Here is a 72,089-nt window from a genome sequence, read left to right as displayed (position 1 = left end):
TGGCACCTATCAACTCCGCTGTGGTATCCTGCACTCTAGGTCACCTTTACAAAGACACTTTGATTGTAATAGACTCTGCAGGAAGTGTGTAGAGACTTACAAAAAGTGTTTAGACCTTTTTACATATTATATACTGTATGTTGCTTGCCCTGTTTTGGTTTGAATAGTGGATTGAAGTTAAATAAAACTTTATGTGTTTTTGACATTAGCTCATTCAGCTACGTAAAAAAAGGTCCATAAACACTATCTAAACTTCCAGAAATAAATATAAATGTATTTTTATACAGACATATCTGATATCACAGACTTAAAAGAAGCCATGTTACTTGTAAGAACCATGTCACAGTTACCCTTAGGCTCAAAGTGTAATACAAACCTGCATGTACAGAAAGTGTATTGAGCTTGCACTCACTTAGTTTTGTGATAGTGGATTGAAGTGCATAGTATTTTTCATATTAAGGGAAAATATACCCTCCCTTTTTGACATGAGCTCATTCAATTGTGCTTATGTAGAAAAGGTGCATAACACTATCTGAACTATAAAGAAATAGTATATATAAATGTATTTTTACACAGACATACATAGTGAAAGGAAGCCATGTTACTATTCCAAACCATTTCCAGCCTTCCCTTCTAGACTGTAATGCAACCCCTCCCTTCTCTTGCGCTACTGTGAAGTGATGGATTCCAGAATCTCTGCTTTCTGTAGTGAGTGGTGCACAGATTACCTGAAAAGCAGAGGGACTTGAAGTCAATAAATTCTACACTTCACAATGGAGCAAAGTGAGGGAGGGGTTGAATCACTCTGTGAGCCTAAATTGAGAGTGAGTATGAAACTATTCTCTGCCTCAAAGACACTATCATATTTTCCTTTCAATCTGTGTCATTAGGTATTTTGTGTAAAATAAAATATACCTTATTAATTACTTCTGGAAGATCGGGAAGTGTTTATTTACCTTTTCTAAATAAGCCCAGCTCAATGAGCTTACATCAAAAAAGGGGAGGTATATTTTTCCATTAAGGTGAACTGAAGGCTAATATGTGAATGCTCTATAGCACACTATGGGGCTGATTGACTAAAGGTCAATAAATCGAGCGCTATTTATAGAATGCGTTAAAAATGTTATCACTTCTTATTTTTTGCGACTTAACGCTCGATTCACTAAAGGGACACTTGTCATAATTTAGAAGCGATGTTCTTTGCGTTATTTATCTGACGATGATTTTGTGTTGTGTTTCACATGACTCACGCCATTTTGTGCAGTTCTGCTGTGAATGTAGAGATGGAGAGAGCGCGGAAGGTGCAGGTGCGCAATTGGCAAAGCAAGGTAAGTGATGGAGAGTGATGTTGAAGCCAGCAGTGGCAGTCTGAAAAAGGTGGCAAAAGTGAGGGAACACCAAGGTAGGCTGGGGCATGAGCAATCTGAGAGAAGACACAGGCACATTGCAGAATACCAACAGAGGCCAAAAAGGAAAATTGAAAGCCTACATGAACCAAGCAGGTTCTACATGAGAGATTTACCCACACCACCAAAGCTGCACAGGAAGGGTCACTAACAAAACTAACACCTGCAAGTATTCCTACTTCTATCCCAGCAAATTTATCCAGCAGTGACAGTGAGGAAGAGAGGCCTGGCTACATTATCAGCCCAGATTTGTCTGCTATTGAGGGTACAGATAAAGATTATCAGCCAGAGGAAGCCACCTCCTCACCCAAACCAAGCAAGAAAAAAAAGCAGGAGAGCAGACTTCGAAATCTTACATTTTCTGAATTTGAGAATGAGGCTCTAATTGAGAAGCTAGTGCCTGTGTACGACCAAATCATCGGAAAAGACGCATCCAAAACAGCTACAGCTATTAAAAACAGAGCATGGAACGACATAGCTGACCATGTGAACAGTGTCGGGGGCTGTCTCAGGAGTGTCCAACATTGTAAAAAAAGATACTTGGAATAAGGTTCTCAGTGGTGTCCCTCAGGGTTCTGTACTGGGTCCACTTTTTTTTAATTTGTTCATAAATGACTTAGGGGAGGGTATTATGAGTAATGTATCAGTGTTTGCAGATGACACAAAACTCTGCAGACCAGTCAATTCTATCCAGGATGTGACATCCCTGCAGCAGGATCTTGACCAACTGGCAATCTGGGCAGCTAAGTGGCAGATGAGATTTAATGTGGATAAATGTAAGGTCATGCACCTGGGATGTAAAAATATGCAAGCCCCGTTTACCCTTAATGGGACTGCACTAGGCAAATCCATAATGGAGAAGGACCTTGGAGTCCTTGTAGATAATAAACTTGGCTGTAGCAAGCAATGCCAGGCAAAACAAGGTTTTGAGCTGTATTAAAAGGGGTATAGATTCACGGGAGGAGGGGGTTATTCTTCCCCTTTACAGAGCGCTGGTAAGGCCCCATCTAGAATATGCTGTTCAGTTTTGGTCTCCAGTGCTCAAACGGGACATTATTGAGTTAGAGAGGGTCCAGAGAAGGGCAACTAAGCTGGTAAAGGGTATGGAAAGTCTCAGTTATGAAGAAAGACTGGCCAAGTTGGGTCTGTTTACACTGGAGAAGAAGCGCTTGAGGTGACATGATAACTATGTATAAATATATAAAGGGATCATATAATAACCTTTCTAATGTTTTATTTACCAGTAGGTCCTTCCAACGGACACAAGGGCACCCACTCCGTTTAGAAGAAGGGAGGTTCCATTTAAATATTCGGAAAGGATTTTTTACAGTGAGAGCTGTGAAGTTCTGGAATTCCTTTCAGCCTCGCGCTGGCTGAAACATTATATAACTTTAAGAAGGGGCTGGATGGATTCTTAGCAAGTGAGGGAATACAGGGTTATGGGAGATAGCTCTTAGTACAAGTTGATCCAGGGACTGGTCCGATTGCCATCTTGGAGTCAGGAAGGAATTTTTTCCCCTCTGTGGCAAATTAGAGAGGCTTCAGATGGGGTTTTTTTTGCCTTCCTCTGGATCAACTAGTAGTTAGGCAGGTTATATATAGGCATTATGGTTGAACTTGATGGACGTATGTCTTTTTTCAACCCAACTTACTATGTTACTATATCAAAAGGGTCCTAAAGAAAAAACTTGCGGAAGACTACAGATACAGGTAAATATATTACATTCATCTTTCTATTTAACACTTGCTCATCTATTCTCCTCAATCTGCTTTCACTTTTGGCTTACTGTCTTTCCTTCATTTTTTGGCTTCTTTCATGCTTTCTTTACTTGTATGTTATGTATGAATGTATGTATGTATGTACATGCGTACATACGTACATACACACGCCTATCATTATGTGCGCTACTTATGTACCAAAAGCTGTGGAGTACAACAACAAAACATTTAATAGGGGTTAATTTAGATGTCATTAAAATAATATTTCCCAAAATAGTTAATGCCTTGTTCTCTCCTTTATGAAGGAGGATTATTGTGGAAGCATTGTTTAATAGAGAATATAAGGGAGAGCCGTGGGAGTTAGCGAGGCTTCTTAGTAGCAACTTGCAGCATTTTAGTAGGGTTTGTGCCAGAGCATGCCTTAGTTTTGTTACACTTGAAAGAAAGGGGATTGATTGGGGCAACAATGAGTAACAAAAAGTGACTGCGTTGTTATGGCTTGCTTATTGTAGGCAACACAATAAAAGCATTCATATATTTATTTAGGTCAGGAACTGGAGGAGGTCCTTCAACCTACTATACCACCTATGAGGAGCAGCTTCTGCCGTTTATCCACGGAGACATCGTCACTGGTGTCGCCGGGATCTATGATTCGGATAGGAAGTAGGTGTAATGACATTAATACAAGTGTATTTTCTCTTGCAGAGATACAATGTTTTGTAAAACAGATTCATCCTTACCACCACCTGGCAGAGGCAAAGGCAGACAATCCTCAGTTTCTACCATTCCAGGTAATATTGTTTCCTAATTTTGGAGGACATGTGTTTTGTGTCTTGTGCAATGGCATGAGAGTGAATTGTGTCCGTGTATATTGCAGGTGTTTCAGTTACAGAAGTGCAGTGTATTGCTAATAAGATAGGTGTGTTATTGGACAAGTGTGTCTTGCTGGGTTAGGTGCAGTACTTTTGGACAGTCAATCTTTTCAACTTGTTTTTGCCCTTGCACTCTGTATGGCAAAACATTTTACCTTTTTTGCTCATTTGAAATGAATCAAATAATTTTTGCAACATAAACTTTGTAATGTTGTAAAAGAAATGATAAACATTATTGTCCATGAAGTTTTCCTGGCATCATGAACATAATTCAAAACATTGAAACTATTTTTATTTTTTCAAAAAGGTTGCAAAAGAGACACTCCTCAAGTCAATTCCACTCGCCGCAACACCAACAGGATCCTGAAATAGAACAAACAATATTTAGTGGTGATGATAGTGCAAGACAGTCTGGGGAATGTTTCAGTGATGTTGCACTTTTTTGGACGAGCCCTCAGAAACTCCCCAACAACCACAAGTGACACATAAGTCCAAAGCCACAATATCTCAGGTTCCCCCCCAAATAGTGGAAACTGAAAAAGATTGTTTCCACAAGTCACTTATACAGTATAACAAGTTGCTCATGAAAAAAATGCTCATTGTACATCTAGGGGGCGATTTACTAATCCACGAATGGATGGAAAGCGCCCGAATGCTTTTTTTTGTAATGATCGGTATTTTTTCGTTGCCATCGCGACTTTTTCGTAGCCACCGCAAAAAAATCGGAAAGGTTTGCTCGCCGGTTACTAGCGCTCAATATGAAAAAGTTGCGACAATTCGCGCAAGTTGTAACGGCTACGAAAAAGTCGCGACAATTCGCGCAAGTCGCAACGGCTATGAAAAAGTCGCGACAATTCGCGCAAGTCGTAACGGCTACGAAAAAGTTGCGTCAATTCACGAAAAAGTCGCAACGGCGACGAAAAAAATCGCAAAAAATACAAAAAAGTTGCAAAATGTTCGTTTCAAATCCGATTTTTTCCCATTCGGAATTCGGATTCGTGGATTAGTAAATCAGACCCATAGACTTGTGTGTTGCCACAAAAGCTTATAATGACAGTCAGGCACGACACACCTCATACAAGGCAGCTATGTTAAACCTGCATGAGGAACACTTGAAGGTCCAGCAACAAAAAATTGCTTTGTTGGAAAAACAAAATTCCCTTTTAGAGAACATGACTAATGCACAACACACAAATGAACAAAACTTGATAACTGTTCTCCAAACAAGTTGAGTAATGCCAACACGCTCTACTACTAAAGATAGTGCTGATAGTTCAGCAGCCACTTCTGCAGCTCCAACTAGACAGCTGCATAAAAAAAATAAATCTCCCTGTTTTCTTGATTTTGCACGAAAAATTTTATTTTACAATTTGTAAGTAATCTTTGAGTTTTGGAATTTTCTGGGGCAAATTTGGTATTAAGCAAAAATATTAATACACATTAGTCCTATGTGCTTATAGTGCTTTGTAAATAAACATTGCTTTAACATGAGCCTTCGTTGCCACTCGCTACTGCTGTGAGAAATAAAATAAAGGAGCATTTCTTTTGTAAGCATGCAACTATTTTCACTGTGAATAAAAACAGTTTTGTTTGAGAAGTTGTTTTGTGTTTCTTTTTTATGGGATCAAAGATTGTAGGTACTTAGTAAATGTAATTGTTATGTTATGATTAATTGTTGAATTGTTATGATTAACTGACTTGATTCCCTCTGTCATCTGCACTTTGTACAGGATCTTTGGGATGAATCGGGTCATCCAGGTAAGACAGGTAAGCCATGCCGGTTAGCCAGATTGTGCAGTACAGCGCATGCTACAACTATCTGGGCAACTTTAGTTCTGCTGTACATGAGGCTGCCTCCTGACTTGTCCAGGCAGTGGAAGCGGCTTTTAAGAACCCCAAAAGTTCTCTTGATCACAGGCCGTGCTCTGTGTATTCGGCCTGTGAATGGGGGTGATCAGCCTCCTAGAGCAAGGGTAGCCAGCATCTCCTGAAATAAAATAAGATGGAATAAGATGCTGAAAACAAATAAGCTGCTTCCAGTTTCCCTCTGTCAAAAGAAGGCCCTTTTGCAATTGCAAACAAAGCTTATGGCAGGCAGGCCCTGGTTTGACAGTGGGAAACAGACAGCAAATGTGGGCACAAATACTTACCTAAAAGCCACCCGTGAGACATTTGTCCGGTTTGAAAACCATCATAAAGCCTGGACTGCCTTAGGATGTAAGCATCGTGTGAGGAGCCTGGAAATCTGGACACGATGCTCCTGATGTTCATAGTAGCGTCACACACCACTTGTATATTCAGGGAATGATAACTTTTCCTGTTCCTGAATACATGCTCCCTGTCTTGGGCGAGATTTAAAGCCACATGGGTGCAATCTATGGCACCTAACACATTGGGGATGCCACTCACACCATAGAACTGCCTTTTGATGGTGTTCCACTCATTTCTATTGGTGGGAAATGAAATGTAATTGGCAGACACTGAGCGTATGGTATCCAGGACCTGGCAAAGGCACCGTGAGAATGTGGGCTGTGACACTCCCCCGTAGACCCCTCCAACCTTCTGAAAACTTCCTGTGGCAAAAAAATGCAGGGAGCACAGAAGTTTGACCATGCCAGGAACAGAATGGCTTCTGCGTGTTAGTGCCTGCAGGTAAGGCTCTAGTACCTCATACAGGCTGTATATTGCTGCTCTATTTAGCCTGTAGCGCCTCACTATTTCCTCCTCTGTTAAGCCCTCTAGAGTGGACCTTTCCCTGAAAACTCTAGGACGCTCACATACTTGCTGATCCTCTTCCAAATCCATCAAAAATCCCAGTGCAAACTCAAAAACAACAAAACATTTTGTTTAAGTACCGCATCTCCCAATTAGGTGTTAATATTAGCACATATTATCGTGATATTTTGCGTGTTTAACGCTTCATATGCGTTTGTGAATCATGCGTTAGTATTCTTTCTATTCGATAATTACCGCAATGCGTTAAAAATAACGCATTTCGGTAATACGCTTTTAACGCATGCGATATGAGTGATAACGCATGTAAGATGAGTGATAACGCATGCGATATGAGTGGTAATGCATGCGATATGAGTGATAACGCATGCAAAATGACTTTGATGAATCGGTACTTATTTATCGTTTTAATGCTAAAAAACTGTTATCGACCTTTAGTGAATCGGGCCCCGTATGACTCATTTACCTGCACCAATGCAATTGCCATTTTTTTCCCACTGTTTTTTCCAGCACAACTGTGTCTGATTTGTTAAAATGGATGCAAGATTGTGTGCTTTTCGCTGTAAATTGGACACAGTTGCACTAAACATTTCCACAGTCTGCCTGGCATTAGTTCCAGTGTTGATGTGAAAATGATTTCTGCATCCAAATCTTTAGCTGCAACTGTGCTGTGTTTATTGACACAGGTTGCTAAGGAAAACTTTGGAGCTACCACCTGTAGTTAGTAGATGATGGTAATTCTGGTGTCCACACATCACCATGCGTCAATAGGTGCAGCAGTGCTCAGTTTGAAATAAAAGTCAGAAAGAACTGATCGGTGTTAAGTATAACTATACATAAGTGTGCAGATCGCATTTTGACACAAGTACCTTTGGCTTTGTGTCTCTGCATTGAAACCATATGCAGGTATGGGACCTATTATCCAGAATGCTTGGGACCTGGGGCTTTCCGGATAAGGGATCTCCATAACTTAAGTCTGCTAAAAATCATTTAAATATTGAATAAACAAAAAAGGGTTGTTTTGCCTCCAATAAGGATTAATTATATCCCAGTTGGGATCAAGTACAAGGTACTGTTTTATTATTACAGGGAAAAAGTAAATAATTTCTAAAAATTTTAATTATTTGCTTATAATGGAGTCTATAGGAGATGGTCTTTCTGTAATTCGGAACTTTCTGGATAACAGGTTTCCGGATATGGGAGCCCATACCTGTACTACTATTTTATATAAAGACGTGAATGTAAGGTTGTTTTACCCTCCTAAATTGTTCTACTTGTATAGTGTTACTAAATTGTTCATTCTGTATCACTGGAACATGTTTGATGTACCATGGCAATTCAACCACCAGCCTTTAAAAGCACACAATCAACACAAAATTTATATGTTTTCAAACATTGTGAATGTGATGGGGCTGATTTATTAACATTCATGTTTTTAAACACAAGTTTTTTTGTGCTAAAATTTACAAATTCCAATTAGGATTTGAGACTTATTAAGGAAAAATAAACTTGAAAAACTCAAATGTAAAAATTCAGCATCTAAAAGCTGGTAAGTTCATGTAGAAGTCAATAGGAGTTGTACTAGCCAATATTTTTTTTTAAAGTTGGCAGACTCATTGAAAAGGAGTATAAAAAAAAAAAGGAGTATAATTGCTCTGCACTTGTTCAGATTTTTAAGCAATCAAGCTTTTGCAATTCAAGTTTGTAATGAATAAGTGCACATTTGAGTTTGGGGAGTTTTTTCAAATGAAAAAAAAACCTCGAAAGTTCACAAATTCTAATTATGATAAATAGGCCTATAAGTTTTCTAACAAAGGTGCAGGATTGGTTCACCACTCTTGGTTCACCACCGAGATCTTGGATCTTCCAGCAGGACAATGACCCCAAACATACGTCAAAAAGCACCCAGAAATGGATGGCAACAAAGCGCTGGAGAGTTCTAAAGTGGCCAGCAATGAATCCAGATCTAAATCCGCCCTTCCAATAAGAGAGACCTGGAGCAGTTTGCAAAGGAAGAGTGGTCCAAAATTCCCGGTGAAAGGTGTAAGAAGCTTATTGATGGTTATAGGAAGCGACTGATTACAGTTATTTTTTCCAGAGGGTGTGCAACCAAATATTAAGTTAAGGGTGCCAATAATTTTGTCCAGCACATTTTTGGAGTTTTGTGTGACATTATGTCCAATTTGCTTTTTTCCCTCCCTTTTTTGTTCTGTTCCAATACACACAAAGGGAATAAACATGTGTATAGCAAAACATGTGTTACTGCAATACTTTTGTGTGAGAATTACTTGATTCTCTGGAAAAACTTCTGGGGTGCCAACAATTTTGGCCATGACTGTATGTCTAGAAAAAACAGAAGTTAATAGAGGCCTCTCCTATATCATATGAATAGATACCACAGTCAAAGGGTGATGTTCACCTAGCAGACAAAAAGAGATTGTCTCAAATGTAATACCCTTATAAAAATTAAAAACAAAACTGAGAACCAAACAGTTTGTAGATTTTAATGGCTTAATTTGTAGATTTTAATATTGTAAATTCTTCGGATCCATTTATCGCATCAATGCATATGTGTCTTCTTTGTCCTCAAAGTAATCCATAGGGCAAGGGTATACATTATTGTAGTGCATGCATTATGAAACAAAAAGTCAGATATCACCCTGCCACAAAGTTTAACTGAAGTCTTGCTGGCAAAAGTTAGCAAGTGATTTTAGTATATAAACAGCACAACAGACTCCCACTCCTAGGTTTGTGTCCGCCTCATAGTCATCTGTGTAACACTGGATCCCTGCAAACATTTGGGGTCACTCGGTTATTGTATACTGAGTATAGCAGTCAAGGCCCTTTGTAATTAGGGTTGCTTATTGTATACTGTCCTCTGGTGTCAGTATGCCCTCCAGTTCCTCCAGGACAATCTGCCTGCCTGTCAACACCAGGTTAGTGTCAAACAACATATAAACACACATTTATTACACTAATGCACACTTAGGGGCACATTTACTAATCCACGAATCCGAATCCAAATGGGAAAAATTCCGATTGGAAACGAACCAGCGACTTTTTCGTATTTTTTGCGATGTTTTTTATTGGTACCTAATGCTATATGGGACATAAGGTGCTTAAAAGTGGAAGGTTTGATGCGATTTTTAGGTATGACATCAAAATTTAGGTAAAGCATTGTGACTCCATACTTTGGAGTATGCTGGTACTTAAAGGGGTTTAAAGCTACAATTCCATTTAAACACATATATTACAAACCTGATAAAATGAGGCAAACAGATAAATAATAAGCATTTTACTTGTCCAAATTTGTAAATATATCTATATTGAGAATTTTTTGAGTTATAATCTATGAATCCAAAAGGTTTCTTCTCTGGATGTAGCCTGTACCATATCTCCACCTCTCTACTGACGCTTTTTTTGGCAAATTCCGATAAAAGTTATTAAAGAGGGGTCACTATTGTGTACTAGTTTACAATGAGCCGAGACTTACTATTACATGTAATGGTATCCTTAATATAGAATTCTTCTTTCGTTACATTTGATTTATATTTGCCGATATATTTGCATTATACATATTTGGCAGGCTTTTGACATTTAAAAAAGCCCTTTAACTTATCATTTGTCAAAAAACGTTGTTCCTGAGTCAACTTGGTACTAAGATCCTTTTAATGGCAGAAGGTTTTTTATATATCACTTTTGGGTGTTCTATTCCTAATTATACGCCAATGTTACCTTGTAATTTTTTTCTATTTTACTATTCAAATTATTTAATGTAGTAAGAAAGGGAATTCTTTCTAATGCTTTTTCTTCTTTATTCACAATATAGTTAAGTTTGTTCTGTAATAATGCCCTTACATCTAGTTTTTTGCTCTATTAATTAATTCACTACTATACCCCTTTTCTTTGTATTGTTCAGCTAGGGTTTGACATTCCTTCTCATAATCTGCAGTATGACTAGAGTTCCTCCTTTCTCTATTAAACTGGCTATAAGGGATGTTGCCATTTCCTATGATGGCAGCTACTATTTAAAATAAACCCATTACAATCCGTGAGTTTAATTTTCTAGAAAGATTTTCAAGTCATCGCATGTCCCTTTCCATATGAATAGGCCATCATCTATGCAGAGTTTCCATGCTACCCAATTGCCACCATTATTTAGCAAGGGGCAAACCGTGTATTCGTTGCGGTCCCTTTGATTTGCAAAAAATAATCTCCCTCAAACCGAAAATAATTCTTGGTGAGTTTAAATTTTATAAATTTAAATATAAACTCTTTTTGGTTACACCTAATTGAACTATCCTAATCCAAAAATATTTAGTTGCTTGTTATCCTAAATTTTGATTTATAATAGTATACAGGGAGGTAACATCACAAGTTCCTAGTATCCATTCCTCTTCCCAAATAATATCATTAAGAAAAAAAATGAATTGTGGCAATTGTGTCCTTTAAATAAGAAGGGAGTTCTTTGACATACTGTATTTTTGTAAAAAGCAATCAATATACTCAGAAAGATTTGAGGTAAGTGAATTACAACACAAAATAACTGGTCGACCGGGTGGGTTTATTAAATATTTATGAATTTTGGGTAATAAAAAGTTCTAGGGAAATTTATTTTTAAATAATTTAAATAAATTTTTTGTAAGGATTCCTTCCTCCTTAGCCTTCATCAAAAGTGTAGTTAATTCTATTTGAAATTCCTTTATTTCTTTTTTAGATTCTCATAAATACTAGTGTTGCTTAACTGTCTATTGATTTTTGCTATATATTTCTCCTTACTCATAACTACAATCCCTCCCCCCCTTAGCTTCTGGTTTGATGCATATGGAGGTATCGTTTTTCAATTCTCTTAAAGTGTGGTGGAAGACGCTGAGGAGACAGGACAGCAGGAATAGCAAATGAAGCCTGCACGAGGGACGCCAGAAGCGAAGAAGCCGTACGGAGGAGAGAGGATTTGGAGATACGCCTGTATTCCCTTTACTTGTGTAAGTAACTACTTGTAAGTAAAACTGATTGTGCTTGGGGTAGACGGGAGCTAGCAGTGCTTCACTAGCAGTTTCTATTTAGGTGCAACAATGGTAACATATCTAAGAAGATTGTGTAAGGAGACATGCACATGTTAACACAGAATGATGTAAGTAAAATAAATTAGCATGTGGTAGCTGCTTCACAGTACTTTACTATTATGAGCGCAATCTTTACTTGCAGATACATCAGGGAACAGGAAAAAGCTGTGTATCAGAGCACATCTTCAGGACTTTATACTGTAAGTTTATTATACTGGTGGATAAGTGGATTCAAAACTTTGGATGCAGCTAGGATTATTGGTGTGATAAGAGCAGCATTTGTTTTTTTTTTTTTTTTTGTTCCAGACACTGCAGCTCAAACTTTGGGCAGAATTGATGGGAATGGAAAATGCAAGTTACAGGATAGAGAAGGGGCACAGCTGTACGTATAGCAATAATTATCTAGAGCTGAGAAAGCATATATTCAGAGCTTGACAGCTGAGTATGTTTAAAAACTCCCAAATTATACAATTAAAAGGCTCCTTTATTGACCTTTATAGTGCTGGTAAACTCGACAACGTGTGTGTTTCATGTCCAAATTATAGGCAAATATTGCTTCTAGCCGCGATTTAGCAAACTGAACGCTGGCTCCTCCTTTAAGTTTTAGGGCAATGCCACACAGGGTTGATTCTCAGCAAGCGGAAAACCGGAATGGAGCCGTTTCAGGCAGAAATACACTGTGTGTGTATGCATCCAGGTGGATTCAATGCTTCCTTGGCAAATCATAGCGACGCGTATGCCATCTCACCAGTGATTTACATTCTTGCCGGTGGGATGGCATTGCGGGGAGATTAGTCACATGCGGCAACGAAGATTCACAGAGATTAGTCGCCCGCAATAGATCTCTGCTACCCGGGCGACTAATTTCTCCTAAATGCCTTTCCACTGGCAACAAAGGGAATTGCTGGTGGAAAGGCCTAAGCATTGCTTCAGTTTTCCGAAGTTGCCTGCAGGAGAAAACTTGTGCGACTTCAGAAAACCAAACTGATGCGTAGGCCTTTCTGCCGGTGATTCCCTTTGTTGCCGCTGGAAAGGCATTCAGAAGAGATCTATTTCTTATAATGTCGTCGGTAGCAGAGATCTATTGTGGGCGACTATTTTCTGCGTGGGACATCAGCCTTGAGAAGGAAAGGTAAAAACTAAGTAAGCTTTATCAGAAAGGTCTATGTAAATACACCTCTATCTATCTCCTTTTTTCCTGTGCCAGAGTCTGAGCATCTCTCTCTCCCCTCCCACAAGAATGCTCCCACAAACTGCGCATGTACAGTGGTCTTGGTCTTAGTGCAGGAGCGTGGCATAATGAGAATTTTGTTTACAGAGTTTTTTTTTTTCGATGAGGCTTCTGATCATCTGAACAGGCGACATATGGGGAGACTTAAGAGCACTATTGAGAGAACTGATGGTATGCCTTTGAGATTAACACTTTATTATCCTTTCCTTCTCCTTTAAAGTGACTCTGTAAACTGTTGTTTTTGGAATGGAAACAGTTTAAAAGCTGACTCCTTTGGGAATGCTTATATATTATCAGTTCAGAACTGGTGCACATTATTGAATATAGAGGATTGCCTCTATATGCAATAATGTGCACCAGTTCTGAACTGATAATACACCTGTGACCAATGTGTTTGCCTGTACATTTTAATTAAAAGCAATCTATTGTTTTTTAATATTTTATTAAAAACCACAAACTACTAACTCTGCCATAAATCTTCAGAAAAAAGCTTCAGAGGGTTTTAAAATAAAAGCATTTTAAAGGGATATATTTCTCTTGCCAAATTGTGCTGTCATAATTGTATAGTATTTCTCTATACAGGCTTTAAAAAAAAACTCGTGCAATTGCCCCTGCTAAATCTGTTTTTAGAATTTCAACATTCATTTCTAAGTAGCCACCATATCTGACTTTTTCTACCAGCTGGTACAGTTATTCTTCTGCTAGGTTCTTGTAAGAAGGAAATTAATTATTCATTTACGTTTTTCATTTCTATTAGATAAATAGAAAGGAAAAGCACAATAAATCAAGGTATAGCAGCTAATTCTGGTAGGGGGTAAACAGGTCACACAAGTTTACAATACAACCCTTTCTTAAAGCAGCAGTACTCTGCCAAATAACTGCCAGTTGAGTCTTCTAAGTGGTTGCTGCTAGCTCTAATGAATATGTATGTATGTTCCTACCAGGACAAATGAATGATTTAGTTAGGAAAGAATGTGTCTAGAAGGAAAGAATATGGTGCCTTTGCGTATTGCGTATTACCAACATTTTAAACCTTGCCACATCATATCGTAGTGTGGGCAATTATGTTTCAGAATCTTTCTATATCCACAAAACCTACATTCTTGCCATGCTCAGTTGGAAAAATACCTGCAGTTGAATTCCAGTGTCCTATTGCGGCCCCATGCCTAATATAACCCGCTGCACCGATATAATAACACAGCCTACACCTGTTTACTAGGGTTTTTTGTAGCTGTCCTACCTTTACAAAACCAGTGGACCCAGTGATTGAATGCCAGTATGTTGTTTTCGCCCACCATGCTTTTGTCAACACATTAATAGGGGATTGTTGCTCCCCTTTTGCTTGTATGAACTTGATACACTGAAACTGTAGTTATGACTTTTTTTATAGGCAGTTATTATATCAGGTCCACCTTTCTTTTAATTCCTTGGTTCTGACATAAACAACAGTATAATGTAGGTACAAGCATCTGTTTTTTTGCATTTTTGCAGCCTTAATACACACAGCACTTGCATTTCTTCTCATTAATAATCTCAGAATGGTTTCATGCCTTTTTTATGTCTGTAGGTCTTCTACAATAACAGTATTTTGTTATACCACCAAACACATCAATATACTGCATTTTGTTGCTAAGGAATACTTGAGGTATTAAGCTTTAATGAATATCTGCCTGAATAAAACACGGTAATGCCTAGCTTATACACATCAACCTAGAATGTTTAATGAGCCTCACATAGCACAAGTGAAATGTGATCCTGTTAGCGTCTCCCAGGATGGATGTTTATTTGGCTTAACCTCTGATTGCGCTGCATATTTCACCACAGAATCTGCATTGAATGTTTCAGGTGAGTTTTATTTTACAACAGCTTCACACTATAACTCTTTATTATTTTTCCACTGTTATATTTCGTCAGTTATCCAACACAGATCACATCGAACACAAATGAGGTCTAAATTTTGAGTCACAGCGGACCACAGCTTCACATAAAGACAAATCTTCAAAGTTGTGTTGACCTGGCAGGAAAAAAGACAAAGATAAACAGCACAGCAAACATGTACCTGCAATGCACTGCTCGCCTATTAAATATTAACGGCTTCATTTACATTTAAATAAACCGAGCAACCACAGATGGAATTTCCACTGCTGCCTTTTGGTACTGCTGTCATGGAAAGAAGCCGAAAAATCATGCGTCTAGAATGGACAAATGAAGCAATCTCAACCTCCACACTACAGTGACCTGAAGAGGATCGCTCATCAGTCTGGAAACATGATTGTAGCGCAACATTCCTTTCCACGTTCTAGGTTCCTTCCATAAATTCCAGTGTAAACACTTCTGAACGTAAATAAATTAAGTGTTCCTGTCAGTCACATTTTCAAACTGTAGCTGAAGTAGAAAAGGACGGATGAATGATATACAGCACTGAGAAGATGGCGTGGTGATTTATTTTTAAATATATTCATATATTCATTTTCTCGGTGAGGTTGTTTTCTTTTCCCTTCCTAAAAGTCTATCTTTTCTTAAGCTTTTTATTCATCAGCCATCAGACACAGGTGGGGTTACCCAGCCATACTTCTCATGGGTCTTCACCAAACTTTTGAATGTTGCTTCTGCCTCTTTGCGGCTAAAGGCTTTTTTGGATTTGCCAGCTTTTCTACAGATGCGCCCCTGTAAAGAGAATACAAATTTTATTTAGTGCAAGAACAAATATGACAATGTGGTCCCATGTCACAACATTTATCAAGGTCAGCAACAACCTGCATATAGAGATACCAGAAACTGAATACAAGTGATTATACAAGATAACATCCCATGATAATTGGGGATGTATTCAACCCCAGACTCTCTCTGCTCTTTTGCCTATCAACTTTCCTGATTTTAATTTTGCTACATTTTAGGTCAAGCCCTAAACATCCCAGGTCATGCCCAGTTATGTCCATTATTGTTGTGATTCACACTGTCCCCACCCATTTTAATGTACTCTGTTTGGGACTGTCCTGCTGCTAGTAGGAAGTAAGGTTGAAGACACACAGAGCTATTTAGTAGCAGCTACTTGTCACAGCTATTAAACTCCAGAAAGAAACCCTGCCATAGACAATACTGAGAAAAGCTCCTGGTTAAAACACACGTAGATACAGTTATCAGTAAATGATCAGCATTGTCTATTTCTGTAACTGTGACAAGTAGGCACTACTAGTAGCTCTGTGTGTCTTCACCCTCAAGCCTGTTGGCCTAGAGATATGTAATACTGATAAAATATATAAATTGACTGGAAACCTGCAAAATAATGACAAGCTGTTTATAGAACTATGTCTTTTACAGTTTTTTCTCTTTGCTGCTTTATTAAAACCTGAAATTTAAGGCAACACATAAATAACATATACATTTTTACCTCAACGCTAAAATATACCCTTTTTAAAAGTAAATGGTGGAAAATCATATAAGCATAGGACACACTGGACAGAAAAGCATTTTGAGCATATTTATATTTTTGACATGTCATGTTGGTTGCAATGCCAATTTAAGAGTAAATATAATATATTCCTCATTGGAAAAGCCATGGAAGTTATAAATTTGAAAATCACCATAATACCAATCACTTTTTATCTAAAATGACACTAAACCACACATTCACCATATCACAATTAATAAATTACTAACAAATTTATTTACAAGCCATTTTACCAGACTGCTGTATACTACTGTATCTGTAGATTTAAATCAGCAACCAGCCAACCTTAGTTCTAATTCTACCAATAGCTTCATATTACCATATCTGTACACACCAGTATTTATCCATTGACGTTAATAGAAGTATTCACCAAGTTTCTGCTACAATCTCCTTCTCACGCTTAGCCTCTTAAAAATCAGTGAACGCACTATAACTTTGGGGTTGCAGTGGATGGGATGAGGGAAGACTAATATTATTATTATTTATTATTATTTTTCACATCTGTTTATAAGTGTTTAGATTTGACTTTTTTGATTAATTTGTATAATTTATGCTTAGTACAGGGCGGTATTTGGGGGCCCTGTGAGGTGTACATTTGAAGCTTTGATGTGATATACGCCTGTTACAGGGCTCTAGTAGTAACCCTGAAAGGCTTTAATCTTGAAAGGTTTTAATGTAATATATGCTTGTTACAGGGCTCTAATGGTAACCCTGAAAAATGTGCAAATTATAGTTTTGGGTATAAAAGGGAAGTGACATGGGCACACTATACTTCCTCTGATGAAGCACCTAGTGTGCGAAACGCGTTAGGAAGGAGAGAGGGTGCCATGTAGCATGGGATGTACCTTTCCATTTGGTATAGTATGTTTTGTTTTTTGAATTTTTGTATTTAAATTCTGAGCCAATAAATGGTTGTGTTTCTCACTGAAAAATGTGTTTATTTAATGGAAGACTAATATAGCCTATAAAAAACTTTAGGGTTAAAGTGGACCTGTCACCTTTCACAATGCCAAAATAAACTTTAAAAATATAAACTACATTGTTTAAGAACTTATTCTAGATCTCTGCTACCTTTGTAAGCAAAGCCGTTGTCTCCCAACCCGCTGCTGTATTTTTGCTGGGTGTGAGCTGCCATGTTGATCCTCCATCTTTATGTTTCACGTCAGTTCTACTCTGTTTAATATCGCACATGCGCTGTAAATGAAGGGATGCGCATAGTTCCTCGCATCCAAATTGAGAAACTGTCACACTCCTTTGCGAGTCTGTGCGCCCCCAAGACTCACAGGATAGAATCAGCCCATGTAATGTAGAAAGCTCGCTCACAATAGTTAGGCGCGTCTCTACCATAACGTGTGCGCGTTCTCATTAAAGCTACGCGAGACTGATAGCCTGTATAGGGCGGGGGAGAATAGAAGGAGTGGTGACGTAGAAGACAAGGAGACGCCTCTATGCCTAAGGCATAGAGGCGGAGTTGAATACTTTTGATTGACAGGGCATAAAGATAATAGGCAATATCTGGGGAAACACACAGAAAAGAAAAAAAAAAAAAGCGCTGCTTTTCTGCATCTGAACCAGTAGCTGAATTTTCAGGTGAGAGTGACAGGTCCGCTTTAATATAATAGCCAGTGAGTGTGCCATGTACCCCCTCTTGTGATTTACAGATTAAAGAGTTATGTCAAATTTTTTAAAAAACGGCACCAATCATTGCATCTACAGTATCTTGTCAGAATTGTGTACCTGACTTTGGTGTAAACAATAAATTCTGGAAAGGTAGGCAGCAAAAAATATGGCAAACTCTGCCAATATTTTTCTATTTGCACTGCATTAGAAAATTACCCTTTGGCTCTCTTAGCTTGTTCAGTGAGATAACATGATTTTAACATACATATATATTTCTCATAATGATCTCCCACCTATAGATTCAGGACACAATATTTAAATCTCATTTGCCTTCAGGATACATCATCCACTGCTTTACCCACCTTGACAGGAGGCAGATGCTACTGGCATCCACTGCTCCCAGTGGGTGAAACCTATGCCGAGGACTATTGCTGGAAGTTGCTGCCAACAGTTCCAAGCTGTTTGCTATAGTCTGCTGTAAGAAGATGAAGGTAATCCAAATGCCTAAAAAATACTGATGTTAAACAGCTCATTTTGATTGCATGTACTTGAGAACCCCTGCTAATGTTCATTGGTAGCTTTACAAATATCTGAAAAGGGAGCACCATGTCATTTACCTCAGTAGTGGCAATTAAAATGCCCCAAGTTACACTGCCCTCAATAAAACTTCATGAAAGAAATTTAATTCTTACCCACTGGTAAATATATTAAAGAAATGGAGACTATAGAGAAACGGACATTTTTAATTTCTCTCGATTATTTGTGGGCTGGCAGATGATTTTGAAGGGAAAGTGTAAGCGAAATCCTTGCACAAAACCAAATACTGTTATATTCTTTTTAAATTTAGAAATAGTAACATCTGCTCTTTGTTCAGGCTTACGAGTTAGAATGTGTGAAACGCAGATGTTAATATTATAAAAATGATACAACCTATGCAAAACTAAAACAGCACAGAACAAATGTTCCACCAGTGATATGGCACTATTACTGACAAGTCACAAAAATAATCTGTCATTTGTATTTAAAGAGGAAAGAAAGTGCAAAGGTGTGCAGATGTAAATTCAGGAATGGAAAACTTCCTTCCCTCAGAATAAAGAGAGAAGTGAGTGCAAGCTCAACAGCAATACATAGCTCCTTCCCTGTAGCTTTTCATAAGAACAATAAGGGTGAAGACACTAGGGGGCGTATTTATTATGCTGTGTAAAACTAATTAGCCGAAAAACGGAGTAAAAAGCTGTGTAAAATAAATGGAAAAGATCGCCATCTGAACGCCGGATATTACGCTGTTATTTTCCATAAATTCTGGTGGAAGAAAAAACGCATAAAACAATTACGCAAATTTTACGCTGTTTTTACGCCATTTTTACACGGCGAAGCCTGCCGATGTGTGTCAAATTTTCTCGCCGTTTTTTACACAGCATAATAAATATGCCCCTAAGTAGCAGCTACTTGTCCCGGCTACTAAATGCCAGAAAATTCCCTGCCATAGACTAATAATACTAAGAATTGCCTCTACTAAAACACACATAGAGACAATTACCAGTACATGATCACCATTGTCTATTTTTGTAGCCCTGACAAGTAGCTGCTACTAATAGCTATATCTATGTCATCCATTTAGATGGCCAAATAGCATGTATCTAGTTATTTGGTCTAAATGAACAGGTCTTAGATAAAGTGGGGAGCATCTTTGGCCCTTCTCACACATCCAGATCTGCGAAGGTCCCATAAATACCCCAACAAAGGCATCAGAAGATTTGACAGATTGACTATGATGTGATGGAACAGCAAGAACGCCTGGCTAGTGGATGGACAGTAAGGATGAAACTGGCCAAGCCATATTAATGCATGCACGGCCCCCTTTAATATGACTGATTATTATAAGTACTTTGTCCTTGCACGGAATATACAGTCACACATATTTAAAGGAGAAGGAAAGGTAAAAACTAAGTAAGCTTTATCAGAAAGGTCTATGGAAATACAGACATAAGCACTCACAGTAACAGTGCACTGAAACACGGTATTTCTTGTCTCCTTTTTTGTAAACATGTTGTTCGAGTGTCCGAATTCCTCTCTCAGAAAAATCCTTAATTTCCATGGCCAGAGTCTGAGCAGTACTCTCTGCTCTCCTGCTCCCCCTCCCATAAGAATTCATAAAACTCACTCCCCCCTCCCATAGGAATGTGTGCTCTGAGCTATAATGGCTAGACTGGAAACAGAAAGCTATTTAAAATGGCAGCTGCTGTCTTAAACAAACGGAGAAAGTTTCTAGGGCCCTAGCAATGCTTTCAGCAGAATAAATATATTGTTGTAGGTGGCACTAATGTGGCAAATCTATTGGCAGTAATATGCCAAAATGAATTTCCTTCTCCTTTACTGTTGCAGTATACCATCTTTTTTTCATCATTGGTTGTATGAGTAAAGCTTGTGCTAAACATTTTTTATCTCTAATATCTATGGTATTTCTGGCTCTAAACAGGGCTACATTTAAAAATGAAACTACAGCCACATTCAACTTCCTCGTCCCAAGAAGCCAAAGTCAAACATACCAGTAGTCTACTGAAAAGCCTCTGTACAAATAAACCCGTCCCTCCAGCTACAGATTAGCATTTTAGATAAAGAGCAGCTCATCATACAGACGTCTCAGTGGACTTCTAGTTTGTTTGACTTTGCTCTTTAGAAACAGAAAGTGGAATGTGAATTTAGTTTCATTTTCAAAAATACGCACAGTACGAAAACTTAGAACTTAAAATAAGATTTTTTGGTATTCTGAAACAATTGTACTTTGATGAATGTGCCCCTAAATATATTAAACTACTTCAGCTGTATATTTGCGTCCTGTTCCAGCAGGGCATATTTACATATATATTTGATTATTCTTACTCTACAAAAACATAATGTACATACTGGTTAATTGGTTCTTGATAAAACTGACCGCAGTGTGTAGGTGATAGTGTCCTCAGATTGTCAGCTCTGCTGCTTCAGGGACTCATGTAAATTATGAACATTCTCTATAATCTCTATAAAGCACTGCAGAAACCCCCACCCCACTATCTAACTTTAATGAATAAATTCAGTTTGTAAAACCCCAATTGACTGCACATTGCACATTGCATCAGCTCCTGCAAATTCCGCTCCACTGTAAACTAATAAATAGATTTAATAGGCCTAGAAACACCAAGTTAGAAAAAAGGGACAAAGGACAAAGTGTAAATTAAAGCTCACACTACTCAGTAAGATTTGGGTGTAGATTATAAGTGTGATTGCTTAAAACTAAATTTCAATTGATAAAATGTAACTAAAAACCTTAAGTGGAAACTCAATTTATGCTAAATTTATTATTGGTTTTTCTTCAAATTTCTAAATAAATTCTAAAGGTTTGAGTATTAATTAATAATTAAATTTTTTTCATTAATTACCAATATATTCCTTACTACTACCCAACAATCGGGATCAAGGTTGAAATTCTTACAAACACAAATAATTTATTTTGTGTAGTACAATTTTCAATTTAAGAAACAACGTCACAAAATAAATGAGTTCTGTAACAATGCTTTCCAACTTCTTTCATGTGGTGGGCTTATTATCCCAAAGCGCAAGACAAAAGAAGCACAGTGTGGTAAAACGTGGGCATAAAAGACTTTTTTGGACAGCTTTTACTGAGATATTCAGAGTATTTGTTCTTTTTGTTCTTTGCTTTATTATTATAAAATAATCTGTGCTTCATTTTATTATGTTGGTTATTCTCCACACAAATCTTTATAATGGGATATCATTGTATCATTAAACAAAACATTTGACACTGGTAAGGCAGGCATCTAACCTACTGTATGTGGTGGTAGGGATAAAAAGTGGAAAAAAAAATCAAAACAACAACACTGTGGTGCCATGTTTAACATCACTGTGGACAGTAAAAAATTCAGGATATAGAACAAGGAATCACATTCAACAGTTTGTCCTTTAAAAAAGAAACTAAATTTGTAATATAAATGGAAAAAAAAAACTAAACAAATTAACTATGCCCAGTGGATAAACTATGGAAAGCAAAGTTTCCAAGAGAGCAAAATAATGGTTAATTTTGCTTAGAAATTATATCATACCTCCCAACATTTGAAAAGTTGAAAATAGGGACAAAAAGATTTGGCGCGCGCAGTGTGGCAATTTTTTTACCACGCCCACTTTTGTGACCATTCCCCCAATTACCACACCCCATTTTTTTAAATAAAAAATTCACGTTGAAATGGTGGGATCAGACACAAAATGTGCTATACCCTTATATTGTACTACCTAAGGAAAACAATATAGCAACTTCTACATATAAAATACAAATATAGAGAGAAGGCAGTCAGTTATAACTATGTACCAGTTTTACCCCCCATACACAGTGCCCCCATAGACAGTACCCCCCATACACAATCCCCCCACTTGCTCCCCATAGACAGTGCCCCATAGACAATGCCCCAACTGCCCCATAGACAGAAGCCCCCCATACACAGTACCCCCATACACAATGCCCCCAATTGCCCCCATAGACAGTACCCCCATACACAGTGCCCCCAATTGCCCCCATAGACAGTACCCCCCATACACAGTGCCCCCAATAGCCCCCATACACAGTGCCCTCATAGATGCTCCTTCTTCTTCTACTGCTCCTTTGCAGCAGCAACAGGCCCTTTTATAAAGTTGCACCCTGTGCGTACGTTTGACGTCTATACACACAGGCGCAACCTTATAAAAGGGCCTGTTGCCACTGCATAAGGAGCATAAAGAGCAGGAGCGCCCGGCTCAAGCCAGCGCATCCTGCTGTCCTGGATAGTTCAATGAATGTTCCACATTTCTGTAATCTATTACAGAAATGCGGACATTCATTAAACTATCCGGGACAGCGGGATACGCTATTAAAACCGGCACAGTCCTGCAGAAAGCGGGACAGTTGGGTGGTATGTTATATGTTCATAGGTTATTGAAATAAATCTATATATGCAGCATTTTATAAAAAAATTCCTTCCTTACCCAGCCCCTTGCCCAGTTGTAGGTCAGTGGTCTCATTCTTCCTCCTGGCTTGCTATTATTCTTGCCTGATCCTTTTGGTATTTTGCTTCCAGACTGCAATCTGCAGCTCCCAATACCCTGCTTCCTTCTTTGTCCATGCCTTACCCCCAAGACAACTAGACCCAGACATTATTATTTCACCTAAAAGCTAATATTGTCCATTACTTTATTTATTCTCATACTATGGTTCTGTCCATGAGATGTTACCTTGCAATGAATTCATTAACAAATTTTTCAGTAAATTACAGGGATAATTTTGCCAGAGTAAATGTTTTTGTTATTTACTACTACAATATGGCCATACTAAAGATCTAGTAGTATATGTATATATATAATATACTAATAAAAAATATGTTTTCTTCATGAGTGTGTGCATCTCACACCTGATAAATTTGACTGGGTTTGGCAATATAGTAATTTAGACTTTGGGGACATTTCCCTTTAGGATTACCATTATTACAGCAATGTTTTTTTGTTCTTTTCTGGTACACTGGGAAATTAGCTGCCCGCAACAAATCTCCCTTGTCGTGGGCGACTAATCTCCCCGAAATGCCATCCCACTGGCGAAAATGTAAATCGAGGTGACATCTCCCTGTGTGCCAGAGCCCCTAAGAGGAGAAGGAAAGTCATTTTGGCATTTTACCGCCTATAGATTAATGCAAGCTAGAACACTATATTTATTGTGCAGCTTTACCACACCTGAGTAAATAGCCCTATAAACTCCCTGTTTAAGATAGCAGCTACCATTTTTGCTTGATCTTCGTAGCTTCCTGCTACAGATCTAGCTGTTGGTAGCATAGAACAAACATTCTGATGGGAGGGGAGTGAATTCTTATGAATTTTAATGGGAAGAAGGAGCAGGAGAAGGGAGAGAGGAAAGAGCTGCAAAGACTCCAGCCCCATGAATGAAGAATTTTTCTGTGAGCGATACCAAAGTACATGTATACACAAAAAAAGACAAGAAATCCTGTGTTTCTTTTGATAGAGGAGTGCAGTGTTTCTGTGAGTGCTTATGGCTGTATTTACATAGACCTTTCTGATAAAGCTTACTTAGCTTTTACTGCTCCTTCTCCTTTAACTCACAAAGGCACTGTGTCTTGATTACACATTATTTTTTCTTTTCTCTTTGTATGTATATTTTTTGTTACTGTTTTGTATTAAAAGCAATAAAAAGATTATAAAAAATATCAGTGTGCCTTATTTGTAAATTACTGTATATACCAAACTAGAGAGAACTCAAGGCTGAATAGAGAGAGTAAGTGCTGCAGTTCTACTTAATACATTTTCCTGCTAATTTTTTTCCTAGATTTTCACTTTTTAAGTAGGCTAAAAGTAAACTATAACCTACTGTTTGGAAGGTGGGACATTTTTGAATAATGAAGTCATAATGTACCATTAGCTGAAAAAATACTGAAGCAACTTGATTATATTGTTAATGGTAAAGATTTAGCTATAATCCACTATAAGTACTTTTGCTTGCAGGGTCTGTTATATTACCATATAAAGACATCTATGGAGCATTTGCTAAGGCTCATGTCGAAAGAAATTCTTAGAGGGCTAAATCTATTCTCTTGCTGGTCAGGTCTAATACATATTATTTGCCAGTAGACAGTATTACCGCCTACCAAGGAAGCAAGAAATCAATCTACTTATTGTGTCTAATGAGTACTTTTACGGCACAACAGAAAATACCAGCAGTTATATTTATAGCACAGATATAAATGGAACTGTGAAATGCTGGTTATAGTGACTGAAAGCGCAACATACATAACCAGTCACAAGATTATTGCTGCAGTCCTGTATATGTATAACAGAATCGGTCGATTTCAGCTCTTGCTTGAGGTACTATTGGAATAATCATGGATGCCAACAGAGGGAAAAAAAGCAGATTCACTTGGTGGATAATGGCATCAGTAGCTGCAGGCTCAACTGTGACAAAGATCAAGCCTGCAGTTTCTTCAGCCTGTATCACATATCTTAGAGAAACTGCAGTCAGCAGGCTGACTTATAAAAAGATTAGGCTGCAGAGAAATGTCAAAAACCCAAGTCAAAAGTCAGTATAAAATCAGTATTACAGTGTTATGGAGGAAGAGCAGATCATCTCAGGAGAGAACACTGGGTAACAAACAAAAAAGGAATATTAGGTACAAACAGTAGGTGTTGAATATATACCATCACGTGTCAGGCATGTGTCCCCTAAAAACTTTGTCTCACAAACATAAGAAAGTCATTTTTATTTTGTGTGTGGCTGTTGCTGCTGCAAAAAAATATATATATACACACATACATATATATATATATTAAATCAGTGTTCTATATTTAAAACTGAAAAGTAAAACCATATTTTTTTGGGTGAAAGTAAGTTAAAAACACGACTATGAACTCTGTGATTATGAAGTTGAAGTGTTAATGATAGGATTGGCTTGGGAACTAACTGACTCAGTGTATAATTAGGCTAGTAGCTGAAGTAGTTGGCAGAGATCTTCTGGTACAGAACAATATGATCTCTCTGTCTGTCCTATGAGAAAGTAATATCAGCTTTGTTGAAAGGAAGGAGACAGCCCTGTTGCTCAGAGACAGAGCATGTTCTAAGGCGACCAGTCAGCCATGTCACCTGTAGGGTAGAATGTGACAGAAGATATTCATGCTGCAAAAGGTCACAAAGGCTAAGGCTCCTGGGTTTCATGTAAATACAATTCCCATCTCAAAGACATTGAATAACTCTTGAACTAAATATTTTATATTTTATTAATCTGTGTAATGAATTGTATACTAATTTTGTATTTTTGCATGTTTACTATAAAAAATATTAGTGTTAGGTTCTAAATAATGTGATTGCAGTAATAACTAATTTATTCACATTATACTTGTCATTCCAGAGCTAGTTGGAAACATACAATATGCCCTTTACACTTTGCTCTTGTTATATAGTAGATTAACAGTCTAAAACTCTCAGTGTGTTGCAACACAGAAACAGGGATGGGGCCAAATTTATACATATGGCTGATGGTGAGTAAAACACATAGCTGCAATGTCATCAGTTGCAACAAATGAATCAATGCAATTTGGCCATTCATGTGTGGATGAAAAAAAAAAAATAGCAGTTAAATTGTATGTGAGTAGCCTCTATGGTTGCCACCTTTTTTTTGCCTTTGTTCCCTATTAATAATATTGACATCAAGCTTCATTTTTACTGGCCAGGCTGGTAAAATACCAGCCAGGTAACCCTATTAGCCTCATATCTTTAACAGAGAAACTGAAGGCATCATGTGTGAGAACTTTTTCTTTTTTACAATATGGCACCCATATGTGTTTCTAGAAGTTTTTACAGATTCTTCTGATTCCTGCAGAGTGGGTAAGAGATTATTACAGCCACAGTATAGCACATGGATAATTAGTACCTCTCTCTAACCCTAAAAGATTAGTTTAAACTTCTCTCTGAACTAAAGCACACTAAAGTACTCTAGGAATAGGGAAGGCATACCCACAGTGAGCCATTTCATCTCACTGTAGTATACTATAAGGGGCACATTTATCAAAGTACGATTGTTTTCAAAGGCAAAAAAAAATTATTTTTTGTACTGTTCATATTTTTTGCGACTTTTTCGTTAATTTGCGTGTCTTTTTCGTACTTTGCGACTATTTGTGCGACAATTTCAATTGTATCGCGTTTGTCGCGCCGAGTACGAATGTTTCGGATTCATTAACCCTTTTAGTGCCACAGGACGTAGAATCTACGTCCTGTGTATCAAAGTGCCTAAGTGCCACAGGACTTTTCAAGCTGCTCCTTCGCTCCCTAGCCCCTAGGCAACGAGCACAGGGGGGGAACGAGTGGCCCCTGGGGCGCGATCGCCCAGGGGCCCCATAGCACATACCTGGAATCCACGTGGCTTTCCCCTGCAGTGCCTCTGCCTTCTCCAGCTTCCCCCTCTGCCCCCCACCCCGCTTCCTGCACCCCCTCACATGGGCTGCTGCTGCTGTGCCTGCTCGTGTCTCTTCTGCAGATCTTCAGTTTCTAGACCCCAAGTACACACACAAACACACACTTATTACACTAATACACACTTATACTTACACACACACATACATTTTTTGGGGGGGGTTGGGGGGTTTTACACATTCACAGCACTCACACTTACTTGCACACACATGCACACAAAACACATTTTACCTAATGTACACACTTACTTACACACTTATGTAATTTTGTAATTTTTTTTTTTTATCGCATCGTTTTTATTCTTGCCTGAAAATTTTTTTTTATTGCCATTGCGGATAGCGTATTCGTTAACTGCACTATGCAATACCTTTTTGTGTATTATTTTGGTGTTTCTACTACATTTTCTGTGATTTTGGTGCATTTTTAGGTATTTTATTGCATTTTTAGCCATTTTTATTGCATTTTCAGTTATGCATAGTCTCTAAATGCCACATACAGTGGTGATCCTATGCACAATGGGCATCAAACTGTTCAGTGGACCCTTGGCTTTCATATTTAGGGTGTGTTTTCTTGGTACCCAATGTTATGTGGGAGATAAGGTGCTTGAAAGTGGAAGATTTGATGTGATTTTCAGGTATTTCACCAAAACTTGCAATTTTGGGAAAGCATTGTGACTCTGTAGTTTGGAGTAGAAAGACATGGGTACCAATTTTGAATTCGCCAAAATGTGTACTTTCCAAAAATATATGGTTTTGTGGGGTCAATGTATTTTTTTGTGTTTTTACCCTACAGAAAATGCAGTAAACGTGTTGAATTTTCAGTAGCTAAAGAGACCTCTGGGGAAATTTCTATGCACTAACTTCCTTATGGGGTCTCTAAATGCCACATACAGTGGTGATCCTATGCACAATGGGCATCAAACTGTTCAGCGGACCCTTGGCTTTCATATTTAAGGTGTGTTTTCTTGGTACCTAATGTTATGTGGGAGATAAGGTGCTTGAAAGTGGAAGATTTGATGTGATTTTCAGGTATTTCACCAAAACTGGCAATTTTGGGAAAGCATTGCGACTCTGTAGTTTGGAGTAGAAAGACATGGGTACCAATTTTGAATTCGCCCGAATGTTTACTTTCCAAAAATATATGGTTTTGGGGGGGTCAATGTATTTTTTTGTGTTTTTACCCCACAGAAAATGCAGTAAATGTGTTGAATTTTCAGTTTCTAAAGAGATCTCCGGGGCAATTTGTATGTACTAACTTCATTTGGGGGCTTCTAAATTCCAGATACATCAGTGATCCTATGCACAATGGGCATCAAACCGTTCTGTGGACCCTTGGCTTTCATATTTAGGATGTATTTTCTTGGTACCTAATATTATGTGGGAGATATGATGCTTGAAAGATTTGAGCGATTTTTTAGAATTTTCTTAATTTTTTAATGCTAAATTCAATAAAGCATTGCCGTTTGGTACTTAGGAGTTGGAAGACATAGTTACCCATTTTGGATTCGTCAGAATGTGTACTTTTCAAAAATATATGGTTTCCTGGGGTAAACCTAATGTTCCTGGATTTTTGGCTTTGGAATCTAAAGTATGTCGTATTCTGCTGTAATGCTTTGAAAATTTAGTAATGTACTGCTGGGAGTTTTTGATCTATAGAAGTCAGAAATCTCAATAAAACTATACATATCAAGTATTGGCACGTTCGGGAGATATGAGGCTTTTCAAATCAGTTGAAATTTTGTCCACAAAATAAAATATGTTTCTGGTATAAATCCCTATATCATGAAAAATAGTATTTTTTCTTTTTTCTCTTGTATTTCAAGCTCTAAATCTTGTTCCAGAAGTGGAAATACACAAAAACTCAGGCAGATTTGGAAAGCTCAGGTTCTCCGGAAAAAAACAATATATAGTTTGCCTACCTAAACTTAACCCTTCCCCCAGTAAAAGCCCCTAAATTGAGAGAGCACAGAATGCTTACAAAACGTCTGGCACTGAGGGGAACCGAAATGTCAAATTCTGCTGGCACTTAAAGGGTTAAAGCTTCGTTATTGTGACTTTCTTTGGGTCAGGTTGGAGCTGCAGCGTGCCATTGAGTCCTATGGGAGGCTTCAAAAAACATGCACAGTCAGAAAGGTTTTCCTGCCATTTATGATCATTCAGATATGAAAATTTGGACTATTGGATCGTCAATACGATATTATCGTGAATATTACGATTTTTTCATAAGCATTTTCGTGACATTTCCGATCATCAGAAACTATCGTATCTAATGCAAATTTTACCCATTTCGGGATTCAACTCGTACTTTGATGCATCTGCCCCTAAATATACTTAGGAGCACATTTACTTATCCACGAACGCTCCGACCGTTCACTCGATCAGTTCTGTGACTTTTTTGCCGCTTGTGCGACTTTTTTGTATTTATAGTGCGAAAATATCGGATCGGTTTTGCCGCTGTTTACAATTGTTTGGTACGAAAATTTTGTGACTTTCGGATCGCCAATACGATATTATCGTGACTAATACGATTTTTCTGGAAGCATTTTCGGGATATTTGCGATCTGTTCAAACCTAACAATTACTGAAAAAATTACTGAAAATGCAAGGATGCACTGAATATGTCCAGAGTGCTCCTCTGTGCTTCTAAGTATTACTCTCTAGTATCCACCTAATTGTATTCCTGTAAAGATGTGTAGCTTTGGTTCTCAATAATAAAATGATAAATGTTAAAGGCTCATATAATAAATGTCAAATATTGGGTTTTTTGTTACTGGGATAAAGAACACCCAAAAATACCACCTAATGGCCTCATAAAAGAAAAAAAATAATAATTAGGTTTTGTCCAGTTTTAAGCCGGGTATACATGTACAGATTTGCTTATTTTGCATCTTTTCCTGATATGGCCACCTATGAGTTGGGCTAAATTTAGGCTAATGTTCAGACACATCAAGAAAGTACTGCATCAACGGACCTATATAATCCTCTCCTAGTGTTGCCACCCAGCCTTTATTTTACTAGCCTAGCCAGTAAAACACCTGCCAACTTTTGGCAAACCTATTCTCGCCAGGTTTCAGGGCTAATAGATATCTGGATTTCAACAATATATTGTGCCAGATTCATTACTTCATGGTTTAAACACATGAAAACTTATATGAATGATTTAATTGAAGGAAAAAAAAAATTCTCCTAATTCAGTTCCATTTCTTCCCATTCACCAGACGTGCAAAGAATACCAAGTGGCAGATATCACTTTTAATAGCAATAACATTGGATTGATTTTAAAGTTATATGTACCTGTAAAATGCAATCAAGGGAGTGATTTTGCATTATAGATGGATCTGTAAAGCACAAGCAATCCAAAAAGAAACGGAAGCAATTACAGGCATAAGTGTGTGTTTATGCTCTAACCTATTCTCAGTAGGTTCTAAGTAACTTCTACGGAAATACAGACTTGTGCAAAAAACTTTGAAATCAATTTAAATATGTAATTAATGTATATTGTAGAGTAGTTTAGAGAGAAACAAGCTTTTACCACTTAAAAGACAGGGCCATTGGAACAAGAACAAAAAAAGCATGGGGGGATTTAATTTTTTGTTTGGCATCCCCCAGTTATTAATATCAATTACTTTGTTCCCCAGACAGGATCTTCTTCATTAAACCTCACCAGCTTGGGTTTCTTTATGTCAAAGTAATTTTAGCTTACTCTCCCTGGGATACCCTGTGTTGCCTAGGGAAAAAAGTAACTCACTTTATTCACTGGGGGTGCCTAACAAACTGGCATCTTCCAATGCCCTTTACAATACTATATTTGAGTTTATATCTTCTTAAATATATTTTGTCACCTTGTATAGAAATCGCAGCTTTAATCCCTTTTGAGAAGTATAAACTAACTATGCACACTGTTCAGAAGTGATTTGGCCCATTCTTCCAGACAGATTCTTAGTTAGACTGTGATTATCTGCATTTTTGTTCTTGGGTCACTCTAGTGTTACTTTTTTTAACTGTGGGTCATTACAGTTTTTAGGTTAATGTAGTTTTACTTTACTGTACATGACTAGCAAAATACATTAGAAGAAGGGATTCCTCAAGAGCAATGGCCTGTAACCTATTGGTCAGAGGGTTTCTTAGTATGGTTACAATGTTCCTTGCATCTGAAGCGAATAGCTATGGTATATTTTTTTCTAATGGTTGCTTACTACTTAAGACAAGGGTTGATGTGTTAAAAGGACTGCCATTAACAAAAATCTGTGTTTTAATATATTACTTAAAAACCTAAGGACTATGTAGAAACATGACCAAAGCTTGCTTATGCACTACTAAACCATAGTAACCAATCAGATATTTACTTTTAATAGTCTACCTGCACTAAACCTGTAACGTTAACTACTGATTGACTAATATGGGTTACAGGCCCAGGTCAAATGTTGCCTTTTACCAGTATGGGAAGCAGATAAAGGATAGATGCCAAAGTCACTGAAATGTTCCATAGTGTCAGGAAAATATTAAAGGAAAACTAAAGATTAACATGGACATATGTTTGAAATACTACATATACTACACAGTCAGAAAGTAGCTGTCCCTGTGGAGATGCCCCCAGTAGCCCCTCAACTTTTCTGTTGATTCATAGAGCGTGCTCTTGGCTGCTGTCAATTGCCTAAACCTAAGGACTAATTGACAACTTACAGTAAATATAGTCACAATACAAGGCAAATCAGTTATTAAAGGAGAAGAAAATAGATGTGACAACTTGCTAGAAATGTCAGTCTTATTGCTTACAGCCTACCCAGAGTCAGTGTTCTTTGTCTTTAAAAAGAGCATTGGCTTTGGCATATGGCAAGTCTAAACTTATGAAAAGACTACCTGGGAGCATGGGCCAAGATGGCAGCACCCTGCTGTGCATGGTTTGGAGTGGGAGGTTAAATAATTAGGGTAACCTCCCAGTAACTTTACATTTCCTTTTCATTAAATTGCGTCTTGAAAAAAATATCTGAAAAATCTTATTCGTGTGGCTGATATCCACTATTTATCCAGTTGACATGGTCGCTTTGATTAGTACTTCCAGATGATGTTGCAATCTTTAAAGGTCCTGAGAATAATGAACAAAGTGAGATATGACTCAGACAGCAGATTAACAGTCTGCAAGGGAATGTGTGTGCATGAGTATCTTGGCACAATAATCCCAAGAGAGAATTGTGTGTCACTAGAAAGCTGTTGCATGATCTGTGGGGAAAAGTAACCTGTGCTTTTGGCACAAGAGCATCTGCTTTGCACAAGTCTGTATTTCCGTAGAAGTTACTTAAAACCTACTGAGAATAGGTTAGAGCATAACACACATACTTATGCCTGTAATTGCTTCCGTTTCTTTTTGGATTGCTTGTGCTTTATAGATCCATCTATAATAAACAGATGAAGTGAACTATGTGTTTGAGTGCAAAATCACTCCCTTGATTGCATTTTACAATCACATTAGTGCTTCTTTTAATTTTCTTGTAACACTCATTTTTTTCAATCCGATTAGTCACGTGAATTATCACTAACATCAAAGGGTTACATCATTGGTGTAACTGAGCTGCAATATCGTGCATTTTCATGCTTCAGACTTTACATTCCAGAAGTAAATTAGTAGTCCAGTAAGTGACATCAGGTGACTACATACCTCCCAACATTTAAAAATGCAAAGAGGGACAAAAATAAGTGACGCGTATAAAATACTACTCCCATTTTACAAAATTTGGCAGGTCATGTAAAGTTTAAACACATTTCTGGGTTTTATGTGTTATTACAGATTTGCTAATGCAGGTGAAATTGCGCTTAAAGAAGCTTATCTCAGTTCCCCCAAGAGACCTGCTTATCTTACTAGGTACAATTGTATCTCAGTGAAGGTGTTGTCTGTTGAGTATTTTGGGCTTTTTGCCAAAAGCCTACTTTTCTAATTAAGTTTAAGAAACTTTGCATCTTTTTTTTTAGCGTTCAGTGCAGGAGATCAAAGGGAAATGAGGAACTTTTCAATAAGAATCTGGGACTGCAGGCTGAGCTGTTAAAATCTTGACTGTCCCACGAAAAGCAAGACAGTTGTAAGTATTATTATACCATATTATACCACAGATTTTGTTTTGCTAATTGATCTTATTGTGTTATAAACATAAAAATACACTTTAAACACTACAGCCCAGAGCTGTTCATCAAGGCACAGTGTTTTTTGAGTGTCATTTATGAAATACTTCCTGCATTTTAAAGGTGCTATTGGTCCCGTAGGACCACGGCACCCACAGTGCCATTGCCATATAAAATCAAAAGCATCACAGATCGCCCAGGACCACCTTTCATAAATGCGTTTGCACATTTTCAAGCACTAGTAATTTGCTGGAGAACCAATGCTGTATTGATGAAAGTAGTAATTGCTGCAACTAGTAAAAACTCCATGTGTGCCATAGACCATAATAAGTGGTGCAGTTAATATAAGAAACCCTGGGAGGGTGAGGAAAAAACTAGAATTTTTTTTTAACTTCAATGCAGTAAGAAAATTCTTGAGAAAAAAAATCTATTGACTCCAATGCATTCTGTGAATTTTTGCCATTTTGAACATTTTTCTGCGGTTTATAGAAACCTGGTAGTTGCTTATTACTTCTAAACAGCCATTCATAAATTGTTGAATGATTTGGTTTACATTACTACTGGAACATTTATTTGTACTTAAAAACTTAGATACTTACAAAGGGATCCCATTTTCTGGTGCTCATGTGACTATTTCTACTTCCATTCTGGCAGCCAGCAGAAGCCTGTCTTGCTTTATGGCAGAGATTCTAAATAGATTTCTTATATATTTTTGTAGCCCGGATTCATAGCAGGATCCAAACACTTACAGAAAAATATAGTGAATGCAGACCCTATATCTTTGTGTAGTATCCAGATAATTAGAATCCCTGCTTGCTACATGGCCTTACTTATATATTCATTTGTATTCCGGTTTTGCTGATAGACCCAGAGACCAAATCAAGCTTAGGGTTGTTATGGCAAAAAAATGTACTAAAACGTTTCAATGCCAAATAAGAGCTTGTGTTGATTTTTTCTTTCCTGATAAAAACTCACGTAATGACAACTACCTATACAGTACTATGTGGTTTGGCTCTAATATCTATTCACATATTCTAAAAATGTTCTCCTAATTGCCATCTGTTGTCTACTCCAGACCTGCTACCCAAGTAATTGCATCGTCCCCTTATGTTACTTCTCCCAGGCTTTCCAACCATCACAAATATTCTAATGATTTAACCCATTAACTGCAATATAAGACAATAAGATCTGAACTCATTCCACTGCCCATAGGTGAGCAAATTGTAGGTGGCCTTCTCCTTAATGCTTAATTGAAGTAGCTTTCAGTTCTCACTGAACTCAACATTTTCACAATATATTTACTTAAAGATACTCTTTTTAAAGATCAGTTACACACTGAAATACATCTAAATTTCCATATAACTGTGATATATGAATATCCTGGAACCATTCAAGCAAGGGGCATGGTTCTACAATAAGGGGCAGATCTATTTAATTTAAATTCTTGTTTTGGCACAATTTGTTTAAATTTCAGTTTCAAACAGACCCCATATACCTACAAAAGAAGTGTTACAGTCCCCTGCTGTAATGAATTCAATAAAAAGGTACTGAAAAACTGTAAAAAGTACCATTTATAGTACAAATTGACACTGTATGCCTGAACAATAGATTTTAAATAGATGTTTTCATGCTACATATTACTGTATGTCTGGATTTATTTATCTATATGCTACATAGTTCTATTTTAAAGATCTTTCTAATGTTCTTTGTTATTTTTTCCCTCCTGAACTTGTTTCACTCTGACTCTGTAGCCATCAGTAATTAAAGGAAAACTATACTTAAAGGGGTTGTTCGCCTTTACATTAACTTTTATTGTTTTTATTTGTTCAGCAGGTCTCCAGTTTGAAATTTCAGCAGCTATCTGGTTGCTAGGGTCTTTTTTGCCTTTGCAACTAAGCAGTGATTTGAATGAGGGATGTGAATATGAAAAGGAGAGAGAATGAATAGAAAGATAAGGAATAAAAGTAACAATAAAATGACCCCCATTTGGAATCTAAGAAGATGTCAAAAGGGGATGCAAAGATCTCAATAACTATCAAGAATAAATAATGAAGACCAATAGCAAAATTGCTAGGAAAATTCTGTAACATACAAAAGTTAACTTAAAGGTGAACCACCCCTTTAACCAATAGATAGTTTATACCATTAAGTGGCCTATTAAAGAATCTTACCAATTCGGCTCTTCTAGTGCAATAGCGCTCTCTGCACTAACTAGAGATGTGGCCCCTCTTGGACCTGCTCTGACACTAAAGTTGTAAGCGCAGAGCAGGAGGGGGGTCGGAATCAATCAGAAATTTTAGAATGGCAGCACTTCCAGTGTGCATTGTTAATAAAGGCATACTATTAGCTTGCTGAAATTGCTAGTGGAACCCTGGAACTATGTCCAAGCTGGAGGTAATCACAAGGTCTGTTTGCATCAATAAATGCATTTGCCTGTAGTTCATTAGAACAGGCTGGATGGGCACATTTCTGCTCGAGCTGGTTGTTAGGAGCACTTATGGGCACAAGTACCTTTGTGAATGGTGTCTATGCGTGCTGAGTTTTGCACCCATTTTAGGGCTTTAAACTTGTGGGTGATACTTAAATTTGCAAGCTGTTTTTGAGCTGAAACTATTTATTATAGCAAAGAAACTTTAAGCCTCTATTAATATTCATGGCTCAAAATGTTCCCAGCATTCAGGAAAGTGTTTATAAATGTGATAATATTTCATGCTGGGAAGCCATCAGGATTTTGAAGTTCAAATTTAAACAAGTTTGTCCCTAATTGTAATGTAATACAGGTATAGGACCCATTATCCAGAATGCTCGGGACCAAGGGTATTCCGGATAAGGGGTCTTTCCGTAATTTGGATCTCCATACCTTAAGTCTACTAATAAATCATTAAAACATGAATTAAACCCAATAGGGTTGTTTTGCATCCAATAAGGATCAATTATATCTTAGTTGGGATCAATTACAAGGTACTGTTTTATTATTACGAGGAAAAAGGAAATCAGTTTTAAAATTCTGAATAATTTGATTAAAATGGAGTCTATGGGAGACGGGTTTCCGGATAAGGGATCCCTTACCTGTAGATGCTGCCGATACTGTACATTCCATGTGTGACAATGCATTAAATATAATGTCCCTCATGACCTATATAAGCAAAAACTGATTTGGTAAACTTCCCTGTGATATGAGTGGTATCTATTTGCTCAGCAGCTTTATGAAATCTGTATTAAGTGGATTGTTAAAATTGCCACGTGTTTATAAAGTGATTATCTAACCCAAAGGTCAAATGGGGATAAATAGAAAGGGGTTTCATTGAAAGGAGCCTGATGTAAGAAGTGGAGAATGGCAACATAAGTGATAATAATATTCATCATTTAGTTCAGCTGTGTTTTAGAAAATAACAGATACAATGTTGGGATTACTATGGTTTTAGTTATGAAGTAGAGATAAGCAAGGGAAAAAATCTCTTTCATGGTTCTCTAAACAGCTACTGTACAGTAAGCATTTACATATAAAAGAAGACTGTTACTGCCAGAAAATGTTATTTGCAATTGCAAAACAGATAAAACAAGGGTGATGGCACACAGTAAGGGCTCTGGCACACGGGGAGATTAGTCGCCCGCAACAAATCTCCCTTGTCACGGGCGACTAATCTCCCCGAACTACCATCCCACCGGCGAAAATTATGTCGCCTTACATTTTCGCCGGTGGGATGGTAGTTTGGGGAGATTAGACGCCCGTGACAAGGGAGATGTGTGCCAGAGCCCTAAGATTTGTTGCCCCCGATAGCCATCCCCTTCAGTAACATTAGAATCGCCACAAGTATATTATATGACTTGCAGCAAACCACAGAGAATTTTTGAGAATGGCATTTCAACACAATTAAGCTGAATTGCTGCAAGTAATGTGATTCTAATGTTAAAAAAAGGGTATGGCATTTTTTTTGCGCCCACAGCGGCGCAGATTTAACCATGGGCAACAAACTGTATTGTGTGCCATCACTTTTAAATGTAAATATACTTTAAATGGCTCATTTATCACAATGGCAGCCAGAGCTGTGGAGTAAATCCTTTTACTCCAACTCCTCAGTTAACCGCCAACTTCGACTCCTCTGTTTTTAAAGGAAAAGTGACACCAAAAAATAAGAGTATAAATGTAATTAATATACTATGTTCTATTGCCCTCCACTGCTAAAAGTTGTGTTTCCTTCAAATCCCTACTATAGTTTATATAAACAAAGCTGATGTGTAGCCATGGGGAGTGTATCTGTTATTTAACCTGTGCCTTTTCTCCTTTTTATCCTTGTATGGCTGCCCCCATAGCTAAATAGCAGCTTATTGATATAAACTATTGTATATTATTGATATAAAAGGAGGAGTCTTTCTGAAACAAACATGAAACAGTGCAGGGCAACAGTACCTTATATTTTAATTACTTTAATATTCATTTTTTGGTGTTATTGTTGCTTTAATATTCTAATTTATTTTCCATGTTGAGAGAACACAACATACAAGGCATACGCACTACCCTATGGGCCATCCCAGCCTGTCAGTGCCAACATGAATGAGGATACTGTTCAGGTTTGGGTCTAAATCTATAACTAATCCTGTGTCATTGTGGCTTTTTATTTTAATTATTAAAGAAACTACAAACATTCCCTAAACCTAAAGTTTAACAAAATAAAAACAATAAGGTTATAATAGCTCAGCTGGACTTCACACTAGCTTCTGCCTTTTTCAGCAGGATTCAGATTCGGCCAAATCCATGCTCCTGGCCGAACTGGATCCTTAAAATCATGTGACTTTTTGTCTCATAAACATGAAAGTTGAAATTTTTTTACCACATGCAGCACTCTTTGACCCTTCTGCACCCCAATTTACATATGCAAATTAGGATTCGGCTCGGTATTCAGAGAAATCTTTTACAAAGGATTCGGGGTTCGACCAAATCCCTACTACCAGAATGTATAATTTAGATGTGACTGTGTGGTATATTTACCTCCTGTGTTGCCCCCTTAGAAGGGTAACAAGAAGTTACTGCAGACAAAACTGAGCTCTGTGTATGTTTGTAAATCTGTTAGAAGCTTTTGGTTATGGAGTACAGACCACTTCAACTATGGAGACAACAGAGGAGAGGGATGTGTCACCTGCCGTACTGTAATTGAGAAACCCAGGGTACAAAATAGTCCTTGACCTTTTCTGTAACCTATTCCTGTCAAATGCCAATTGCTCACCACATATGTACCTAACTGCAAAGTATCTGGCTGTTTGGCTCATGGAATGAATCATCAAATCACATACATGATGATGGCAATGAGCCATATGTGGAATGCCTAAAAACAAGCAGATAGCCTTCAATTATAACCTTTTGCCTGAAGATGGTATCTTTTTATTGTCAAAACCTTGCTAAAAAGGGTGTTGGCTATGGTAGACACATACACACTGCTTTATTTTTTCATTGTAATTGGCACAAAACTGATATTTTTTAGATGTAAAGATATGGTTTACACGACACATGTGTAGCTGATGGGTGCTGGTGATGCTGCTAGTTATAAAAATAAATGTACATATACTGTTATATCCATTTGCATAACCTTACACATATGTAACAACATTCATAACCATATCAAGGTAGTTGTTATATACTGCTTTGGTTGAGCTGATATAATGAAATCGGATCAACCAACTTTAACCATACAAGGTGCATTTGCATTGCTCTAATGACAAACACATTTCATCATTTTTACTTCATTAAATTTTTGACACCCCCCCCCCCCCAACAAAACCCCACAGTGTTCTTGTATTAAAATTTTAGAGAGGTTAACAATAAGCTAAGTGATACTTTGAAGAGCAAACCTTAGTTTATCAGAGTCATTTTGCTAATGATAACAATTATGAGAAGTATCCCTGCTGGAGCTCAGATGTTTAACATGATCTCCAAGTGAAATTGAGATTGGTATAATATGCACCAGAGATTGTAACAGAGCACTAGGATCTGAGCCAAAATGTAATAGATAATTGCTGGAGATGGAAAGACTCCATGCACTGCCAACATCTGAATGGTGTGTGGGGTTTAAACACATTAACAAACACCTGGAAAACTGGTTTGAATGACACATTGATTTAAATGCTAGGACTTTTTTTTTTGCTTCTGAATCTGAAACTTTTTAAATCATGTTAATCTCATGTACTCTAAGGCATTTGTCTAAACCATGAACATCCAAGGCCAAATACAAAGATGAAGACATTCTCTTCTTTAATAAATGTGTATTACAGCATAGATGCCTAATGGGTATTTCATTATCTACCAGTAAATCATGGAGGTCCTGCATTTCCCACAAATAGTTCCATTACTTTATTATAGGTACTTCCCTTTAATCTGATTTCAAAGAAATCACTAGGATATGGGCATATTTAACTAAACATGGCAATATATGATTTCAGTGGAATACAATAAAATGACGATGTTTTCATGCAGTGTTTCATGCAGTGTTTCAATTGAGGTGATAGATCCCACACTGGTAAATCCTGGACACCCATTTTATAGGTGTATTGTGACATAAATGGATGATTTATCTTTTGGCTTGCTCATATTTATATCCTGACTGGATTGTTTGTGTTATATATTATTATTATAAAGAGGAAGATCTTATGGATGACACCTTAGACAAATGGATGAAGTGGCACAAGGTAGAGAATATGCCTTATTTATGGGCTATCTCTTTACACACACGCACTTGTGCAAATTAACTTACACAAACTTAAAATAAATCCAAGGTTCACATAAAAAACATATTGTCATTATAATAAAGCATCCTTACATATTACTATAAACATTATAAACTGAAATGTGTGTTAAATCAAATATAAAGGGATAAGTACTACATGTCCTGCCTTTCTGCCTGTGTTGTGCCAGTCCTTTTTCTCAAGTTTTGAATGTAACAATGCACTACCAAGTATGTAATCTTTTGGCTGCAGGACCAGTACTTTACGAGCCCAGTTATTATTTTCCACAGCCCTGTAAAATCTTCTGCTATTTATACAACTTCTGAATAGAGGGGGTCGCTCATTCATCTAATAAGCACTAATAAGCATTTGCTTTCCCTTTCACAGAATGTTCTGAACTTTCTCAGATGATTTTTTTAGGACAAGCATAACCTCATTTATGATGAATATATCATTTCCATTATCATAAGAACGGGGGGATACATCCATTTTCACTGTTGATGTTTAGTGGTGTTACTAAGGATGTATTAGCATTGGCAGAATCTCCTGGTACAGCACATTACATATAATAGGTGTCTTTTCTAAAAGGGAAAGGATTAGTGTTCTGTGACTGACCCAATTAACCCCAAAGCAATCAATGTATTTGGTAAGGTTTCAAGGCAGATGTTTATATTCACAGATTGCATTATTACAGAATAATATCCTACACAGAAGTACTAGCCTACAAAAGTCAGTGACATTGACTGAATAAGGGTTTATTTTCCTGTATGACAAGAAATTTTATTAACCAAGCAATTGGTGTCACTGGGTAACATCATGCATGGTATCCACATAAGCCATTTATTTGATAGGTCTATACATCCATTTGTCCATACATAGATTCTGTGAATGGATCAGAAAAATAGGAGGAGGAAATCATATTTTTTCTGTTTTGTTTACATAAACATAAATTACATAAACAAATGTTTCCAGATTAAACATGGGCTTATATTTTTATATAAGAAACTATAAAAAAGGTCAACCACTTTCAGGGATGCCAAACCTGCTTCCTTCCAACAGTTGAAGAGGAGCTGGTTTGAGTCCAACTAGGGAATACTAAGAACTGCACTTTACCGACTGCTAAAAAGACATTATGATGGGCATTCCTGCCATACATACACACCAACAGAGAGGTGTCTGTTGTCGGTTTAATGCTTACCTGTCCCTTGACAAGACTGGCAGCGAATTGTCTCATCACTGCCTCCACCGTGTAGGCACTCGACCATCCTCTGGGGGTGAGCAGCTCCATGCAGATTGCCCCACCATCCAGCACATAGCCATTCTCCAGCCTGGGGCTGAGCACCCGCATAAAAGGAGGAGAGAAGGGGAAGTTGTCCGGGAATGTCAGGTTGAGCAGGATATACTCTGTGTTGGTCTCCTTCATGTCCTGCCAGAGGGTGGAGTCCTTGTCCACCTGGTGCAGTTTGACATTCCAATCGAAGAGGCTGTCATCCACCAGCTCCACAGAAATAAAGTGATCGTTCAGCTTGCGGATGTCTTGCAGCTCTTTCATCAGCCTTCTGCTCCTCACCTGGGTGCAATGCTGCCGATTAGGGGGCACCAGGGGTTGCAAAGAAGACCCGCCGCTTTGTTTCCCACCTACCCCTCCATTTCCCGCAACACCTCCTTGCTGTTTGGACTCCTTAGTGATGGTCGGGGTGCTCGTCTCTCTAGCGCTACTCTTTTCTTTACCCCCAGCTATACAGTGCTTGTCCTTGTGGGCCTGCTCAGCCTTTTTGCCCTTGATCTCAGGTTGGCCAAGGATCCCATCAGTAGTTGTTGTGTTATTGCTGCTGCTGCAGCAGCCGCTGCTGCCTCCCCCACAACTCCCACCACCACCTCCTCCTGCTGAGCCTCCTTGCTGCTGCTGCTGCTGCTTGTTGCTGCTGTGCTTTCCCTTGCTACCCTTCAGCGACCCTTGCTGGCTGCGATTATGATGATGATGATGCTTAGGGTCTTCCGTATCCCTATCATGAAGACGAATCAGCCCTATTTTCCGCAGCAGAGTAGCCATTTTCTAGGGTCTTTTGATACCAACCTGCTTTCCTCTCTTTCACTATCTCAGGGCAATGAAGGAGTGGAACAGTGCACAGCAGTCTAACAGCGCTGAATGCGAGCCTTGCCCAATGCGCTTTCCTTAACTTAGATCGCACCTGGCATTGCAGTAGCAGTCAGACGATCAGAGGCAATCCATAACAATTTCCCTGTTTATACACTGCATAAATCAAATTGTAGCCTGGGACTGCGCAGCTGAGGAAGACCAAGCAGGTAAATGCAGACAGAGTGATTCATGAACACTGGGGAAAGTAGATGAGTCTGTTGTGACAGCAGGGCTGCCTTGCTTGGCTGTTCCTCAGTGGATTAATCCCCATTCAGCCTACTACAAACCTGACTCCCTTTTCCTTTTCGTGATCATCGGTGGTGGCAGCTTAGCAGGATCCCTGTATCAAACACACTATGGCAGCCCGACTCTCTCTCTCCTTTTTTTCTGCAGTGCTCCGATCTCTCTTTTTTTCTACTCTGCTCTGTTTTCACCTCCTCCTGGTGCAGTGAAATAGTACTGATCGCCTGCCAGCCCTATCCCTTCTGTCTCTTATCTGCAGACCTCACAAAAGAGGGGGGAGGGCTGCTGTACAAGGAGGGGAGGAGGGAAGGAACACTGCAGCTCACATGGAAGCAGCAGGCGAAGCAGACACACGACTGGATACATTAGAATTAAAAAGGTCCTATGATTAATCCACTGGCAACTCCCATTATTCAAAAGAGCCCGGTCTGAACCGCCCCTTTCGCCTATCATTCCCCCATTCATTACCTGTGCTGCATCTCAAATAACTGGGTCTGCAGCTATGCTGCATTAGCTGACCCACAAAGACATACAGTAGCTGCCTCCTTTATCTCTACACACTCAAGGCTTGAATCTTTCCTGCCTGACAAATTTACAAACCTTTTTGTAACATCCTATCTGCCTCCTGGCTCAGATGAAAGAAAACTTGGTCCTTCACTATACTAAAGGGTTTATGTTATTTTAAGACCATTAAATGAGTTATTTCTGCTGACTTCAGTTAGCACTAACACCATCTACATTAGGATGCCCTTGAACAGTAAGGAGAAACATCTCTGGAATTACTGATTTTCTTCCATATATATATATATATATATATATATATATATATATATATATAGACCAGCAAGGTGTAGCATTCACAATAAAAAAAAATATAGAAAAGAAATAAAGGGATTTTCTTTTTTTTTTTTTTTAAATAATGAAATAGTTGTGTTTACATAGAAGTTATACATATATATATATATATATATATATATATATACGCACACACACACAGTAAATATATATATATAAGTGTACAGTATATTGTGTATAATTCACAATATAAAGAATGATAGGAAAAAATGAAGGGGATTTATAAATATTAAAATATAATAGATGCATTTAATTAGACGTTCTAAGTGCCGTGGAATATGTTGGCACTTTATAAATATATGTTTATACGAATACACACACACACACACACATATATATATATATATATATATATATAGTGTATAGTATATTAATATTGTGTAGAACTCACAATAAAAAGAATGATAAAGGACAATTAAGGGGATTTATACACATTTAATGTAATTGCGTTTCGTTGGAAGTTCTATACACACACACTGCATTATAGGACTGGAGGTATCAGTGCATGCTTTGCTTTAGGGCTATAGGATCTTATTGTTATGCTAGTGAGCCCTGTATGCCAAGTACTCTGGTGGGCCCTAGGAGGTGAGGTCGAACCCTCAAATGAAATCCCCTTATTCACCCACTGTCACTGCCGATTCACTTTGAAAATGATGCAAACTATCTAAGACAGATGCTAGTGAGGAACAAGCACGGGGACTATAATGAACTGAGTTAACTATATAATAAGCTGGTTACTATATTTTGGTACCAATATACAGTTCAGGGTTTAGTAGAAATAGTATCAAAATTAACACTTATGTTTGCGTATGACACTTTGTTTTGCTATAGTATACAACAATGCTGTCAGAGAAAGTAACTTTTAGTTACACCACTAAAATGAAAAAAAAAAAAGAAAAAAAATATATATATATTGTACTGAGTGAAGTCGCTACAATGCATATTGCCTATTAATAGTAATGTGAAATTTTAAACTAGGATAGGTGCAACGGGAAGCCACTGAATCTAACACGGCCACTGGAAAACATACAAAATACAAGATGAGATCCAACATAGGCCATTACATTTCCCTGAATGTTCTGCCTCATCTCTGCTTCTAGTGTTTCTATGCACTCAAGTATAATTTATTGGAAATGTGGCTAATAATCTAGGGTGTAGAGCTCAAGGGTTTTCCTTTTACAGGAAGTGACAGTGTGCAATTCTATAAACGCAGAACAAAGGTTGATAGCCCTATGCAAATCTTGAAGGGACCTCTCTGACAATTTTTATTTTTCGTAATCATAGCTGAACTAAACATGAGCAAGGCATTACTGATAAACTGGTTTAGCTAAACTAGATTTTTTTTTCTCCGAAACCCTATGAATTAGGAAAAACAAATGCAATAAAATGAGCTTGCAATCTACAACATACAAAAGCGCATACAAAAGGGACAAACAAGTAATGCACGCAATACTGATGGTGATATGATTTTCATTTCCATGATGACCCCTACAGTATTTCTGCAGTACAAAAGGGAAATCAAAATCTATTGATTATAAACTAAAAGGCACAAGTGAAGAACTAGTCATAAAATCACGTAAGAATAAGCCCTCCTTGCTGTAACCAATGCCTATAGATTCTGCTGGTTGTCTAGATAATGACTTTTCTCAAGGTCACAGTGGACAGGTCATCAACCTGAAGTAAGATCTACTGCTGCGTATTACCTTAGCAACTGAGCCAGTTGAAAACTCAGACATGATGGATAAGTGCTTGTAATTTATGATGTCTTACTATATACCTTTCCATACCACTATACCTTTCCATAAAACAAAATATTAATCAGTGTATTTCTTCCAGCACAGTGAACACAATTCTGTTCAAAGGAAAGGTATTAATGAGCATTTTGCCTCTATCTCGTAAGCACAGTCAACAAAACACCCAGTGTTCCATTGCCTTAGATGTGGGTGTTTAAACATCTGGTGGACTCTGAGACTGATTTTTTTTAAAAATCAGTATATACACTGAACTATTTGAAAAAAAATACACAACTCGGTTATTATTATTAGATTATTTTATAGACAAATACAGGAGATCCTGTGCATTCACAAATATCAGTATATTTACATTAAGACATTCTGTGCATTAAGATACCGAAAATGCACTCCCCTTTAAACAAAACAGGCATTGTTTGTCCTTATATTATAATATGTTCAAGCTGGCGAACTATGTTAAAGTCATCCCTGGCCTGGCCTGGCCAGTCCTGCACTGACTTAATCTGATTAAGAATGTTAGTATTTATTTATGCACTATAGGGACTAAAGCTGGCCATACACGCACCGATAATATCGTACGAAACATTGTTTCGTATGATATTCGGTGCGTGTATGGCAAGTCGGTGAGTCAACCAATATCGCAGGAGGCTGCTGATATCGGTCGACTCGCCGATCGGACAGGTTTAAAGATTTTGATCGGGCGCCATAGAAGGCGCCTGAGCAAAATCTGCCGTCAGGGCTGAATCGGCAGAAGTAGGTAGAAATCCTATTGTTTCTACCTCCTTATCTGCCGTTTCAGCCCTGAATGGTTAGTGGCTGATTGAACGATCTTTCGTGTGACAGATGGTCGCATGAAAGATCCCAAATCGCCACATGTGTGGCCACCTTTAGTTTTACCTGCAACTTCTTCCTGCTTTCTAAAAACTCCCAAATGGTTGCCCTTTTAATTGGACACCAAAGGGATCATCTGACAGAAGTTGGAATGCTAGGAGTAACAATATCCAATATCCAATGTCCACTGCTCTTGTATAAATTACACCAAAAAAGGGTAAACTAGTTTAAATTAAGGTGAGTGCTATGAGGGTATAACCACAAAATGCAAACAAAGAAAAAAGGTTCTTTGCATTTGCCCCATTATCAATATATTAACGACATGAAAACATTTTGTCAATAATGCTACCAAAAAATGCCTTCCCCTTTAAATATTCATTTACAGAACACCAACACACACCTGCAAATAACTGACATACTGACTGAGGCAGTAAGTAATGAGGGCCCCGCCAAGAGGGTTTATAATCTAAATGTAATAGGATAACTGAGAAACAAGTGTAACCAAGCCAACAGCACGGCTAGTGTAGGTTTAGAGCATGGGATACACGCGGCTCAATCCAGGATGGATTCGAAATGTGGAAGTGACCAAACGGAGCTATGGTGTAGTGCAACTAAAACTCACTGTAGCTGTGTGCAGTGCAAAGTAACAAATGGGCGCCAGAAGGTTCTTGCAGTTGTACAATAGAAATGGTACAATCAATATGCAGGGTTATAGCAATACTCTCACAGAGGAGATATCAGGCAATTGTACAACAGGTAGAAAAATATGGTGTCCACCGGTTTTGCCCACCTCAGCCAAGGGTGGGGAAGGTAAGGACCACCAACCAGCACGGCCTCCCTGTGGAGATTAGTCTGGCCAAGTATCTGTATCCTCAGGGTGTCCCTTAGCAGCCAAGGATCCCTCACAGCCAACTATGGATCAGGGATAGGAACTGACCTGATACCTGCCTCTTCACTGTGGTCCTGCTCTAAGGCAACAGTGCCTGTAGGGAAGATTACTTCCAGCTACTTTCTCCTGTTTGGAGCCAAAACTGCTCACTCTACCTAATCTCACTATCTCACTTTCCTAGAAAGTGCTCTTATAAATTATCCTGACACTTACTATTCCTCATTCACGGGGTTCCTGTTCCCCGACTTCACTAGATGCAGCCTCCCAGGCTCAGTGGAACTTGCAGCCAAAGACGAAGACCCAGCCCCCACTAAACACTATATCAGAGTGCCAAGGGAGTGGTTTCCCTGTTAACCAATAGGACACATATGCAAAACTATGGGTCTTTACCCAGTAACAGCACAGACTAAGGAAGTTGAAGGGATTTAAAGCCATTGGGACATGTTAACCCTATGGGTCCCTACACAAGTTATAAAAATATATGATTGTTTGGGGACATTTATGATAGAGACATAAGTGACATAAGTAGAGATAAGTAGTCATCAAGTTAATTGCTGGTAAGGGAATAATAAAGGTTTTGTTTAAACAAAGATCAGCAAAATATGATGGGAGAACACATTTTTAAAGGTGCTGCTAGGAATTAACAGATCAGTGTGTAGGTTTGGTGTAAATGGTAAGTTTAAGGCAACATTTGAAACTCTGCAGGGTATATTTTGTGTGGTAGTGAATTCAATAGCAGTTCTGTAAAGTTCTATATGTGTGTATATGGGGAGGTTACCAGGGAGAAGTTAAGTTGAAGGCTGAAGACACATGAAGTGTAGGGTTCAATTCTCTCCACCTGTGTTTTGTAGGCAGAGAGAAGCAGATCCACTCCCATACACTTCTGGGTTTAGCTGCCCTGATAGGGCCTGAAAAAAGCAGATCTTCTTCTCTCTGGCCCCAAAAAATGAATCTCTTCTCTATGGCCCTACAAAATGCAGGCGGAGAGAAGCAGACCCTATACTTTATGTAACTTTGCCCTAAGGAGAAACAAAGCAGTTTGTTTGGAGAGTGTATGAAGATAATGGGCCAGATTCAGTTCAAGGAAAAAAAACATCCACTGTTTATCACATGAAAACTCTATTGAAGTCTAGGGGAAAACCTGGAACTGAAATAGGAGGAAAGTTTTTCTCCTTAAATTCAATCTCGCCCATAGGGAGAAAAGACAAATGTAGGATTTTTTAAAGGTTGATCGAGTAATTGCTGAGAAGTGGACAAAGAGTTGTGTGGGGGGGAAGTGCACATGTGTGCATTGTGAAGGCAAAGAAGTGCAGAAGGCTGTCAGGTACAGAGAGGTCCAAACAGCCCACCACCATCGTAATAAATAATGACTATGGCATCTAACAACAGTCACTCTAGCATTTGCCAGAATCCACAGATTGCTATTCTGGGCCTGCTGCTAAATCTTCATCCGAATCTTGCAAAATTCTACAGTCAACTCTATTTTGATTTGGATTCATACGATTCACGTTATTCCAAATAACCATGCACAAAAGAAGAATGTGAAACAAATGATACTGATTGCTTTCAAAGATGCATGGTAGTATATCTGGCAGAAATCTATTGGCACATTCTAGCACAGGCTGTGCTAATCTATTCTGGCTAGTGAGTAATACAGCAATATTTAAGACTGTGCCTGGACTGTGAATGATGAATATTTTTAAGCTTAAACACTATTTTCCAGCAGATATATTTAACATCTGAAGAACTCTGCCTCGTCTGGTAGACCCGTTTTATTGTAACAAAGAATATAGTTTACTGGTGTTGCATAACTAAGGGGTCCAATTTATTAAATATTGGTAAAGTAGTAATGACAGTTACTACTTGGTAGATGGCTGATCACTTCCACTTAGATGGCAGATGGCAACTTGTTAAACAATTTCCAGATAGTCAGGAAAATATTCAATGAAAGGAATGTTTATAATTTGTCTGGATTACCCAATTTGATCTATAAATAAATCTGCCACTAATTGCCAATGCTGGGATTGGCAAAAAAGTAATAACGTGTAGGAGCATAGTTATTGAGCATTATAACAAATATTGTTTGCTGGAATCTGTGGCTAACCTTTCATTTAATCCTGGCAGAGTATGGCAACTTCCCATCCATACTATTTCACGTACCTTGGGCCATGTAGTTTAGTGAATATCTACAGAACATGTTATGTGCAGATGGATTTATTTTAAAGAATCACAATTTCTTTAAAATATATGACATTAAGTAGCATAGTTCAGTCTAGTCCAGTATTATGCCTGCTTTGAATAACTGTACCATTGGGTACTCTGCTATAATTTAGAGTTTCCCTTGAAGACTATGTATTAAAGAGTAACAGCAGAGATGCAGTATTTAGCATTTCTGGGACTGTGCTACAGCTACTAGCCAATTATACAGCAAATTATTACTTGCCTTAGGGTTGTGCTGAGTACATGGTTCTGGACGCTCCTTGTTCCTCCTAGTTAATGTCTGGATATATTCTATACCCCAGCTGGAAAATATACAGTATATACTTAATGGAGCAGAACAGTGAAACTTGGCTCAACAATTGATGTGAACTACTGTACAAGTCCCTGCATATTTGATTGCTGGAGGATGCTGGATCTTGTTATTTATATACCCTGCAAGCCGAGAAAATTGACATCCTTATACTAAATATATTCTGTTACCTGTCATTTTTCTTTCTTATAGGGGTTCCTTTAACTTAAGAAAACACTACAGTGTAGGAGTTTCCTTGACCAGAGATTTTCCAAATATGAAACTACTCAGATTACAAAGAAGATTTTATGCTTGTACTGTATTGTGTGAAGAAAGCCAGAGAAATGAAAGCAGTCATGGGATACCTTAGCTATAGGAATTTGGGTGTGGGTGTTCCATGCCCACAACTCACTCCTCCCTTAATTCGTTTTTTTAAACAAGGAGCAGAAATGAAATTCTTCAAGTTGTTTACATAATTTGAAAAGCTTTAAAGAGAAGTCGTGACCATTATTTGCATAATAGAAAAAACATTTTTCTAAATTACATTCCATCATGAGTTGATTAAAAATTGTTAGTAGTTTTTAAGCAATTTGTTAATATATAAGCAGTTGCTGCCCATCCTATTCTGTTCCTTGTTTATGATTCTTGAAAGAATGCAGTAGAAGCCACCTGTCTTTCAGCCAAGACACAGTTTCCCACAATGCCTTGCATGCTTTTTCGCAGGTCTGTTGTTCAGATGGATTCTTCTACATTTTTTTTTTAAATCAGAACCAAAAGGGCAGAAAATAGGAAAGGACAGATACTTTTTTCAACAGAGAAATATGTTATAAAAGATGGTGCCAGACCTCCAGCCCCCTCGCAGTATGGTCTGCTCTCTGATTTCCCCTCTGCCACTACATTTAGTCTTAAGCCTCAATCTGTGGGCTGTGGGGGAATTTTCTTTATAAAATCACACCCCTAAATTGCTGCCCCAGGCACAGACACTCAGGTGCCTATATATAAATATATCCCTACTTATTAGTGAGGTTACTCATGTCACATGACTTGGAAAATGTATGCCATTAAAAATAATGTTTAGAAATTTCCTACGTGTGGTAGCCTTGTGAATTTATATATCTGTGGAACTTGTTTTGACCTCTAATGCCTTCAGAGGAACCAGCAAAATTATGGGGCCCACTACTACTTACTTATCAGGGCTTTTTATCCCACTGACCACATGTATTACTTAGGCAGTGGGCCATGCCCCCTAAATAATATAGGGCTCAAATAAAATGCACAACTAAACAGGGGCGGGCCAAGCCGACCGGGTGCCCTAGGCAACCCGGTCGGCCAACTCCGCCCACCTCCCCGAGGGGGGGGGGGCGTTGTGATTAGATCGGTAGAGATGTAGCGAACCTCACAAAAAAAGTTCGCGAACCCGTTTGCGAACTTCTGCCAAAAAGTGCGAACTTTTGCGAACTTTGCGAACCCCATAGACTTCAATGGGAAGGCGAACTTTAAAAACTAGAAAAGCCATTTCTGGCCAGAAAACAGATTTTAAAGTTGTTTAAAGGGTGCCACGACCTGGACTTGTGTAATAAACTGCTTTAAAACGTCCGGTGTCTACATGCCAATCAAGTCGTGTAAAGGTTACAGCCGGTTCACACGCAAAGACAAAACGCTGCAGTAGTGGATACGGAATATATTATTGCTGGTGGAAAAACATTGCTCAGGTGATTTTATTGCAATGCAATGTCACTACTATGTGTAACGTGTTTGGTGCACTACTATGAATAACAGCAAACAGCACTGGGCACATTAAAGAACAGTAAGTTAAATAAAAAAAAAAAAAATTAATAATAAAAAAAAAAGTGATCTCTGGTTGGTGCTGGGGGTGAACTACTAGGAGCAGCACACCAGTCCCCAACACAGCTAGACTAATAGCACTCGGCTCTATAAATTACAGTAGCAAAGTAAAAAAACACAAATGAAAAAAAATGATGTGAATGTGTGGTTGGTGCTGGTGCACTACTATGAGCAGCACACCTGTCTCCAACACACACAGACGGAGCTGCAGTACACAATGAAAAGAAGAGTAACAGTAATCAAAAAATAAAAGCAGTCCTTACAAGGTCTATTGGGTTACAGCAGATGAGATCAGCAGGACAGCTGCCCACAGCAGCTACATACAGAGCAGTAGAAAGTAGATTACTAGTCAGCAAAGCTACCTAAACTGTCCCTCAAACCCCTGCACAGCTCTCTCCCTATGCTAACTCATCAAGCACACACAGGCAGAATGTAAAATGGCTGCTGGGCTTCGGTTTATATATGTAAGGGAGTGGTCCGGGGGTGGTCCAGGAGGGAGAGCTGCCTGACTGGCTGCCATGTATCTGCTGGCTCTGGGATGAGAGGTCAAAATTTGGCTCCAGCTAAGGTGAACCAAAATTGCGAACATCACTAAAAGTTCGCGAACTTGCGAACACCCAATTTTCGTGCGAATTAGTTCTCCGGCGAACAGTTCGCTACATCTCTATAGATCGGTCATTGCCTCCGCCGCTAATGACAAGCGGCGGAGGCAATGACAAAGTAGCACTAGGGGTAGGCAGGAGAGGCTCCTGCCTGGCACCCCTCAATCGTTGCGCCCTAGGCAGCTGCCTCTTCTGCCTACCCCTAGTTCCGGCCCTGCAACTAAATAGCACATGTGGAGCAAGCAGTGCAAGTGCACTAAGGGGTACAAGAACACTCCTCTTAATGCTCATTTAGCCAGCATTTCTACACCCATTAGCTGTGGTATGCAACTCGAACCGCATAAAAAAAAAGTCCAGTGTGAGGTGCCAGCAGTGTATCTTGACATGGCCAGCTCCCCCCACAAAAAAATCTTTGAGGTGATTCTAGCACACCATTAGCTGCCAGAAGCTGCCAGAAGCTGCCTCCACTCTCTTGCTTGCTTTCCCACTTGCTTGCAGGGAATTTAAATTGATGGAAGGGACCAGGAATGGCAAACAGAGAAACATCAAAGCCCACAACAGTAAAGGTCCCTGCTGTGTGGTAGTTTTGGCACTATGACGCACAGACTGTAGGATTGAGGGGCCTTACCACCTGCTGCTGCAGAGTCAGGCACAATGCACTGAGATGGCTGCCTACACACCAATATTACAACTAAAAAAAAAATACATTTGTTGGTTCAGAAATAAAATTTTAAATGGTAGAGTGAATTATTTGCAATGTAAACAGTGTAGTTTAGAAATAAAAAGTACACCACTTATCAAATGGTAAGTTTTAACTTTCACCCATTGATAAATGTGCTTCTAAAAATCCCATAGCAGCAAACAAAACATGGGTGAGTTTTCATGTATTAAGCTTTAAACTCACAATTTGATAAATCTGCCTCTAAGTGAAAAAAAACATGGATGTAAAAAATTTGCCATCCAAAAGCTTGTGAGGTCATGTAGAAGTCAATGACTTAAATTTTAACTATTTAGTCAATTGTAGTTTTTGTTTTTTTTATATAAAAAGATGTGTAACAAAAGTCCTTTGCAAACTAAACATAAGACCCAAATGAATTTTGTTATTAAATTGCTCATACCTGTATTAACCCTTTAACTGCCAGCCGATTTGGTCAAAGTGGAACTTGTATTGCCAGACTGTTTTTGAACATTTTGTGCTCTTTCACTTTAGGGGCACCAAAGATAGATGGCTTCTCTAGGGCAAATGAGGCTTTAATGGGACCTTGTTGATCCCAGGCTCAGTGGAACATCCGCCTGGTTCAACAGATGCAGGCCAAAGAGGAAGATCCACCCCCTGTTAAACACTATATTAAAGTGTAACAGGAAGTGCTCATAAGGCTTATAGCACATAATATGCTAAATAACCCTATAGCTCCCTACAGGTGCCTGTCTGCTTGCAGTGACTGTGTAATTTTAAGACTGAAGGAAAAACAATTTAAATAATTTATATATAGTAAGTAAAGCTTATTTTGCTTAAGTAACATGATAGAAAAGGATTGGGAATTATTTCTTAGGGTGACAAGTCCCCTTTAATATATAAGGTTACACTGATGTATTAAGGAAGACATATTGGATAAATGGAACAAAAACCCTACTTTTTTAAATGGTAGAGTGAATTATTTGCAATTATGAATAATATATGGTGCTGGATTGACTTGGGCTAAACATTAATCCTATCTGTAAATATGGCCCCTTTATTGAAGCTCCCTATAGATCCTATCAGCTCTCTGTCGGTGTTTCAAATCAGTCCCTGCCAGAAGCGCAGAAGGAGGGAGATAGTCAATCACAGCCCTGCATGCACACAAGCAAAGACAGGCTTCAGTTCTCTATCAGGTCAGCCTAACTGCTGATTGGTTCCTGTCCTACAGTTGTGTATTGAAAGTTGCTGGCTCCCTTGCACATCCAGAGAATTCAGCCAGCAGGAAGTGGAACAGATAGGCGCGATTAGTGGGGTTTTGGTAGAATTTCTCCATAAATCAGTCCAAAACACAACTTTTTAAGCAAAATCCTTCTATATTTAGAGGAGTACAAATCACTGGTACTTAAAGGAACAGTAACACCAAAAAATGAAAGTGTATAAAAATAATTAATATATTATGTAGTATTGCCCTGCAATGGTAAAAGTTGTGTGCTTGCTTAATAAACACTACTACAGTTTATATAAACACCCTGCTGTGTAGCCATGGGGGCAGCCATTTAAATTGAAAAAAGGAGAAAAGGCACAGGTTACTAAGCAGATAACAGATAAGTAGCATAGATTCCGATTGTATTCTACACAGTTTCTGTTATCTTCTTATGTAACCTGTGCCTTTTCTCCTTTTTTCAATTTAAATGGCTGCCCCCATGGCTACACAGCAGCTATTTCTATTAACTACAGTAGTCTTTCTGAAGCAAACGCACAACTTTTACCAGTGCAGGGCAACAGTACATTATATTTTGATTATTTTGAAACATTTTTATTTTTTAGTGTTACTGTTCCTTTAATTTTAATATGATATGTCTTCTTTAAAAATTAAACTATAGCCTGATTCCTTTACTATTCTTAGAGCTTGGGTTATGTGATGATCATATGCAGGGGTGTAGCAGAACTAGAAAAACCACATGGATATCTTAGACAGCAGGGTAGAACTCAGCTTTGCCCATGGGCAAATTTGCCCAGTGTTGATAAATTACCCCCACTGTGTCCCTTCACTTTACTTCCACTTCCTGTATCCACAACATTTCTCATTACTCCACCCAGTGCTAAGCTGTTAATGCACATTAAAATAAACATTCTTCTTACATTCTTGGATGTATAATTTATGTTTATAGGTATGTATATATTGTCAGAACACTAGATGTGACTTAAGTAGTTGTTTACACCATGTAGGGCAAAAAAAAAAAAAAACAGCAAACCACCATGTTTTTCACAATTTGCACCTTGTTCAACACTCCAAGCACATAATATGCCCCCTAATAAAAACAGCACTGCCTGAGTTTGGTTGCTTTGTATTCATGAAGGGCATTCTGGGATTGTCTTGTAGGCATTTAGATGACATTTAAGTTAAGGAGCAGACACAAGTGCAGGATACAGCAGGGCCCAGCCCTATGACAGTTGTTAAGTACAGGGCTGTGCTGCACCTTAATCCATTGCCAAAAGTGCTTTGTAAATGAACACTAAATAGCACAATTTTGTACTGATTAATGCTCTGGAACTTGCTGCAAGGTATTTGGTATTGACCCCTTACATCTTTATCCAGCAAAAAAACAAATAAACTACATAATTCAGCATTATTTACATAATCTCCATACTAATTATACATTTAAAAAAGAAAAGGAAGCGATGTAGTAAGGATTCATAGAAACATACTTCTCAAAATGTTGCTGTATGTGTTTTGGGGGTAAAGTTTGGAAATTTGGGGAATTGATTGTGGTTTTATACAGCCAGAATGTTAACTAATTTAATGTAATGTATTTATTTATTAGTTTAATATATCAATATGTTTAGCTTGTACCCCTTACATTTTTATAAGGGTAAGAACAGTTCAATGTTTTGCATGAAAGAACAAGTAACACCTGAAGTGTTTTATCCTGGACAAATCAACTGTTAGTATTAGTATCAAATGTCCTGTTTTTGTGGTGTTAGTGGTCCTTTAACAGAACAACAAATTCAGCACCTGTACCAGCATATTATTTCTTTGCAGTTATGAATTGTTATCTGACAAATTCAAGCAATCACCTGTATGACCTGTATTTTAAAAACAGTATGACTTGCAAGAATGTTATGTTATGAACAATGAATAGAAAACATAATGCTGTTTTTCCTACTGACTGCAGGGGATGTCTCTCCAAACCCTTTAATCTCCTCATACTAACAGAAACCTGGCTTTTGCAGAATGATACTGCCACTGAGGCTGCGTTCTCTCACAATGGTCTCTCTTTCTCCCACACCCCCTGGACCACTAGACGCGGTGGAGAAGTTGGAATTCTGCTCTCCTCTAACCAATCCTTCACTGTCTCTTTTGCAAACAAAACCTCATCTCCAGTTCCACTTAATGTACTTGAACCGTTGTTGTTCTCTGGGAGATCTCATCTGCTCATTTGGCTTTTAATTTCATCTGTATGCTGGTGATATCCAAATTTATTTTTCAATCCCTTTATTAACAGTTAAAACTGAGACTCAAATCTCTAACTGCCTCCTAGCAACCTCCAATTGGATGAACCAACCCCACCTCAAAATGAACCTAACAAAAACTTCTGCCTAAGCCTGGTCCTACTTTCCCCTTTTCTATCTCTATTGATGGCACACTCATCAACCTTGTCAACTCGGCAAGTTGTTTGGGGGTGATCTTTGACTCCTCTCTCTCCTCTCTGACCATATTCACCACTGTCAAAACTTGTCACTTTTTCTTACACAATATTGCCAAAATCTGTCTGTTTCCTTCTACTGTAACAGCTAGGCTGCTCATGCATGCTCTCAGTCTATCCCACCTAGACTACTGTAACCTGCTACTAACTGGCCTCCCTAACTCCCATCTCTCCCCCCTACAGTCTGTATTAAATACTGTCAGAATTCTCCTCCTCTGATCCAGGAGTGTTCAGGCCCTTCCACTTCTCTTAACCTTCAAAGCCTTCCATTCCTCTGCTCCTCACTACATCTCTTCTCTTGAGTCTCTATATGTTCCTGGCAGACTCCTCTGACTCTCCCCCAATACTACTGCTGTTTCCCGCCTTTAACCGTTCTGCCTTACTGCCCCTTACATTTGGAAGGCCCTCCCTGATTTCCTCCTGAGATATTCCTCCCTCAGTCTTTTCAAAACTAAACCTAAAGACTACCTTTTGGAGCATTTGATTTGGGAACTAGCACTTATTGCAGTGGCACCCACCTATAGCACTTATATTCTCCTATTTCTGTAAATTACCCTCTCATTTAGATTGTAAGCTTTAGGGTTCTGGCACACGGGGAGATTAGTCGCCCGCGACAAAACTCCCTGTTCGCGGGCGGTGGGATGGCAGGTGAAGGCAACTCGGGGAGATTAGTTGCCCGCGAACAGGGAGATTTGTCGCGGGTGACTAATCTCCCCGTGTGCCAGAGCAATTATGGGGCAGGGACCTCAATCCTTGTCTCTTTGATTCTTAACTTATTGCAACTGTATCTTTTATTTATTTGTATTTCTTATCATACTTTGTATTTAACTATTATTTTAATAACCCCCTGTTGTGTTAATCTATTCTACTGTACAACGCTGCATACATAAGAATTATTGCATTTCATATTGTTCTTTGTTACTTGTCTTGCACATGGACATTTTGTATTTCAATTTGGCTTCCTCTGTACCCCACATAGTTTGGTAAACCTATGCATATATGGCATCAAACTGTCCAGTAGACCCCTGGCGTTCATATTTAGAGTGTTTTATATTATTACGTTTCTAATTGTGGGGGTACATAATGAGGTAAAATGCAAGCTTTGTGACGATTTTCAGAAATGTCATAAAAACTATTCTGTTTAGCATAGCTTTGTAGTTTGGTAGTTTGCAGTAGAAAGATGTATTTACCCATTTTTGTTTTGTCAGAATGTGTACTTTCGGAAAATGTATGGTTTTCTAGGGTCTCCATACTGTTAGAGGGTGTTTTATGTTGGTATGTTATGAAATGTGGGGTACATAATGGGGAAAAATGCAAGTTTTGTGACAATTTTCAGAAATGTTATAAAAACATTCTGTTTAGCATAGCTTTGTAGTTTGCAGTATAAAGATATATTTACCCATTTTTGTTTTGTCAGAATATGTACTTTCGGAAAATGTATGGTTTTTTAGGGTCTCCATACTGTTAGGGGGTCTTATGGTACATAATACACATACCGCGTGCAAAAACTGCACGAGCTGGAGCGTCATTCTTGAAAATTCATATGCACTATTTTCATTTTGGTGCCCCAGTACTCCGCATAGTTTGGTAAATCTATGCATATAGAGCATCAAACTGTTCTGTAGACCCCTGGCATTCATATTTAGAGTGTTTTATGTTGATACGTTACAAATTGTGGGGGTACATAATGAGGTAAAATGCAAGCTTTGTGATGATTTTCAGAAATGTCATAAAAACCGTTCTGTTTAGCATAGCTTTGTAGTTTGGTAGTTTGCAGTACAAAGATGTATTTACTCATTTTTGTTTTGTCAGAATGTGTACTTTCGGAAAATGTATGGTTTTCTAGGGTCTCCATACTGTTAGGGGGTCTTATGGCACATAATACACATACCGGGTGCAAAAACTGCACAAGCCGGAGCATCATGTGTGAAAATTCATATGCACTATTTTTATTTGGGTGCCCCTGTACTCCGCATAGTTTGGTAAATCTATGCCTATAGGGCATTAAACTGTTCAGTAGACCTCTGGTGTTCCTATTTGGGGTGATTTTCCTTTGTATGCAAGAAATTGTGTGAGATAAATGTGGCAAATTGCAACATTTTTAGATTTTCTGAAATGTCATAGAAACCACTAGCTTTAGGAAAGCCATGTGCTTTGATAAACCTATGTACAGTGGGCAACAAACTGTTCAGTAGACCTCTGGGGTTCATATTTAGGGTGTTTTATCTTGGTACCTAATGACCTATAGAAAATAAGATGCTGCATATTGGAAGTTTTGAGGTGATTTTTGGAAATGTCATAAAATCGGCAAACTTAGGAAACCTTTGCGGCTTGGTACTTTGGAGTAGAAAGACATGGGTACCCATTTTAGATTTCGGGGAATGTGTACTTTCCAAAAATATATGACATTCTGGGGTGAGTGTACTTTTTACTAACTTTATCCCAGATGAAATGATGTAAATGTGTTGATTTTGCAGAAGCAGAAATGATAGATCATATGGGGGTATGTTCATATTGGGGCCCCTACATGCCACATACTTAGGTAAACCTATACATATTGGGTATCAAACTGTTCAGTGGACCCCTGGCGTTCAAATTCAGGGTGTTTTATCTTGGTACCTAATGATACGTGGGAGATAAGATGCTGCAAACTGGAAGCTTTGAGAGGATTTTTGGAAATATTATCAAAATTGCCAACTTTAGGAAAGCTTTGCAACTTGGTACTTTGGAGTAAAAAGACATGGGTACCCATTTTAGATTCGGGGGAATGTGTACTTTCCAAAAATATATGGCTTTCTGGGGTGAGCGTACTTTTTTTGTAGCGTTGTCCCACACTAAATGATATAAATGTGTTGATTTTGCAGAAGCTGAAATGACAGAAATGGCAGATCATATGGGGGTACGTTCACATTGGGGCCCCTACATGCCACTTACTTAGGTAAACCTAAACATATTGGGCATCATACTGTTCAGTGGACCCCTTGTGTTCAAATTCTGTGTGTTTTCTCTTGGTACCTAATGATATGTCGGAGATAAGATGCTGCAAACTGGAAGCTTTGAGAGGATTTTTGGAAATGTTAGCAAAAATGCCAACTTTAGGGAAGCTTTGCGGCTTTGTACTTTGGCGTAGAAAGACATGGGTACCCATTTTGAATTCAGGAGAATGTGTACTTTCCAAAAATATATGGTTTTCTGGGCCATATAGCCATATAGGTTTATCCTACATAAAATGATATAAATGTGTTGATTTTGCAGAAGCTGGAATGACAGAAATGATAGATCATATGGGGGTATCTCACATGCCACATATGTGGCCCTATATGTGGCATATAGGTAAACCTATACATATTGGGCACTAAACTGGTCAGTGGACCCCTGGCGTTCATATTTAGGGTGTTTTATCTGGTTACTTTTGACCAGTAGGAGATAAGATACTATAGACAGGAAGCTTGAAGCGAATTTTAAGAAATTTCACAAATTTTGATAAAAACCAACCAACCAACTTTAGAAAAGCATTGCAACGTGGTAGTTTGGAGTAGACAGGCTTCCACAGAATCTGTTCTTTCTAAAAATTTTCTGGGATAAACCTTCTGTTAGTGGAATTTTTGACCTTGAAATCTAAAGTATGCAGCTTTCTGGAGCAGTGCTTTGGAAATTTGGTAGTGTACTGCTGGGAGTTTTTGACCTATACAAGTGAGAAATCTCCACAAAACTATATATATTTGGTATTGGCATGTTCAGGAGACATGGGACTTTCCAAATCAGTTGTATTTTCATGCATAAAATAATTTTTGTTTCTGGTATATGTGTATATATTATGGAAAATATTATTTTATATTATTATACATTATTATACATTTAGAAGCCTAATTGGAATTACACAAAAATTCCACCATATTTTGAAAGCTTAGGTTGTCCTGAAAAAAACAATATATAGTTTTCCTGGGTAAACTAAAAGTCCCCCAAGGAAAAGCCCCTAAAGAAAACCGTCTGGCTGTAGAAGTTCCACTTTGTTCAAAACGGCTGGCAGTGAAATGGTTAAAGGATTATATATTTGTAACAGATTGATTTTATTTGCAAATAAAATTCACTTCCTAAGGTCAGCAGTTTATTTAATAAAGATCACCAAAACAAGGATATTATCCTTGGAGGAGAGAAACCATACCAAGCGATGGGTCACTGCCCAGATTGTGCAATGTACTTTTTTCCCAGCTCATTTGTTTAATAGCCCAAACATACCAGGCCAAATTTTATTTTTTTTAAATTTTATTTCATTTTACAACTGTAAGATTGGAAAGATGGCTGCGTTGTTTATACAGTATATAAAAAAATGTTTTTTTTGCTTTGTTTGTATATTTGGATTAAACTGCTTCCCTGCCTTACCATGTCATATCCATTCCAATCTCAGTTTGCATAGACTTTATAAGGGTTCCCAGACAATATTCTCTGAGTTAACAGTTTGGAATATTCAATGCAACATGGAGTGGATGCTCTTTTATGACCCAAAGCTTTGAGCTTTTGGACAGGGAAGGAAAATTGCTTTGGCTCATTTTGCCTTTAGGTGCAGTAAGGAATACTGTTTGTAACCTTGCAGAAATGATTTATTCACTTTACTGGTATAGGAGACATTAAAGGACAAATAAAAGGACATACATTCCTAACTGGTTGATTAATAGGCTATGAAATAAAACTTGATTATGAAGGCTTCCATGCAGCATTTTTCTGTGAGCCTCCAACTCCACACCTCCAAAGACTGCAAAGTATTTCATGTTAACTTCAAGACCAGGGGCGACAAATTGACTGTATTAGTGGCGAACAGCCCAACAACTTGATTTTTTCATATGTAGCCTGGCCATCTTTTCAATTATAGCTAGATATCAAGAAAGAAAAATAAACAAAAATATACCCATTATGTAAAGAGTTACCTTGGACTGCACATTTTGCATATGAGTCATGCAATTCTGGCCACCAACAGACTATAATGGCAAGCAAAAAAACAAATTTAGATTCTAACATGTATCTTTTGTGTGAAGGATTCCTTCATTGGCAATCACTTCTGTTAAATTAGATTAACAGCTACATAGTATTGATCTGGTCTTACTTCATTGTTCTTAGATGTTCTTCTGAGATTTTATTCTAATTCTCCTCTCTGATGCAAGATGGGTTCTTTAAAAAGTGATAAAAGGAAGGTGTCTAAATTGTCCTGGAAAATGTTAGAGACTAAAAAAAAAAAAAAGCTTGATGCTAGTATTAAACCACCTAGAAGTAACAAATAAAAAGTGATACTGACACCAAAAATTTCTTATAAAAAATATGAACCTACTTCCAAACTTACCTATAGGTCATGTTGACTGTTTTTCCTAAAAGTCCTGCTTCTCTACCCGACTGTCTGGCAACCTGACTGTAGCTTCTCAATCTGTCAAAATGACTACGTCATAAACTGGGAGGATTCAGCTTGCCGTTTGCTTCAAAGAGTTCCCCCTCTCTCGCATAGCATTGTATTGTGAACTAGATAGCAGGCAGGCTTGATCTTTCCATTGCCTGCCTACTTCAAAGGGCTGTGCCCTCCCTCTCTGCTCTTCCCACGAAGAATTAAATAGCAGGTCAGCTTAAGCTTTCCCGTGCCTGCTTCTAAGGGCTCTCCCTCCGCCCTCCCCATTACACATAGACAACGGAGCTGAGCTTTTCACACACCGGCTGAAAGCAGAAGGGGCGTTGCAGGTTTGTGATTGTGATATTTATTCACTTGGGAGGCATTTAAATTAAAACCCAGAAGAGGGGAACAAACATGGCTGCTCCGTGGGTCTGTAATTCGTGCTACCATAATTATGAGTCGAAAAAACTTTGCAGATTTAGTTTATAAGGAATTTAAAACACAACAGCAGGTGTAAAAAAAAATTGCAGAAGAACCAAGGGAATAAATCAGCAGTAAAATGCCTATAACACAAAAAGCAAAACAGAGTTAAGATAGTTAAAAAAACCTATTAAGGACTTTATAACCCTTTCAAATAGTGATGAGTGAATCTGTCCCATTTTGCCGAAAATTATCGAAACTACCGGAAAATCCCTGCAACGCAGGTGTTGCACAACCATTTTGTTGCGCACAACTTTTGTTGACGTGACCATGTCCATTTTGATGCGGTTGCACTCATTTTGATGCGACCGTGACCTTTTTTGCCATGTGATGAATCTCTTTGCGGAAGTTTCACAAAACAATTCAACAATGGCGAAGTGGGCAAATTTGCTGCGAATCCATGCCTGGCAACAAAATTCACTCATCACTACACTCAAACATACAGTTTGCTACAAAACACTCAATGTAATATCATGTGGGTTATGGGACTGGTTTAGTACTAAGATCCTTTGAAGTTGTGGGTCCCGATTTGAACTAATAATAATAAAAATAGTTCATTAAGAATTATCCACCCATGACCATTCTGCAGATTTAACTTGTATCTGCTGGTTGGTACATTTCCCATAAGTGCTTATGTGAAGAGGCTTAGACTGAAAATAACAAATTTCCTGCATATTTTGTCTTCAAAAGATCTCTAAAAACACATTTATTTAGAGAAGCGTACCCTCATTTAGTTTAAATTAACCTCTGTGTGCTGCTAAAAGCAATAACCTTTGCCACACCAATCACATTGCTTAATTCTAATCTTGGTCATTCCCCAGGCCCGGATTTGTGGAAATGCCACAAAGGCCCGGGCCTAGGGTGGCAAAAATTGGGGGGCGGCATGCCGCCCCGCCACACCAAAATATTAAAGTTTATTGCGCATACGGAGCAATGGGGACCTCTTCCCCACTGCTCCGTATGCGATTGAAAAGGGCCGCGCATGCGCAATCGCGAGTTCGCACATGCACGGGGGGAGGTTCGCCGTTCGCGCATGCGCAGGGGGGCGCGACAGAGAGGGGGCAGCCTCGGGGAGCCCGGCCAACAAATCCGGCCCTGCCATTCCCACACCCTGTGCCTCCTCCTTGTAGATTGTAAGCTCTTTTGGGCAAGGCCCTCTTCACTTCTTGTATCAGTTACTGGATGCTTTATGTTACTCTGTATGTCCAATGCATGAAACCCACTTATTGTACAGCGCTGCAGAATATGTTGGCACTTTATAAATAAATGTTAATAATAAGTAATAATAATAACCAAACGTTTCAAGGGCTTCACACCCTCTTCATCAGTGGTATACCAGATAAAGAGGGTATGAAGCCCTTGAAACATTTGGTTGCTTGCACTCCACAATAAACACCACAGCAGTTGTAGGTGTACATCCTTTTTGCTGTATTGACTGAATTCCCTTCATGCTAAGCCACATGATTTGAAAGTGATTGCACTGACCAGATAACTTCTAGAACAGTGCTGTCCAACTTCTGCAGTGCCGAGAGCCGGAATTTTTCCAGCATACATGGTGGAGGGCCGCTAATGGAAGCCAGTTTGACCAGCCCCCTTTTTTAAACCACACCCACTTCAAACCACTGCCTGCCTTCCCCTACCTGTGTGTGCCATACTATGTCTGCCCTACCCTGCCTGTGTGTGCCATACTCTGCCTGCCCTATGCTGCCTGTGTATGCCATACACCTGCCCTATGCTGCCTGTTTGTGCCATACTCTGCCTAGCCTACCTGTTTGTGCCATACCCTCCCTGCCCTATGCTGCCTGTGTGCAAAAATTTGCCTGCCCTATGCTGCCTGTGTGCCATGCACACAGTCAGCATAGTCCATACAGTACATGCAGGTGTGAACAGGTGAACAATGTGGGTGATTACAGCCTGAGCGTGAGGTGTGAACAATGCAGGGGGTGAACAATGTAGGGATTAAAAAGTGTGAACAACACAGGGGATTACATGTTTAAACAATACAGGGGAATTACAGCCTGAATCTGAGGTGTGAGCAATGCAGGGGGCCAGTTAATCTCAGTACTGATACCATTTAAAGCTTACATAAAGGTTAGCCATCAAAGCAGCCAGACGTGTGGGGGGCCACACAGAGGGGGGTTGAGGGCCGCATGCGGCCCGCAGGCCGCCAGTTGGACAGCACTGTTCTAGAATATTCCAATAGAAATGTGTATTGAATTCATCTTATAGTACTTGAAAAGCCAGGGCCTATTTTGAATCCCAGTCCAGACCTGTCACAGCTCTGCATGTTGTTGCATAGTGACCTCTGCATATGCAAGTGCTTTGTGAATGAACACTTTGTGAATGAAGAGCATGATTTTGCACTCCTAAACTCTCTAAAGCAAAACTATATTTAGACCTGCTAGCCTCAAATGTAAAATTAATATAACCTGTTTTGTACGTAGATATATTGAAAATGTGAATTATTCACTGTCTAGTCTCAGTTCCTTCGTATTTTTGGCAAGAATTGACATTGTTATATAGTCATCTGGATTCTATGGTGGTAAAGTTATTCAGAATATTAGTTTTTTGCACTAATGCTACAATCATAGCAGTTGCTTTCAACAAAGTTGACTAATTGGTTATTGTGCCCAATGATGTATAAGGCGGCAACAAAGGATTTCCAATTCTGTCTGTCTTTGGCTAATATTGTGACAGTGTCCAATGTTTGATGCAAGTTCTTAAGTTCATCTTCAACTGTATGTTGCCATGTAACTCTAGGTCGGCCATTCCAATGCTTCCCATTTCATGTCCAGTGAATGACAATGTTGGTGGTTGAGTCTGTATTACACCTTAGTATCCATATCCAATCCACCACCATTTCCTTTGCATGTGGACAAGGGCTATGTCCTTTAGATGACCCTGAGCAAAAACATCATAGTTTGAAATTTTCTGTGGCCAAAAGATGTTCAGAATCCTCCTGAGACTTGTGGTATGAAAGACTGACAGCTTGACTAAAGGTGTGTGTATGGCACACACAGGCAGCATATGGCAGGCAAAATATGGCACACACAGGCAGTATAGGGCAGGCAGAGTAAGGCACACACAGCCAGTATAGGGCAGGCAGAGTATGGCACACACAGGCAGTATAGGGCAGGCAGAGTACTGCCTGTGTGTGCCATACTCTGCCTGCCCTATGTGCCTGCGTGAGGTGAAACTGGCAGGGGTTTGTTCTGGGAGTTTGTTAGCAGTTGGAAATAGCCATTAAATGGTCCCTAAGGTGTGTAATTATGTGCTGGGGGTTTCTGTGCTATCCACAGGGGAGAAGGAGGAGGCATATGGATTTAAGGGTGTGTCTTAATATGACATAATATAATTCTTTCACATATGAATGATGGTTTGATATCCCCACAGTGAGCACCGCGCATTTGGGTTTTTGCTGCACTACCACCATTAATGTGGGTATAATCTTAAAAGCTTGTGTGGGTTTGGTTTTAAAAAAGGGCAGTGGTCAAAACTGGCTTACATTAGCGGCCCACCACTATGTATGCTAAAGAAATTCTGGCCCTCGGCACCACAGAAGTTGGACTGCACTGGTTTAAAGGACTTGAATCAGCAGCTTAAATCTGCCATATATGGCCACTTTCATATTTATGTGCCCCTCGGCCAGCCTGTGATCCCATTAAACCTGCCCCCCCTTCCCCAGGTGTACATGCTTGTGCGAGCACTGTTAAGGAGCTGTGCCTACTTTCTCCTGCACCGGAGACAGGAGGTTTAAAAGCAAGCATTCCGCCCTAGGCCCAGGCCTTTGTGGCCATCTCATAAATCCAAGCCATAAAGCAGTGTTGACAAGACACAACTCTGGTACAGGCATAGTTTGTACAAATAAACATTCTTCCAAACATTGTTCATAGCAAAATAATTCTTGCTATGAAAATCAATTAAGGAAATCAATAAGCAGTGTCTAAATATAGTGTACTTAAAGAGCGTTTAATATGGTATTTATTAATAGTTACTGGAAACTCTGCTTTACACATACAGTAGAAAAAAGACAGCTATGATGGTAGATTTGTGAAGCATCACAAGATTGCTAAGTATTTTCGTTGAAGCAAACCAGCAATTTTTTTTTAGATTCATGACAGTATCTTTGTATGGATTACAAATGAGATGTTGGAAAGGTAGATGTCCACATACATTTGGCCATATGGTGTATGTATAGGTTGGTGTTTTGGCTGGCATATACACACCAGTGGAGATAACCAGATCCGCTTCCTTCTGTTACTTAAATATGTGTGCACTGAGGGAGGAATGGAGGCATGTCGGAGGAACCAACCAATGTGCCATTAGCCTAACTGCTTGTCCATCCCTTTAAATTTCTGTTTTTGCTATTTCCAAGTGAAATATTTGCCCACTGCATACCTCCATTAGCTGTGAGCAGGGTCAGATGGACAGACAGTTTACATAAACAAAAGCAAACCCTTGCCATACTTGGGTTTTAACTAAAACACAGGATATATCCCACTCTAGGACCCGTCCCCTACTGGGATTTAGGGATGTAAAACAAAAATCCAGGGTCATAGATAGATAGATAGATGCCCGGCTGATAAGAGCCGTGCCATGTGGGGGAGTGACAGCCCACGTGGTGGTGATTTAGAGTTCACATCAGAACCCCTCATAGGTGATGTGGAGGTCACACCACACTCAACTCATTTATTGTCCTAGAATCCATACCTGTTATACCAGCGGTTTTGATATTGTCAAATGAGTCCAAACATGACTGGCTTTGGGTACTTGGCTTCTCAGTTAGGAATATCTGGGCAGAGGCAGGTCACACAGTAGTGATGTTTAGTCTGTGGGATCATTTAAAATTGATGAATTTAATATCATGACAACTGCATGACAACTTTATGTCACAGGTTGTTGAGGAGCCAAAACAGGAACCATGCTATACTGGATCTAGTGATCTCTACCGACCTAGAACGTATAGCAAATGTGCAAGTGGTTGAACCCCTAGGTAATAGTGACCATAATGTTATTTCATTTGATGTTTGGTGCAGGAAACAAATTTACACTGGGGCAACAAAGACACTTTTTTATGAAGGCAAATTTAAGCTCCTTAAGGGCAGTGCTTTAGGGCATAGATTGGGGCATTATGTTTTCTGATAAAAACACAGAGCAGAAATGGTTGTCATTTAAAACGATATTAAATCATTACTGTTCTCAATTTATTCCATTAATAGGAAAAAGTAGAAGTGTTAAGAATCACCCTATGTGGCTTAACACTGAGGTAAAGAAGTTAATAGGGAAAAAAAGGAAAGCTTTTAAGAAATATAAGTCAGAGGGGACAGTAGCTGCGTTTAATGAATATAAACACTATAACAAGTGTTGTAAAACAGCAATCCGGAAGGCAAAGATAGAAAATGAGGAGCGCATTGCGGCAGAGGCCAAGACTAACCCCAAAAAGATTTTTAAGTATATTAATAGTAAAAAGATGCAGGTTGAGGGTGTGGCCCCATTGAGTTATAGTAACAATATGGTTACAGCGGATACAGAAAAGGCAGATGTGCTTAACCAGTTCTTTTCTTCTGTGTATACAGTAGAGGAGCCAGAGTGCCAAGTCCCACCCAATAGCTGCACTGTTGCCTCAGCTCCAACTACACAGTGGTTGACACAGGATATGGTGCTTAAAGGGTTACACAAGATAAATGTAAACAAGGAACCTGGGCCAGATGGAATACACCCTTGGGTACTGAGAGAGCTAGGGTCAGAATTACAGTGGCCCTTGTTTCTGATATTCTCAGACTCGCTTTCATCAGGTATGGTACCTAGGGATTGGAAGAAGGCGAATGTCATTCCTATATTTAAAAAGGGAGTAAGATCTCAGCCTGGCAATTATAGGCCTGTAAGTTTGACATCCGTGGTGGGCAAGTTATTTGAAGGCTTGTTAAGGGATCACATACAAAATTATGTACTGGAGAATGCCATTATGAACAGTAATCAGCATGGCTTTATGAAGGACAGGTCATGTCAGACCAAATTAATTGCTTTTTATGATGAGGTAAGTAAGTAGCTGGACAGTGGGGATGCAGTAGATATAATCTATTTGGATTTTGCCAAAGCATTTGATACCGTTCCCCACAAACAACTGCTTTCTAAACTAAGGTCTATTGATCATTTGCACATGGATAGAAAACTGGCTACAGGATCGGGTACAGAGGGTGGTTGTTAATGGTACATTCTCTACTTGGAATAAGGTTCTCAGTGGGGTCCCTCAGGGTTCTGTACTGGGTCCTCTTTTGTTTAATTTGTTCAAAAATGACTTGGGGGAGGGTATTATAAGTAATGTTTCAGTGTTTGCAGATGACACAAAACTCTGCAGACCAGTCAATTCTATCCAGGATGTGGCATCCTTGCAGCAGGATCTAGGCAAATCCATAATGGAGAAGGACCTTGGAGTCCTTGTAGATAATAAACTTGGCTGTAGCAAGCAATGCCAGGCAGCAGCTGCAAGGGCAAACAAGGTTTTGAGCTGTATTAAAAGGGATATAGATTCATGGGAGGAGGGTGTTATTCTTCCCCTTTACAGAGCGCTGGTAAGGCCCCATCTAGAATATGCTGTCCAGTTCTGGTCTCCAGTGCTCAAACGGGACATGATTGAGTTAGAGCGGGTCAAGAGAAGGGTAACTAAGTTGGTAAATTGTATGGAAAGTCTCAGTTATGAAGAAAGACTGGCCAAGTTGGGTCTGTTTAAACTGGAGAAGAGGAGCTTAAGAGGTGACATGATAACTATGTATATCTATATAAGGGGATCATATAATAACCTTTCTAATGTTTTATTTACCAGTAGGTCCTTCCAACGGACACAAGGGCACCCACTCCGTTTAGAAGAAGGGAGGTTCCGTTTAAATATTCGGAAAGGATTTTTTACTGTGAGAGCTGTGAAGTTGTGGAATTCCCTCCCCGAATCAGTTGTGCTGGCTGATACATTATATAACTTTAAGAAGGGGCTGGATGGATTCTTAGCAAGTGAGGGAATACAGGGTTATAGGAGATAGCTCTCAGTACAAGTGAGGGAATACAGGGTTATGGGAGATAGCTCTTAGTACAAGTTGATCCAGGGACTGGTCCGATTGCCATCTTGGAGTCAGGAAGGAATTTTTTCCCCTCTGCGCCAAATTAGAGAGGCTTCAGATGGGTTTTTTTTTGCCTGCCTCTGGCTCAATTAGTAGTTAGGCAGGTTATATATAGGCATTATGGTTGAACGTGATGGACATATGTCGTTTTTCAACCCAACTTACTATGTTACTATGTTATTTTGCTAAGAGTAGCAGATGGTTTCCCTATTATGTCTGGACCAGTTACTCAAGAAACCTTTTCTATTTGTGTTACAATTAATAAAATCCATTTCGCAACTCTGAACTTTGATGTGGTAGCTTCACCACAAAACACAACCCATCCATTAACTGGGCCACTGGGGAAATAATTTTCCATTCCAACTTCTGCCATTCTAATGGTCATCTTCCAGCATCCAAAATAACAACTGAGCTACTTTCCCTCTTGTCTTCCTCAGAAGTTCCTAGTTATCTTCCTTAAGTGAAAAGTTTGCTGATTTAATAAAAGGGGAGCTGACACTTTACCTCCATATTGCATCTATGATTGTCCTATCGATCTGCTTCCAGGTACTCAAGTCCCTTTTGGACATATTTATCCTTTAGCAGAACCCGAATTGGTACAGCTACGCAACTACCATGACGAGAATCATTCGCACATCCACGTCTCCCACTGGAGCTGGAATCTTCTTCGTTGAGAAGAAGTATCACACCCTAAGACCCTGCACTGACTACAGGGAAATGAACAAAATAACAATTAAGAATAGGTACCCTCTTCCACTTTCCTGAACTTTTCCAGCGCTTGAGAGAAGCTAAAGTCTTTTCTAAATTAGATCTTTGCGGAACCTATAACCTCGTAAGGATTTGTGAAGGAGACGAGTGGAAGACTGCCTTCTGGACCAGTATGGGTACTTTGAGTACTTAGTAATGCCTTTTGGACTGTGTAAAGTTCCTGCTCAATCCAGCACTCTGTGAATGATGTCTTTGGAGACTTTTTAGATATATTCGTCATTATTTACCTAGGCAACATTCTTGTCTTTTCCAACTCCATGGAAGAACATAGATTCACATGATGCAGGTGTTTTCTCGCCTTTCCACCCATCAGCTCTATGCCAAATTAGAGAAATGCATCTTTGAAAAAGACTATCGAATTTCTAGGCTTCTTCACCTCACCTCAAGGGATCCAAATGTATTCTAGAAAGGTTTGAGCAATCCTCAACTAGCCTACTCAGTCTACAAGAAAAGCGATTTATTGGTTTTGCCAACTTTTACCAAAAATTCATGAAGAACTTTTCACAAATCATTGCCCCTATCACGCAGCTCACTTTTGCTAACTTAAAGTTCTGTTGGACTTCTCAAGCTCAAACTGCTTTTGACTCCCTAAAGCATATCTTTACCTCTGCTCCTATACTTTATCATCCAGATCCTTCTCTCCCGTTTACCCTAGAAGTTGATGCTTCCGAAACCGCAGTGGGGACTGTCCTTTCTCAAAGATATGGTGTTCAGGAAGAATTGCATCCCGTAGCTTTCTTTTCACATAAAATGTCTAAGTCAATCTGTAATTGTGATGTTGTGGATAGGGAGTTGCTGGCTATCAAACTTGCACAAGAAGAATGGAGATACCTTCTTGAGAGGGCCAAACATCCTATTTTGATATCTCCACTCCGCTAGGCCTAGACAAGCTAGATGGGTCTTATTTTGTATGTGCTTCAATTTCCATCTAACTTATTGTCCCGGATCTAAGAATATTAAAGTGGACGCACTCTCCCGGATGTCTTTCTCCCAATCTGACCTCCAAAGTCCTCCAGAAACCATATTAAGGTCTAATAACTTCCTTCTTTTCAACCTGCCTTACCCTTCCAACTTAAGAAGTCTTCCAAGGATCTTCAGCATCCTCCCTCTCTTACAGAGGTAACCTGTAGAAATGGGCTCTTCCTCCGCAAAGACAGAATTTTTGTTCCTGAGAAATTGTGTCTCGAAGCATTAAAGATCATCCATGATTCTAAATTAGCAGGTCATCTGGGTATTAAAAAGACATCTATTTTAGCTAAAAGGTTATTTTGGTAGCCGGGGCTTAATAAGGACTGTGTAAGATATGTTGCTTTCTGCGATATATGTGCCCGATCTAAGGATTCCCATTGTAAACCCCTTGGTCTTCTACAGCTTCTCCCTAATCCTACTTGCTGATTTCTGCGTCCTGAGGCCAAAGCGATGTCCGCCTGCTGGCGTGATTAGGTTACGATGCAGTGCGTCTTCATGCAGTGCGTGTTTATGCGGTGCATGTTTACTCTATGCACCGCGACGCTGTGCCTCATGTCGCAGGCGAACTGTCGACAAAGGCAGTTTGTGGAATTGATCAGTGCCTGGTTATCGTGGTTATCCTGAAGCCTAGCTGTTATATCCTATTGTTCCCTGTTGCTGATCTCTGCCTGCCGACTCTGAATCCTTGCTGCCCGCCCTGACCTCTTCCTGATACTGAATCCTATGCTGCCTGCCCTTGACCCGGAACTGTTCGACCACTCTCTCGCCTTCTTTTCGCAGAAAAGAAGAATAATTCCCTCCAACCTTGTGTCGATTATTGTGAACTTAATAAAATAACTATCGTATATACTCGAGTATAAGCAGAGTTTTTCAGCACTAAAAATGCGCTGAAAAAATAACCCTCGGCTTATACTTGCGTATATACGGTAATTGCACTTACACTAGATGCAATATGATCGTTGTGCAGCGTGACATTATGCGCGGCGCGACACTGCTCCATCCACCCCCCCTTGGACAACCTTGCCTGCTATGTACACGCGCCGTGCTTCTGGATGGGCACCCCCCCCCATGGACGACCTTGCCTGCTATGTACCAGCGCCGTGCTTCTGGATGGGCACCCCCCATGGGGACGACCGTGCCTGCTGTGCACATGCGCCGTGCTTCTGGATGGGCACCCCCCCAGGGATGACTGTGCCTGCTGTGCACACGCGCCATACTTCTGGATGGGCACCCCCCTGGGGACGACCGTGCCTGCTGTGCACACGCGCCATGCTTCTGGATGGGCACCCCCCTGTGGACGACCTTGCCTGCTGTGCACACAAAGTGCTTCTGATTGAGGAACCTGTGGGACAAGGGGTAAGTCCATTCTGTTACAAGTTTATAGTATAGAGAATGTAATAAAATAAATATATCAC

At 38.9% G+C, this 72,089-nt stretch overlaps 1 protein-coding gene across 1 annotated transcript; it reads right to left on the bottom strand.

Annotated features, from left to right (window-relative positions):
* Nucleotides 1-14,859: 14,859 nt before the first annotated feature.
* Nucleotides 14,860-42,652, bottom strand: ube2ql1 (ubiquitin conjugating enzyme E2Q family-like 1). Its single transcript, XM_002933118.4, has 2 exons — nt 41,119-42,652; nt 14,860-15,694 (listed from the first exon to the last, which is right to left on the bottom strand). The coding sequence occupies exons 1-2, from the start codon at nt 41,971-41,973 to the stop codon at nt 15,563-15,565; spliced, it is 987 nt and encodes a 328-aa protein (XP_002933164.1). The 5' UTR covers nt 41,974-42,652; the 3' UTR covers nt 14,860-15,562.
* Nucleotides 42,653-72,089: the final 29,437 nt, after the last annotated feature.

This window comes from Xenopus tropicalis, chromosome 6 (assembly GCF_000004195.4).
Source record: "Xenopus tropicalis strain Nigerian chromosome 6, UCB_Xtro_10.0, whole genome shotgun sequence".
Taxonomy (NCBI): Eukaryota; Metazoa; Chordata; class Amphibia; order Anura; family Pipidae; genus Xenopus; species Xenopus tropicalis.
The sequence above is the reverse complement of the archived record's forward strand: the minus strand, read 5'-3'. Positions and strand labels throughout refer to the sequence as shown.

What these genes read in the sequence shown, in the direction of transcription:
- ube2ql1 (XM_002933118.4), bottom strand. Translation starts at nt 41,973, where the DNA reads ATGGCTACTCTGCTGCGGAAAATAGGGCTGATTCGTCTTCATGATAGG. An exon ending in CCAGTCTTGTCAAGGGACAG is followed by an intron (nt 15,695 to 41,118) that starts GTAAGCATTAAA and finishes TTCTCTTTACAG; the next exon opens with GGGCGCATCTGTAGAAAAGC.